General features: G+C 40.1%; 1 protein-coding gene and 1 pseudogene across 1 annotated transcript; both read left to right on the top strand.

Annotated features, from left to right (window-relative positions):
* The first annotated feature begins 6,018 nt into the window (after positions 1 to 6,018).
* LOC147899626 (uncharacterized) lies at positions 6,019 to 33,316 on the top strand (annotated as a pseudogene).
* A 5,700-nt stretch (positions 33,317 to 39,016) lies between these two features.
* LOC147899625 (chaperone protein dnaJ C76, chloroplastic-like) lies at positions 39,017 to 62,237 on the top strand. Its single transcript, XM_087377643.1, has 7 exons — positions 39,017 to 39,201; positions 39,812 to 39,977; positions 40,064 to 40,265; positions 40,360 to 40,466; positions 40,690 to 40,891; positions 61,215 to 61,447; positions 61,739 to 62,237. Exons 1-7 carry the CDS (start codon positions 39,110 to 39,112, stop codon positions 62,057 to 62,059), a joined length of 1,323 nt encoding a protein of 440 aa, XP_087233769.1. The 5' UTR covers positions 39,017 to 39,109; the 3' UTR covers positions 62,060 to 62,237.
* The last annotated feature ends 9,852 nt before the right edge of the window (positions 62,238 to 72,089 follow it).

Genomic DNA, 72,089 nt, shown 5'->3' with positions numbered 1-72,089 from the left:
TTATGCTATGATATATCTGCATTCAACCTTGTGTGTTCAAGGTTGTAAGCTCTGTTGGAGTAGCATGGAGACAAGATGGAGATACCAAGATGATGAAAAGAGGGAGTTTATTCATGAGAGATATGCCCAATATATAGGCACAAGTTACATCCAAGAGTGACATCATATGTGAGCTCAGTAGAGCATCTAGATCCCCAAATTTCTCCTAGTATCTCTCAATCAAGTCCATGATTCTCTCAATCACACCTACTAGAACCTTCTTCCACCTAACTTGGTCACACTGACCACCATGTGGTGACACGCAAACTCACACATACCTTGTACCTCTTGGTACACCCCATTACATCAATTTGACCTTCAGCCTCTATCTGAAATTCAATTCTTTTTTTTTTTCCTATCCCACCATGCAACAAACAAGGCATTAGTACACATTTCTTCATCATTGAATTTCTAGAATCCAGATAAACCATAACGCATATGCCCTTATGTGGAACCAAATCTCATGCCTGGTTTTGCATGCATCCCCTAGAAGTATATCTTTCCAGTTAACTGGCTCTCCACACTCCATCTGGATGAACTTCCATACTCTTCTAGTATGAGGACAAGCAACAAACATATGAAAAATATCCTCAAAAGCACTAAGGCATCTTTTACATTTCCCATCTCCCTTTCCTATTCTGAGCCCTCTAACATTAGTCCACATTAGTCCACACTACTTTATGAAGAATGAGCTAGGAAAGGCAGGACGTCTTCTTAGGGACCTGCTTAACCCATAGTTTGCCAAACCTTTCATACCATTTATCCCTATTGTCCTGTAAACTCCATCTAGAATTAAGAGTTCTAAAGAGATCATCCATACTAGTAGTATGGTATGACCATCTTACCTTAGATATCTTGGCTCTATCTCCCCACAAAAAAGATCTGCAAATTCTTATAAACCTATCTAGCCCAGCTTTTGAAGGGGCCGAACAAGAGGTAGAAAATAGAGATGGGATAAATGCAATGGTTAAGAACTAATCTCCTCCTTGCCAAATTGGCCTAATATCTCCTCCACTTGTCAATCCTTTTTTGAAATCTGTCCATAAACCACTCCCACCTTTGCTTCATGGGGTTATTTCAAAGCCCATTGGAATCCCCAAAATTCTGAACACTGTGCCCTTTTTAATTCTGAGACATCCCAGATTTTGCATAACCAGTTGCTCCTTGCCACTTAGAGTATCATAGCCTGTTTTGGAGTGGTTAATTCTGGAGCTTGATGCTTTACATAAGATGTCAAGAAGTCCATAACACATCTAACATCTTGATCATTATTCAGGGGGTAAGGGTTGTGTCATCAGCAAATTTCCTGCACACTGAATGCTTGCCAGACATGAGTTCAATCCCCTTAAGATTACCTTCTTGAATTTGACTTCTGAGAAGCCACCCAAGAGCATCAGCTACTATAGCAAAGAGAAGAGGAGCTAAAGGGCAGCCTTGTCTGATTGATCTTTTCAAGAGAAAATGGGCACTCATAACTCCATTGACACTTACCTTGGTTGAAGCATTAGTGAGTAGGAGTTTAACATGAGATACAAAAGAAAGGTCAAGGCCCATGTCCTGCAAAGATTGTAGTAGGAAATCCCATTCCACATATATCTTGTGTAGTCTCCTTGGGATATTCATATCCTTCCCAAATATTTAAAATGGCCTAAAGAAGGTGACGACCCTTTATAAAACCCTTATGTTCAAGAAGTATCCAGTCTTTCATCTTACTTTGGATTATGAGTGCTAAAGCCTTTGCAAAAATCTTGTAGTTGTAGTTGAGCATTGTTGGAGGCCTCCAGTTCCAAAGCTCATCTTTGGGGCCTTCCTTGGGGATGAGTTTAATTATTCCACCATTGACATGAGGGGGAAGAGCACCCTTCACAGTACTTTCTTGCCAAAGCAATAGCAAGCAAGGTCCTACTAGGTCCCGAAAAACCTTATAGAATTCAATGGGAAGACCATCCTCTCCTGGTGTTTTGCCATCTGCCATCAATGTGACTACCTTTTCAGCTCTTCAATGGAAAAGGGCCTCTCTAAATAAGCCAGATCATATTTTTCTATAGCTTTATCTCTTACAATTTGACATAACTATCTGGCTCTTTGAGTCTCTTCATCTAGAGGATAAGAGTGTCTGGAAGTGCTTTTGTATCAGCTGGATGTTCCTTTGTGGTTCAAACACAAGTGCCATCAGCCTTTTTTAAAAGGGGGATATACTCATTGACTCATTGACTCTTTTGATTAGTTTAAATGTCTCTTTGGTACGTCTATCTATTTTGCTTGCCCACCAATCTGTGAGGTAAATCTTAGAGTCATTCAACCTGATCTGTTCTTATTTTTTGAGCTCTTTTTTTGCAACAATAAGTAGCTCGCCTTGTGCAGCTGTATCTCTTGCTCTGGCCTACTGCTGCAAGCTCTTAATTTTGCTCTGAACCAGATCCATTTTCTGAGCCCTTACCTTGGCTCTATTTTTTCTAACTGTCTTAAGAATTTTTTGGGTATCCTCAACAACTAAAGCCCAAGCATCTACAAACAGAAATGCCTTATTGCTTTGACAGGGTTTTGCAGATAGATCTTAATGCCGTCATATGGTTTGCTATAGATTTTTATGCCTCCTTTCTCTAGCAATTCCTAATTCACCCATTAGAGGTGGTGCCAGACATATGGTTTGGCATAGTATTCCAATATTGTTGGAACACATATGATAGATTTACTTGATACCCCTTTCACCAATATGAAATTCAGGACTACACTTCTTGCCCTTCACAAGGGTAGATGCCCGAGCTCAAATGAACTGACACATTCCTTTTTTATTACTTTCTGGGATTTGATTGGAAACCAGGTTACTCAGCCCTACAAAATGTTTGGGACTCTGGAACGATGCTCGATTCACTTACTAAGAGTGTGGTAGACTTCCTTTTTGATGTAGCTTGCACAAGCTTTTTCAACTAGCAAATCCAAAGAGGTCCAAATTGTAGTATTTGAGAATTTTTGGGGGAGTTGGTGATTCTCTTCAAGTGGTGGGATTGGTTCATGGGTGGCTCTTCGTGTATGCACACACAAACATAAGATGTCCTCTCATGAAGTCTTCATACTAAAAAATGCACACCCACGTGCCCACGTAATCAACACCTTGTGAACGCAAGCCCCATACCCAATTCCCCCTTGAAATAGAAACACAAAAACAAACATAAACATAAACACACAAACGCATTTTTTGGGTGAAATTACACACACACACACATACACACGTGCATGCACGCTCTTTTTTATGTGAAATCACACACATGCATGCACACACACATCCCTTTTAGTGAACATAGACACTTTTCTTTTCGATAAACACTCACATGTGCATTCATAGAATTTTATATGTTCTGTGAACACAAACACTTTTCTTTTTAGTTAAATTTGTTATGGGGGAAAGGTGAATGATAATAAATCATTCATAAGGCCTGCTGCCCGAGATCCAAATAGCGAAAGAGGGCGGAGATGATGAATTGAAAGCGCAGAGAGAGAGAGAGAGAGAGAGAGAGAGAGAGAGAGGCTAAAAATGTTGGGGGCATGCAAATGAATTAACTAGATCCGAGCAGGTAGCTGTATTGATAGAGAATATGTTTTATTTGAGTTTTGTAATTTTAGCATATAACCACATGTATTGTTTTTAGAAAATTGAATCAGCACATAGCAATTTGAATTTGGCACATAGCACTTTGTATTCAAAACATAGCACTTTACGCTCTGCACATAATACTTTGCATTTAGCACATGACCACACATTCATGTGGGGGGAGAGTTACCACACTGCCTAACCAAAGTTATAAAACCAAGGAATGTGCCCTTCTTTGGGTTCATTTCAATTTACATTTGGCACAAAGCACTTTTAATTTTGCACATAGCATTTTGAATCTAGCATATAGCACTTTGCATTTGGCTTATAGTACTTTACATTTAGCACATGACCACATATGTGTGTGAGGGACAGTTGGCACACTTCCTCTCTAAAAATTATAAGACCAAGGAACGTGCCCTTCCTTGGATTGATATCAGTTTGTATCTAGCACATAACAATTTGCATATAGCACATAGCAATTTTAGTGTAGCACATAGCACTTTGCACTTGTCGGATACTTCTGCAGAATTTGTCTTCTTATTTATTTCAATTTCGATATGCTACAAAGCACTTTTTATTTTGCACATAGCATTTTGAATCTGGTATATGGCACTTTGCATTTGGCTTATAGTACTTTGCATTTAGCACATAACCACGCATTTGTGTAGGGGGAGAGTTGGCACACTGTCTCTGCAAAAATTATAAGACCAAGAAACGTATCTTTCCTTGGGTTGATATCGATTTGTATCTAGCACATAGCAATTTGAGTTTAGCACATAGCACTTTGCATCTGGTACATAGCACTTTATACTTGTCGGATACTTCTGCAGAATTTGTCTTCTTATTTATCTCAAGTTGCATTTGCCATAAAGCACTTTTAATTTTGCACATAGCATTTTAAATTTGACATATAGCACTTTGCATTTGACTTATAGAACTTTGCATTTAGCACATAACCACACATTTTTGTAGGGGACACACTTCCTCTCCAAAAATTATAAGACCAAGAAACATGCCCTTCCTTGGGTTCATATCTATTTTTATCTAGCACATAGCAATTTGTATATAGCACATAGCAATTTAAGTTTGGCACATACCACTTTGCATTTGCCATACAGTACTTTGAAGTTAGCACATAACCACACATTTGTGTGGGAGGAGAGATGACACACTTTCCTCCAAAAATTATAAGACCAAGGAACGTGCCCTTCCTTGGGTTCATATCGATTTGCATTTAGCTGATGGTAATTTAAGTTTGGTAAATAGCACTTTGCATTTGGCACATAGCACTTTGAATTTGGCAAATAGCACTTTGCTGAGAGGAGGAAAAAAACAATCTAGAAGAATTCTGTCCAATTTAAAATCCAACAAAGTGGGGTGCTTCAAATATCATGACTAAGCATGATCTGAATCATTGAAATATACAAATGGGCCTAAAAATAGTAAAACTAAAAACCTTCCCAGAATTACAATTTACATAGCCATCGAATCATGTATAGATGTATGTTCCATCATGACACAATAGACTGTAATAGTTTCCCAAATCTCGAATCATTTGTAGATGCATGTTCCATCATGCCACAATTAAGTTTCCTAGATCTCTTGAAGGAACTTTTAGTCTCTAGCAAGCAATGGTTCTTTTCCTCTCGTGTCCACCCTGAAAGTACAATATAGACACACTACAGTTAGTTGGCAAATTTAGTGTCTACACCACAACATCACGTCTCCCTTCAAGTCGCCAGCATACCTTCAAAGATTGGATTCTAGTGGACCACTGACTTACTTCAGCTACTTTGTTCAAATTTTCCTTCACACCTCCCAACAAGACTTTGAGGTCACCATCCCACTTGTAAACTCGAACTCCCTTCCACTTAAGATCTTTTGAGCACCTGGCCAAAGTGCGATAAGTGCAAAAAAAAAGGTTTAACACGAATGGCATTGAGATGGTATTCACCCCCTATGAATACACATTGTAAAAGTGATAAATGAAGGCAAGAGGATCCTCCTCAGCGAGTTCATTCAGGTAACTTGCATATGATAGACCAGGTTCACCAGGTTCTGGAATTTCATGTCCTTGACTTTTGAACCACTCTAGATCTTTTGCTAGAGCACCAGCTCACTTCATCCATGTATTTTTTAATTCTGTGTCTGCAACAAGAGCAACAACTCATAAAACGATTCCAATCATGGAGAAATGAGTGACAAGCAAAGCCTACATGTTGGCCCCTTACACACACACACACAGAGGAAGATGATGGCAAAACAAGGTCGTAGATTTTTTGGGGCAAGGCGTAACAGGCCCAGGATGAAGCACTGCTTGATTTTGAATCATTGAATACTGCACACCATGAGAATCCTGGCACAGCAAGGGATGAGAGCTCTCCATGGCTTGGAGGAGCTCTTCCAGGATGATGGTGTTACGATGCCTGGCAACAAGATGGGAAACAGTCTGTCTAGTTGCATCTTGGGTCTCTAGCAGTGCGGGTGACCTGTATGTGAGTAGGAGATGAACGGCTTGGACGTTGTCCATTCTACAAGCAAGGTGGAGGGCGGTCTCGCCTTCAGTATTCTGGGACAGCAAGAGTGAGGGGGTGGAACTTTTTGTATGGTCAAGCAGCATTTGTAGGATACGGCTGTTGAAACAATCAGGTCTGTGGCTAGCATGATGGAAAACAGTCCACCCAGCTGCATCTCGATGATGAAGAGCATCAACGTGGATGGCCTGCAGCAGAGTGCGGGTGACCCTTCCTTCTCCTTGGATCACGACTGAAAACAAGGGCGTGCGCCCATTGACATCCTCCTTATCAAGCAGCGTTTCCCCAAACTCTTGAACTAGGCATTTGCAAGCATTGACATTTCCATTTTGGGCTGTGCTATGCAGGAGCATATGATGGTCAGCTCGTTAACGAGGTAGCAGCCACGGCCGATCGGAGTTGCTGGGGTGAGTCAAAATGGCTCAGCACAGCTTCAAAAAAGCCGTTGTCTTTAGTGAAGGGTCGTGTAGCGGCCTCTGAAGGGAAGTTTGTGTGTTGCCACATTCAAGCTAGAGCTTACCTTCTCTTGAGACAACAACAATCCACAGGCACCTAAGTTGCCTTTCCATGCTGCAGCCATGAGAGGAGTTGTGTCCCATCTGTTGGGTCGTGCACACCATTGCTGAGCTGCTAGTCCTTCTTTCTCCCAAGCTCTTGATCGCAACAATGCATCCAGCACATGCACTACATTCTGAAATGATGCCAACCCTCTCACCGCATGCGTGAAGATGTTGCTTTCCTCAAAGTGCACAAGATGTAGCTTCACAAGATGATCTCATCATCTGCCATGACTGTCCTCAACAGGAGTTAAATGTAATAGCTCTGAGAAAATCAATAAGAGTGACAACAGATAGTCATGCTTATTGCTCATCAACAGCATCGGAGCTTGCAGAGCTGCGGAGTCAAAGGCATGCATAAGAATATGTAAGCACATACTTTGAATAGGTCAATACTGCAAATAAGCAGTGAGCCTAGCGTGTCGACACGATGGATCGGAAATGGCTAAAGAGAGGCAAAGAAATTGCGCGGTTTGCTTCACGAACTATACTTGAAGGTAAACTTGTAGAGTTGCGTTGAAATTGACGCATGGAATTTGGAAGCTGGGAACTCCAAGGTATGGGGGAGAGAATGGGCGGCAGACAAAAGGGGACAATGGAGACTGGAGCATTGAATGAAGCGAGAGCACACGGGACTGTTGTAGGAAGATGATCTTACTGGCAGCCTGTCGAAGAGTGCACATGTCGAGGATCCATTGTCTTGGAAAAGGTAAAACGGTTGACTGTCTTGAGCAGATGCTAAAAGAAAAGAGGAAATGGAATCCCTCGAGCTTTTCGGTTCTCTGGCCGTCAGCTATAGTGAAATGGTGCGAGATCTTGTGCAAGTACGCTAGCTTATTACTTGATCCTAGAGGTGTAGTATGCATGGAGCTAAAAAAAGAGCTAATCTTGGACGAGAACACACCAAGACAAAACGCCCATCTTGGAGAAGATGACAAGCACAGTTTTCACAGTGTTCACACGCACGTTTTTGGCATGAATTGGTTCTTGGGGTGTATTTTTTACGTTAAGTAGAATATAACATTATGCTTTTGTGTCTTAAGTTTGCATTCAAAAGAGAATTTTTTTCTTTTATTGTTGGGCATAACATGGAAAGATAGACAGGAGCCTTTTTCTGGGAAACAAGCATCATTTTTTGTTTTTGGGAAGTATCATTAGTACTCTTTAAGTAGTAAACTTTAATTTGTCTCTTTACTTTGAGTAGTTTTGCGTTAGCCTTCATTTGTTGAGCATGAAATTAGTAGATATGAAGGAAGCTATTTAACAAGTGGTGGGTTCAGTGATGGATTCTAAAGAGAGTTCGAAAAATAAATGAAGACAAGAAAAAGAGCTCACAGTTGGAATCCTTAGCTAGGTGACAATTGAAGTAGAGTCTTGTATAGTGAGTTTTAATATTGTAAGCTTGATACAGAATCTTTAAGGAAGGAGAGAGAGAGAGAGAGAGAAAGAGATAGAGAGCTGTAGCTTCTTCAGTAAGTTACTTCATGTTCATTCCTTTGAAGAAGGCTTGTGTTAACTACATATATAATGTATGCGTGCACGTGCGTGTGCATGTGTATATGTATACGCATGTGTTTTTTTTAAGTCTATTACGTTCATAACATATTCCTTGCTAGTAACTACTTATAATTGAATAATAATGTTTGTTAGCGATAAATAATTAGTAGAAATTTGATAGTAGCATTTACTAACAACAAAAGAACATAGTATAATTATGTTTTTTTAAAGTGTATTATGTTGATAACATATTCCTTGCTAGTAACTACTTATAATTGAATAATAATGTTTGCTAGTGACAAATAATTAGTAGAAATTTGATAGTAGCATTTACTAACAACAAAAGAACATAGTACAATTATATATCTATCAATCAAAACTAATTGATTGCTTACATTAACAAAATGAATTTATCTTGTTTTGTTTTGATTGATGTAAGAAAGCTAGGGGGGGGAAAAAAAGGGTGAGAGAGAGAGAGAGAAAGAGAAATCTATCTTTATATTTACCATTTAAAGCTGGATGATGGCTTGCTTGTGCTGGTTGGAATCAATACGCTTTGAATTACGTACATATTTAAATAGTATACAATCACAATCGGGTGATAACTCGCATTTGCTGGTTTGAATCGCCTCGTTATGATTTAGTACGCACAACAACACGAAGCAACTATAGACGCGCTTGGTAGACGCGCAAAATAGCGGGCGCGTCTATAGGCGTTGCTTTAGTAGAGGAATTATGAGCGCATCTAAATGCGCGTCTAAAAGCTCATCTATTTGCACGTAAATTACCGCGTCTACGTGCGCGTCTAACCTGAGAAAATATGGGCCTGTCTAACATCCCGTTTATTAGCGCGTCTATTTGCGCGTGTATTAGCGCATTTATTTGCGTGTTTACACTGAGAATCAGACGCGCATTTAGACGCGTAAATAGACGCAAACCAGAGAATATAGAAAGTGAGATTTTGGTATACATCATCGCTTTCCAAACATTGCCCATGATTACCAAAGCACATAATTTTTTGCAAGCCCACATATACAAGAATTAAGTGAGATGAGGAGAATGAGACAATATGTAAAATAGTTTTGCCAATATCAATTATGGGGCTACGGTTCAATCTCATCCTCAATGAGATCAACCCTTGCCAAACTATCTACTTCAAAATCCAAACAAGTGTTTAGATCTACAAATACATTCAACCCACTACTACTTGTGCCACTCATGTGCTCATCGAAATCAGCATCTCGAATGGTAGGCTCGTCCTCATGGGTAATGGCCTCAATATCTGTATCTCCTATCTCATGATCATCCTTCTCTCTTGTATCATGATCATCATCATGTCCATGGCCATGATCATCCTCCATACGCTCCATATTAGTAAATGTACTATACATCACTTTGGAACGTGGCATAATAGGTATGACATGCCACCATCTATCATTATCCACCATTGGTTGATAGACAACCTAATTCAAACACAAATACAATCATGTTACTTTTCTTGCATCAAATATTTAAAAGCGAGTATTTTTATATGTGTGCACAGTACCTGTTCACATTGTTGCGGTAGTACTAGTGTGTCCTTCCTACTTTGCCAAAACTTTGTGGAGTCAATAGTTACAAAGCCACTTGCATGGCATTTGATTGTTGCATTAGGGCCTCTTTTCACCACGTCCTTAAACCACTTTACATCCAAAACATACACAAAGAAGCGTCGAAAGTCAAGCATAATAATATCTTGGATTATGCCACAATAATCATCCATGGCTCCATTGGCTCCCTCAAAGCTAGCAATGACGCCGCAATCTTGTGTGTTTCTCTTATCATCAATCCGTTGTGTTCGAAAATGCTTGCCCTCACACCATATAGCATTGAACATAGTACACTACACCAAGAAAAAATCAATTAAATAAGCAATCTAAATTATTGAAAGCTCCTAACTTATGCATAACATTCTATATACCGACCTTGCTCATGCATCCCCTAGCATACTCCCATTCTTCCATTGTGATATGCATCCCCTCGTCTTTCTCTGCTTTCTCCATTTCATCAAGTAGCCAATCCACATGAATATCCTTTGGAAGTGCTCTTAGATGCTGAGGATATGGCACACGAGATCCGTGGTGTGTACGAAAGAGGGCCCTTTCTTCTTGTCTTCTTGCCTTGGCATCCTCGTATCTTGTCACCCATCTTTTCATCACATCACTATTAAGCACGCAAAAGAGGTTGATACTATTATGCAACTCCGTGTCTATTACTTTGTTATGTCCTTTCCCTTGAGGCACAATAGAGGTCATCCTTAGGTCTTCATCATCTCTCCATAGTTGTGGGAGAGAGCTATCCACATCAACAAGAAACTCAAAAATATATACAAGTGACTCTTGTACCAACCAACCCTCGGCCATGCTACCTTCGGGTCTTGCATTTTGTCTCACGAAGCCCTTCAAAAGCGGTTGATACTATTATGCAACCCCGTGTCTATTACTTTGTTACGTCCTTTCCCTTGAGGCACAATAGAGGTCATCCTTAGGTCTTCATCATCTCTCCATAGTCGTGGGAGAGAGCTATCCACATCAACAAGAAACTCAAAAATATATACAAGTGACTCTTGTACCAACCAACCCTCGGCCATGCTAACTTCGGGTCTTGCATTTTGTCTCACGAAGCCCTTCAAGGTCTTCACGAAGTGCTCGAGGAAGAACAACCATCGTGCATGTATAGTACCGTCGAGGTTGGTAGTTTATTCTCCCTTGGAAGCATTTTACACAATAGCCTGCACGTGGAGACCATAAATAAGGAAAAGCATTCGAGTAATTGACCCACTAGCATAATTCACCATGTTTGCAAAATCGACTTTAAAGCTTACTTGAGTAATGCATTCAAACTTGCATTGCTCCATCCATAGATGGTTTGCAAGTTTAGTAACTCAAGGGAGGCACGTAGAACAAAGAATGTGCACCCCTCAAATAGTGGAGTCGATGCTGCAGTAAAAAGATCATCCTGCTCCATGCTATTATCCCTCCCTTGATGGACATATAAATCCCGCACCATATCATCAAACACTTCCTCCTCCACGGCTTCATGAGGTAATGGCGGAGGGCTACTATCACCATCACTCCATGCATCCGTAACGGTCCCTCCTGAAGATCCCACCTCATATCGCCGATGCTTCGCCTCCTCACGACGGGCATAGGGTAACATATGCGGGTGTGGCACTGCATCCTGTATCAAATTAAAACGGGATCATAACTCAAACATATAAACACCCATAGGTATCTCAATCAACCTTAACTTACAAACCCTTACCCTGTTTACGGTCACATCCCATTCTCCATACTTTGAGATATGATTGAGTGTAATCCTGCGTGCACGATACATGTTTCCTCGACATCGATCACACAGACATTTGATTTTTTGCTCCAACCACATTTCGCGATGGTGGATACGGAGGGATTCATCCTCACTGGAGCTACTTGTTGAAGATGAAGACATCCTACAAACAAACAACCCACCAAATTTGCTCTTCTTCAAATGTTTAATTTAAACTCTGTGGCGCGTCTATAGTCGCGTCTAAAAGTGTGTCTCAAATCGCGTCTAATGGCACGTCTAAACACGCGTCTACTCTGTGTATTTAGATGCGCCTATAGACACGCTATTAGACGTGACTATAGATGCGGCTTTTAAACCTGCTTTTCGACGCGCCGCTCGCTTTGCTTTTCTTCACATTACTTATACTTCGCACGGCTTGCTTCCTTCTTTATTAGCAGATCCATAGTTTCGATGCTTAAGAGGGAGGCTCCCATACTTGCTTCCAAGCTTACACTCAAGAGAAAGGCACCCACACTTACTTATAAGCTTAAAGGAGAGGAGGACGAACAAGGAGGAGAAGCAACTTTGAAAAAGAAAGAAGAACCTTCCATACCTCTATCCAAGTAAGTCTTTTTGCAGTTGATCTTGTTTGGAAGTTTGCTCTCTCCAGATTTGTACTTTCTCGTATCCAAGAAGCACATGATCTGGGTATCAATGTCACGTTTTTGTGTTGGGCGCAATGTCATTTTCTACTTTTTAGAAATCCTGTCTATCGGAGCACGTCTATAGGTGCGTCTAAAAGCGCGTCTACAGGCGCATCTAAACGTGCGTCTGGCTTATTGCAGACACAGACAGACGTGTCTATACACACTCTGTTAGATGCTCTATTAGACGCTCTGTTAAACGCGTTGTTAGACGCTCTGTTAGACGAGTTGTTAGACGCTCTGTTAGACGCGTCTATAGACGCGCAGATCAGACGCGTCTATAGACGCGCTCTGGTAGTAAGCCTCTCTTCCCTTCCCCTTTCTTCTCAGCTCATCAGTAATAGATTTTTTTCCTTTTTTCCAGTTCAACATGTGGCCAAGAAGCGCTTCCAGCTCACCTGATCCCTGGGAATCTATTTGGAAGGACTCATATAACCTTTTAGGGCACCCTCCTAGTCCTGCGGAGTTATACGGGTATATGACGGGTACTCTAAACACTCCCCAGGAGTCGACACTACAGACTCCAAGCCACCCCACACTGCCTGAGATCACCCCAGCAGAGTCAGCACAGCCGTCTTATGCCCCTTCCCCCGTACCGTCTTATGTCCCTTCCCCCATGCCGTCTTATGTCCCTTCTGCCATCCCGTCTTATGCCCCTTCCCCCATGCCGTCAGGAGGTCCTTCTGTCTCGGCGAGCCGTCGACGTACTCCTATGCCGTCGAGACTCGGTTCTCCAGCTACGAGTGGTCAGCATAGTCCCGTGCAGTCCCCAGCTACGAGTGGCTAGCGTACGAGCTCGACACGACAGGGTAGCAGGCATAGTAGTAGGGAGAGCGGTGGGGGATGCATGGCACAGTGCTTTGGGCCATGTGGGGGTGGGGAGGATGATGATTCAGATGATTTAGACGTGCCTCTGGGTGATGGTACGATTTATTATGACATCACTTAGACAGGAGGCATCTTGATGGATGCGCAGGGGAAGGACATCATGGCCTTCATGCGCCCTGTAATTGCTAACAATTACAGAGATTGCTTTATCCACTACAAAGACCACCCAAAGAGGTTGGCTGATGAGACCCTCGCTACTGTTCGCTCTAGCTATCCTAACCCCCCCAATCGCCAGTTCACAGATAAATGGGGGAAGTCAAAGATTGTTACGATACTTAGCAATAAAAGATCTTCGCTTTTAAGAGGCAGGCACTAGCGGAGCTTGCCAGGCTTGAGGCAAGTCAACCACCAAGGGGCCCGCCCCACACCACTCACAAGCGTGAGTGGAAGAAGGCAATGAAGTCAGCGAGAGAGGACCCCAGTCTGCAGCACATGGAGGCACGGAGGATCCAGATGGAGGAATATGGAAGCGCGCATTTTGGAGCAGGGGGTGTTGAATCATGGGAGGCCCAATTTGTAAGTATCGATCTCAAATTATATTGCTTATGTAGTTTATTAGGAGGTTGTTTCTTTGTACTAATCCCTCCGCAAAGTGTGCCGCAGTCATGCAGCTTGAGATCGTGGGCAGATACCCTACTCCAGTGGAGACAGCCTACCACTGCCACCATCACAGAGGAGATACATGGAGGCACTTCTATAATGATGGGTTGATTACTTGGGAGCAGTATACCTGAGCTACTGGAGCGGCCCCCTAGGTATTTGAAAGTAATTAAATAATGCCAAAATTATAAGTAAAGATTTGATTTTTCATACATTGATATATGCTGTCCCTTGTTTACAAGCCCTGCACAAGACGATGAGGAAGAGGAGGAAGGAGGCGCAGAAGGGAGCGCAGAAGGGAGCGTGGAAGGGAGCGAGGACCTGGAGAACATAGATTAGTCGTATAAGTAGTGCTAGCTACTCTTTTTTGTACTTAAAGCCACTGGCTTGGCTTTGTGCCTCTTGTATATACACTCCTCTTATTTTTTGTACTTGAAGCCACATGACATGGCTTGGCTTCGTGCTAAATGTATATACAAGCACTTTTTGAGCTTTCAATTTTATTGCGTTTTGGAGTTGTAATGTTTTATTTGGAATTGTAATTAAAATGCGGTTGGCTGTAAGAATTGAATTACACAATGTGGATATGGGATTCTTGTAACTATATAGCATACACAACATACACAGTATTCTGTAAAATTTATAAAAAAAATAATAAAGCGCGTCTATCAGTGCGTTTAAAAATGCGTTTATATACGCGTCTGTCTGTTTGACTTGTGTCTATATGTGTGTCTATAAACACATTTATAAGCGCGTCTATTTATGCGTCTGATTGCGCGTCTATACGCGCATGTGTCTGATATATAGACGCGCAATTAGTCGCGGGTCTCTAGATGCGAAAATAGACGTGCAAATAGATGCGCCTGTAAGTTTTTTATTTAGTTCATGAAACGCATCTGTGCGCGCGTCTATGGGTGCTTTGTCTTGTTGTGACAGACGTATATATATACATGTACATAGGTGCAAATAGAGCTGATTGTTATGTGGATGATGGCTCGTTCCTACTGGTCGGCTCATCTCGATAATGATCTTCCCAACCGGATGTGTGATCATAAACGATGATCTAGATCATCTTCGTTATGTGATGCTGTTGCATGTTTTATGTTCTAAGCTATACTAGCTTGATGATATCTCCTTAACTAGTAATTAGTAATTGGTGTGAGTTTCACAGTTTCAAAGATACATAACTATTACATAGTATACATGCAATTTATACTATTATTAAATATCTAGTACTATTTGCTATAATTTTTTACATCTAATTGTATGTGCATTTTATCGATTTTCTACTTAGTTACGTAAACACACCATTTATGTATATGATATTATTATATTGTAAGCTTTCACTTGTTTGATGTTTAATGATATGCATGTTTATAGTATTAATGTTAAACTCATACATCGTTTTTTATTAATGGTGAATTCATAAATTATCTAGTTTAGATATAAATGGTTAGCCTACATATGGTATTACAAGATTATAAACTTCTGTTCATTTATTATTTAATGATGTCGATGTTAACAAAGTTAATGCTAAACTTACATATTGCTTAATGAAAGAACGAACAAACAGAAATGGAAAGCCACGATAGCAACGATATTCCTTCAACTTAATATCTTGTAGAAGATGAAGTCATTTCGCAATGGGTTGCTCAGCAATCTAAGATCATTGTACATGAAATTGATCAATTGAAGAAAGAGCTTAGTGTTCCACAACATCGACCTGAGATTATTACTCGAAAGAAGAATCAATTGCAGGATGAATTATGGGAAGGCCTTCAATATTACAAGGACCCACAGTTTGCAAAGTACGTTGCTGAAGGATCCCACTGCTCTCTGTGTCGTGCCACCGTCTTGAAAGCCTTGATTGAATATAAAGTTATCCAAAAATGGCACACTTGATCTCCCGAAACTTCAGTTGTATTATGTTTTTGTTTTCACCTTCTTTTCCTTCTAGCTTTAATCTTAAACTGGTCAAAAATGTATAAAAATAAATCTTGAATATATAAAACTTGGGTCTTTTGTAAAAGTTGAGTGCTCTTTTGTTTGTTTACATGATGGTTTTTTTCTATTATTATGATATGAATACTATATAATTGGTTTATTTAAGATTTGAAATTCACTTGCAATTTATTCATTTACGAGTTTACATAAATTCTTGTAACATTATTTTATAACTGAGAGTCCATTTTAAATTGTAGTGCTAGGATTTTCTAGAGTTATACAACTACTATAAATCTATAGCATATCTAAAAAACTTTAAAATGCTTATTTTCTGCTTAATAGATAATTTTTTTGCAAAATTGAACTTGAAGAAGATCTTGCACTTGATCTTTTAGAACTTTAGTTGCTTTATTTTTTTACATAATGTAACCTTTTATATTACATTGCAAGATTATATATGATATTATGATATTATAAGTCCCTAGTCGTTCACTATTTATGATATTATTATTAATAGTATTGATATTAAATTAACATGTTACCATGCACTCTAACGATTGCATTATACTTTAGCTAGAGTTACTACAATATGAGCAATCAGATGTGTAATCATAAACGATAATCCAGATCATCTTGATTATGTAATGTTGTTGCATGTTTTATGTTCTAGATTACACTAGCTTGATAATATCTCTTTAACTAGTAATTAGTAAATGGTGTGAGTTTTGATAGATAACTATTATATAGTATACATCTAATTTAGACTAGTATTAAATATGCAGTACTATTTACTGTAGTTTTTTACTTTTAAATGTATGTGTATTTTATCGATATCCTATTTACTTATATAAATACTCCATTTATATATGATATTATCAGATTGTAAGCTTTCAGTTGTTTGATGCTTAATGACGTAAATGTTAACAGCATTAATGGTAAACTCATGTTTTTTTTTGCTAAAGGCGAGCTTATATATTATCCAGTTTAAAGATAAATTGTTAAGCTACATATTATATTACAAGATAATAAGCTTCTCATTTGTTGTTTAATGATATCGATGTTAACAAAGAATAAAAGTCATGAACACTACGCAATTCATTTAAGATTTAAAATTTATTTACGATCTATTCATTTGGAACTTTACATAGATTCTTGTAGCATTATTTAATAACTAAAAGTCCATTCTAAATTCTAGTCGCATAATTTTATAGAGTTATATAGCTACTACAAATCTATAGCATATCTGAAAACCTTCAAAATGTTCATGTTCTACCTACTAGATAAAATTTGTGCAAAACTAGACTTGAAGAATATCTTGAACCTAATCTTCCAAAAGTTCAACTGCTCTATTTATTCATATAAACTGATCTTCAATATTATATTGCGTGAATTTTTACCTTGCTATGATATTATAAGTTTTTACTTGCTTGCTATTTAATGATATCGATGTTGCCGATATTAAATTAATATGTTACTTTGTATTCTAACAGTTGTATTAAATATACTTCATTTAAAATTACAATGGTATGAGTAGCTTTTATGATTTATTATTGATGCTACATGGTAGAATACTTATGTAATGATTGTTGATTGGTCTAGATCATCACGCAACAATGGAGCACAAAAACTCAACAAAGGGAGAGAGTGCAAAGCTGAAGTTTGAGATTCAAATGCTTATTCGTGAGTTTTCAATCAGGCATGTCATGGCGTTGACCAATGAGGAAATTAGATCTACTATAGCTAGTAAACATTTGCTAGATGGAATGCAAAAGCAAATATTTGAAAGGTTTTACATTGCTTGGCAAAAGCATGGATAGAAAATAGGACCTGAGATCCATGACACAGTAAATGAATTCTTTCCTAGAATACTTGGGGATATCACAACACAATTACAAATACTGCTTAAGGCAAAATGCTTTATCTTGCCTATTGATGGACATGATAAGTTAAACCTGTGGACAATTCTTTGGAAAGAATCACATGCTGCTATTCACAGGAAAAATATCAGAGAGAGAGGATCAAGAGGGAAAGCAACTACTAGTGCTCTTGTTCATTATACTAAGATGGCTAGTGGATATGAGGAAAACACTAATGCTGCAGACATACAAGCTCATACAAGGAAGGGCACAAATTGAACTATGTACTCAATTTGTTGAGTTGTGTTCTTCTACTATGCATTTTCCACTAGCAGCATTAACAGTTCATGAATATTTAGGTGGTGGAATAGATGGAAGGGTATACCGAGTGCAAGTTCAAGGTGTTCCAACTTTTAGACCAACGTTATCTTATGCTGGTAAAAGACTTCTAAAGGATAATGCAAGAGCACATTCATCACTAAAGACAAAGTTAGTAATGAGTGTGACACATAGAGTTGTGTGTCAAGCAATAGACTATGTGCATGACAGGGAGCTTTGGCTAAGTAGTCAATTTTTCAATGGTGGCACTATCCATGACATGCTCATGTCTCTTCCTCTATCTTCGGGATCATACATCAATTGGATAAAGAAGCAAAACCCTTTAGAACAACCATGTTTCTCATGGCATTCTACAATCACCAAGATACGAGTAAGATCGTTTTGCTAGAATGCTTTACAAATTGTAGGCACGATCACAAGTGCAATGGGTTCAGTGCACGAGCAAAATTTCACACATACTGACCGGAATCCTTGCAACTATGTTTTAGATTTTACTAGTGATGATAAATCAATAAGAGTAGGAGTCATTGATTGGGGAAAGAGTTTGCACTGGACTGAGAGTAGACCTGAACTAGATCTAATATTTGTTTCCTCAAATAGGTACCCTTGGCTCGCACCAGAATTATATGCAAGTGTTAAAGCAGGGCCAAAATATAAGGGTGACTAGTCACAGAAGTCAGATTCCTTTGTCCACAAAAGGTTCTATTTTTCAATACAAAAGGAGACGAGATGGATATGAGCATATGCGCTCTCCCATCGATTGGCTGTTTGAACAAATAGCTACGTTTATCATAGATTCTGCAAATGCATTACATGGTAACTTATATACGAGAGTTATCAAGCTCCTCATGGATTGTCACAATAGTCTATGTAATAAAGATCATGAGAAAAGAGCTACAATGAAAGAGATTCTGACAAAACTACATATGCATCATGTTGATGAGAACATTGTAATGCGACCTATAGAAGAGATGAAATCATGTTTGTAAAAGTTTTTATTTTAGCATCATGTATATATACAGTTTCAACTACTTTTATAAAATGTTTTGAAAGTAGACATTTCAAACTCTCTAAACTGTAGACTTATATTCACATTTAAGCATTCTATGTATAGAGTTTCAACTACTTTTACAGTATGTTTCATAGGTAGCCGATTCAAATTCTCTAAGTTACATACACGTGTTCCAATCTTTTATAACATGTTTCACAAAATTTTCTAAACATACTTGTATTCATTTAACCAATGCATGTACAGTTTTAACTACTTTTACGATATGTTTCATGGGTGAATAATTTAAATTCTTTAAATCATTTACATGTATTTTAATTTCAGTATTCCTATATTATATTCTTGTATTTCTATTCATATTATACATTGTGGCTTTTTACAAGTTACTTTTTTTTTAATAATGTTTTTGCAAAGTAATTGGACATTTACATAATAAGATATACATACAAAAATAACACGATGATTCATCTTTAAATTCTTATCTTGTATGTTTCATAGGTAGGTAATTCAATCTCTTTAAGCTACATGCATGTGTTTCAATCTTTTATGACATGTTTCACAAAATTCTTTGAACATATTTGCACTCACTTGAGCATTATGTGTACAGCTTCAACTGTTTTTATCATATGTTTCATGGATAAACGATTTAAATTCTCTAAGTCACGTGTACTTTACTTTTAGTATTCTTATATTATATACTTGTATGCCTATTTATATCATACATTGTGACTTCTTACAAGTTACTCTTGCTTCAGTAATTTATTTTTTGAAGTAACCGAATATTTATATAGTAAGATATACATTTTTAACAAAATTAATATATATATATATATATATATATATATATATATATATAAAAACATTCTTCCATTGTAAAATGACAGTTAAATATCATTATTTTTTAAACTTTTACTTTGTTAGACTACAACCAAGTACTAATTTTTAATTGTTGATTTCAACCTTCTTTCATTTAACTTTATACAATTATATAATTGTGTAGGATAGCAGCTATGCAGCTACACAACAACTAGTTGAAAGTTGTCAAGGTTACAGACCTCATCGAATGGATGCAAGGAGTTGCATTTGAGGGATTAATCCTTACTTGTTACCAAACATTCGACTTCAACAAAGAAAGTTCATATTTAAATGTCCGTGCTAACTTAATAGATGATGAAGGACTTGTAACAGTTACATTACAACTTGACAAGGAACTAATAGAAAAGTATGAGCAATATATACAAAAGAAATATCATATAAGAATCAAAAATTTCATTGTTTCGGGAAAAAAGACATCATATGATAAAGGAGACGCTAATATAACAATAAGAATTACATACTATACAAATATATTCAGGCTACATCCAAAGGTAATTGAGGTTAAATTCTACCCTAATACAAGTATCAAATCATTAACGGGTACATTTAGTAAGGAAACAGAGGGCACTCTCGCCATTGCTATCTTGGAAGATAGCCAAAAAAGAGACACTGACAAGACTACGATGTTCTACATCCAAGTTGCTGATGGCATGAATGAAACAGACAATGAACTGGTAACTAGCTACACTTTTGTTAAAATATTTGGTTTAATCTAGTACCAAAACTATACTAAAACTATGATGTTTTTTTCACTTTTTTAAAATTCTAGATTACCTTTTTCCACGAAACAGAAAGTGAAAGAAATTGGATGGTCAATGAGCTATGCTCAAAGTATTTTCCTATGTGCATTCTAAAAAATGTACATGTAAGTACATACAATAACAAAAGAAACATTCAATTCGGAACATCCAGTATTGTTGCTCCAATAAATGATGCTGCAATACAAGAAGAGTTGATCCAGGTAGCAAGACACTGGAAAAAGCAAAACTCTTACAGAGAAGTATGTTTTTTTTTTGTGCCTAGATACATTTACAATCAAACATTAAAACACCTTTTAATGTCCTTAAGTTTTATTAATGATGTTATTGCACTTATGTAGGTTGAAGGTGAATTCAGATTTACTCCTACAAGTAAACCTTTTTACCATATTTGTTCAAAGTGCAGTTCAAAAGTACAAATCAACAAAAACTTGAACAACGATGCTTTCTACTGCTTGAGACAAAAATAATATCACTAATGGCAAGCACCATTAGTACAATCTCAAGCAAGATCAATGTTCTCGTCGGAGACCAATGGCTTCTATCATTTCTAGGAATAGATAAACCAATCGAAACCTACTATAATGAGAACCGAGCAAGGTTTCACAAAGAAACTAATGCAAAAAGGATACATGGATGGTTCATGCTAACTAGGGCAAACACGATTATCGGATACAATAACATTGAAAGAAAGAAACAAAAAACTAAAAGTGACAACAATACAGAGAGTAACAAGGGAAAAACGAAGATTGACTAATCACAGGCTAGTCTTGAGCAACAGGATTTGTTGTCACCAAGTACCATGATTGGTGATTACTACTTGTACATGAACAGGAATATAGTCAACATGTTATTTGAAGGATAACAAAAGATAGAGTAGACCTTCATCTTTGTTTTCACCTTAAGAGTGTTTCATATCTACTTCAACATCAGAACTCTTTTCCTAGCCACATGTTCCTAGCAAAATGGTTATTGGTTTTCATTGACTCTTTATCATTGTACCTTGGTCCATCAACACAACTTGTTGAGTTGTAAGAAGTGCATTTACCATGTTTCCCAGCTACATGTTCCTAGTAAAATGGTGTTTTGTTTTCATTGACTCTTTACCATTGTACCTTCATCCATCAATATTGTTTATTGAGTTGTGAGAAGTAAATTTACCATGTACATACACATTTTCTTTTAACTTAATGCCATTCAAATTTATACGTTGTGCTATTTTCTTTTATTTTTTTACTAACTTGTCATTATTCTAGCATTCGATTCTAATTTAAACAACCTGTTATACAGTAAAATTTTAACCGCATTACATCTTGTTCTTTTTTGTTGCCTTCAGGTTCCAAATAAAACTATACATACAAGCCATGGATAGAATAGACAGAGCTCTAAGCCTACATGGCTTACATTACCCCTCAAATTACAAGTACGTACCTGGTAATTGTTTATTTGACAAATATACTTTAAGCTTTCTAATGGATTTTAAGCAATCTGGTCCAAACATAAGTAAAATCATAATCGATAGTTTCCTAGTAGCTCTTAAAAACTAAAAGCACGATGCAATCACATGCATGCGTACTTTCTTGACACTTGATGTACTTTCAAGTTTACATGGAGTATATACAAGAGAAGAATACTTTCACCGTATGCGATTACCAGCTTCAGCCAATGGATTACGGGGTGATCATTTCTGCATTTACTAGTCAGCAACATGTTTTTCTTGTTCAATCACGGTGTGGTCTTCAACTCACAGAAAACCATATATTACATATACTGACAAATGCCATGTTCCTTCCTTCAACATTTTATACAATGACCAAACTGGACATACAGGACACTTCGAGCCGTTAATACATCCGGAACACTCTGTACAAACAACGTGCGAAGATCAAAGCACAACACAACTGGACATGCAATTAGCAAAACACAATCTATAACGAATCCAAGAATATGATTATATAGATGGAGATTCGCTTTTTGATAGTATTTCTTACTTGCTTGAAAAACGTTTTACCTCTCATCAGGTATGCTTTGAGGCTATTAAACAGTTACAACAACTAATACTATACAGTATTCCTTTGACCAAGAACTTTTCAAGTTGCATGAAATTAGCACCATGAACGAATACTACATCAACATGTCTAAAAGTGTTATTGATGGTGGTTTAAAAGGTGACTTCTTCATGCTACATTGGATAGTAGAGTGGATACAAAAAAACATAATACTCTGGTCACATGCAACAAGTCAGCCATTTCATAAACCCTAATCTAGAGAAAATGCATTTAGTATACTACAATACACAGAAAATTAACGGTCACTATGAACTAGTAATTATTAAAAATAAAGTGAAAAGAAAATTTAAAATTTTCAAAAAAGATAAAAAAATACAAATTTGTAAAGTTCGACAAAATAAAAAAGTAGAACATGAGAACAAAGATCCTAACAACTATAACAATGTAACACCATGCTAGAATACAAATACAAGTGTACCATAGTAGACAAAATATTACATGAAAGACGATTAGTAAGAGTACCAAACTTTAGCTACAATGTAGGAGATTGTCTTTTTGATAGTATCTCTTATATGTTAAAATTTTTTTACACAAGCCAAGAAATACGAAACAAATCTGCTTCAAAATTTAAAGAAGAACTTATCCAACAAACTGAACATGCACTACAAATTGTGCAAGTACACTTGACATATGATTACTTGAACACTGTACACAATATTAATACTATTGACCAATATTTAACATGTATGGCTACAAATGGCACTAATGGTGGGTTATGGGGTGACTCATTAATATTGTATTGGATCGCAAAAGTGCTTAATATAAACATTACTCTTTGGTCTAGCTCAATAGCCCACCCAAATTTTTATACATGCAATCTTGTATACTATGATACATTTCAGAATAATGGTCACTATGAACCTACTGTGGACATAGATGCTATACAAGAATACAATCATCTCGAAAGTATCCATAAAAATTCTAAGCCACCAAGTATTTATGACAATGGGATAAATCAAGCACAAGATAAAAGAATCCGTACATCATGGAACAATGATGTGAATAATGATTTATTCTCTTTATTTCGACAAAACCAACAATTGTCCAAGTTACAAGTATGCTCAATGTTTTTAAAAGAACACCCACAATTAAGCACAACACCCTACTTCGCTGTTAAACACTTACAATTATATGTACTTCGAAAAGAGAAAAAACTTGCAAACACAAAATCTTTAAAGCAAAAAAATATCCAAGAAACATGCATTGAAAAACTTGAACCGAGCTTGAACCTTGGCTTGATATCATTCATGACTGTGACCAACATGCTGTTATGAATTACTTGAAGAAGATTTTAGACTGTCCTATACATGCTTGCTTTTGCTGCAAACGGTTGTCATTTTCTTTTCAATTAAAAGAGAATTCCTCAAAAGGAATAGATATCCTTGAACGTGAATTGCAAATGCAACTGACATGCAACGAAAAAGAAGATGCAAAAATTTGCATTGAATGCTACAAGAAAACCCAAAAAGAAAAAATACCAAAATACGCATCACCATACTGTATCCAGATGCAACAAGAGTTGCTAGAAATCTCAAAGTTGAGCGAACTAGAAGAAAGACTAGTTGCTCCTCGAAACACATTTGGCCAAATACACCAATTTTTGAACTATGGGCAATACTTATTAAAAGCTAGTATTATTAATCTGCCTGCAAATACCAATATTATACAAATTGTACTTCCACAACCAATAGAACATGCAATGACAATAGGTGTGGCAATAAAGCGTAAACTTGAATACAAATCAATTTATACAAGTGAGTACATTCAACCATATAATGTCATGAAAGCTTTACACATTCTTACACAAACACCACTTTATAGAAAGTACAAAGCTAAGATCTCAAATTTATGGATATCACAATTTCATCTAAGTTATGAAATGAACAACCCAAATCAAACACACGACAACCACTAAGATAGCGATGATAATATTGAAATCTCTAACGAAGAGGCCGTTGATGCTTGCACAGATACACTTGTACATGGTTTCATGGACTCAGGTGAATTTTTTGACACCACATCTAATATCATAACAATAGCACCTTCACAAGAATACCATCCACTTGGATTTTTCAACCCTGTCTGACATTGTTGCATTTTATAATTACAATGAGAGCTTCAAAAAGCTAAAAAAAGAAAGAATCATAAGATCAATAAAATACAATAGAAACCGTGACCCCGAAAACCACTACAGAGAGATGGTCTTACTACATTTACCTTTTCGAGGAAACGAAGAAAATTTAAAAGGTTCACATATAACGTGGAAAGACCTCTACAATCTCCACATTGACAGTATAACAAATAATGTAAAGAAATACACACTTGTTTACTGTAACAAAGAAGACTCTAGCTGGAATAACTTTGAAGAAAATGCCCATCAATTGTCAAAAGACAATGATGCTTCATAAACTCAACACCAACCGACTTTCATGAGAACTATATCAAGTTAACTAATACTGCAAATGTTGAGTTATATAACTTAACCTACAAAGAAGATAGCAAAAAGGCTAAACAAAACATGCCACTGTACCAGTTACTAACACCAAAAGGAGTTGCTCTATCGTCAGATGAGTACTACAAACAAATAAGACAATTAAATCTACAACAGTGGCAAATTCTCGATGACATCATGTTTAACTTACCAGGAGGAAGAGCAAATACATGCATTCATCACAGGAGGAGCCGATACCGAGAAAACAACTCTATTAAAGGTACTCGTTGAATTCCTAACAAGAAAATTCAATTCACATAAATACGCTGATCCATTGAAACTGAAAGTCCTGAAACTAGCATACAGTTGTAAAGCTGCATACAATATAGATGGCATGACACTACACTCAACTTAACATATTCCTATCGACCAAAGAGAAAAGTCACAAATACCGGATGAACGATTAGATGCACTCACAAAAGCATACTTTGAACTACAAGCAATAGTCATAGATGAAATATCCCTAATAGGAGCACGGATGCTTCCAGCACTAGATAAGCGTTTACGCACAATGAGCGCACAATTAAACACACTCGACATCTACCATTTGGTGGAGTACGTGTTTTCTTTTTCGGTGACTTATATCAAATCCCGCCATGTGATGGGTGGATATTCACACGAGAAGGTATACTACCTACAAACAACTGGATAAAGAATTTCAAGTACTATGAACTCTCACAAGTTATGCGGCAAACTGACACCGAGTTTGTGAATATCCTAAACAAATTTCGGGAAAAAAACAAACACAAGAAGAAATCAATACAATAAACAAAACATGTTTCCATCAACCTCTAGATGACTTGACAGTACCACACTTATTCTACACTCAAAAGGCTACAAACCAACACAATAACATCATTTTCCAAAAAACCCAAGGTTAAATTCACATCTTCGAAGCAAAAAACTTTTACAGTGAACATTTTAAAACAAGGATAACGTTAGTAAATAATCCAAGCAAAACAGCTGGTTTACATAAAACGCTAGAGTTAAAGCCATTAATGTTAGTAGAACTGTGTGCAGGAAATTACGACACAACAGACGGACTGGTTAACGAAGCAGATGGCTACTTTCACGCATCAACAAAAACAGATACAAACAATCCAATTATTTGGATACAGTTCCTTCAACCACATGTAGGTGCACAAACATGAGCCCGATATACAGACTTATATACAGATTGCATACAACACAATTGGACATGCATCTTTCTTGTCTCAAAAGAGATACAAATAGGACACCACATGCAAATACAGTAATCAGGAAACTGTTTCCAATGCAAAGAGCTACAGCTCGTACGATACATCGCTCACAAGGTTTAACTCTAGAACAAGTAGCTTTCTGCCCAACAAAAGTTACTAGGCATGGGCTAACATACACTGCACTATCACGTATAAGATCAAAGGAACATTTATACCTACTATCACCACTTACGGATTCGAACTTCCATGTGGACAACGCCATCGAAGAAGAAACTAAACGACTATTGACAGAATCCTCATGGCAATTTTCAATGTTACAAATACAAGACTTCACTGCAAGTCACCACAATATATTGACATTAAACACTCACTCTTTATCGTCACACACAAACGATCTAAAAGCACATTACTTCATGGAATACAGTCACATCATTTGTTTAACAGAAGTCAACACACATCAGTTAACAACATGCTTCACTAGCAACAACAAATACAAATCTATCATAGCTCCTAGTAAACATGCAACAACACTTCTCTACAACAATGAATATACTTTAAAAGAAGCACTCATAGAAACAACAACTGACTATGACATAACCGAAACAACATTATAGGCTACCAGACACATGTTGCTCCATATCATAGCAATATATCGTTCACCTTCCAGTAACCAATCAGCTTTCCTAACAGTACTAAGCAACAAGATAAAGACAATATCAACTAATTCTGTAACCTTCATCCTTGGAGACTTTAACATTGATATGCTCACAAATAGCAAAGAACAAAGAACGCTGCAATCATTAATGTCTGCTAATCATCTAGTACTAGCAAACAGCTTACCAACAACCAATTATAAATCACTCCTAGATCATATATGGACAAATGCACCAATATCAGAATCAGTTACCAATAACATACTGATCTACTAGTCAGATCATGGCGCAATTATACTATCATACAAAACACCATCGTATATGTCTTCATTCAAAATGACACAAGAAACTTGACAATAGAAATATTTATACTTGGAAACTTGGAACTTGAATCTGAGATAGCAAGAAAAATGGACTTTCAGATTCCCATTCCTCGGTTAAGATAATCGATAAATTGCTCGATTTCTATTAATACTAAGTACATCAACAATCAATCCCTTCAAGCATGCTCGTAAATAATTCGATCGACAACCGATCCTTTCAGGTTAGTTTATAACTAACTCGGATCAATGCTTGCTTACATTATTTCCCTCTCTTTCACATCTTAACTTTTATTGAACTATAGCTACTTTTACTAAACAAGCAATTCTCTTCACTAGCAAAGTTTCGATGACACTAACCAAATCTTACTGTACTTTCCAAGAAAAAAGTCAACATCCTCCTTTTAAAAAAATAAAATCCAAACGATAAAGTCACTAATTAAAATACAGGTAAATTGCCTATGAAATCATGTATGCATTCTCTCTCTTTGAAAGTGTTAAACATTGAATCATGGCTACAGTCTAACCTACTTTCTTTTAACTTGTTCACAGGTCATAACAACGACGAGATCAACAATACTAGTATACCAGCAAAACTGCAAGTCCAAATATCGAACCCATTCAAAAACCCTATAAACAAAGCATGATCAACTTCTTCGACAACATCAAAGTTCTTACTACTTAGTCACATTATATGATTACATAATGTAATCTACAAGATTCGTCTCACTACACTAGCACAATCAAACATTTCAATATCAGGTTTTTAACGCTCCACATAGCTTATACCTTTCTTTGAGCTCCTCTTAGAAAGTTATAAATTTCCCTTTTTCATTTAATTAATTTAAATTTCCAACTCGAAAATATTCTGACCACAAAATGAGTCACTCTTCAAAATTCTTTTTATAGGACCTCCTACAACAAAAAAGGCCACAAACCCAAGCAGTAAAGTCACTACTCAAAAGACAAGTAAATTGCATAACAAGTTATGCATGGGTTCTCTCTCTGTGAAAGTGTAAAGACTTCAACCACAGCTACAATCTAACCTACTCTCTTTTAACTCATTCGTTGGTCATATCAACATCGAGATCAACGATAATAGCGCACCGACAAAACCACAGGTCCAATGAACAAAGCATGATCATTTCCTTCGGGAACATTAAAGTTCTTAGCCACATTAAATGATTGCATGATGTAATCTACAAGACCGCCGTCTCATTATACTACCACAATCATACACTTCCATATCATGTTTCTAAAGCTTCAGGTAACCTATACCTTTTTTCGTGCTCCTCTCAAAAAGTTACAAATTTCCTCTTTTTCCTTTAATTAATTATATTTTCCAACTTGACAAGGATCTACTAGAAAAGTATGAGCAATATATACAAAAGAAACATCATATAAGAATTGAAAATTTCATTGTTTTAGGAAAAAAGACATCATATGATAAAGGAGATGCTAATATAACAATAAGAAGTGCATACTACACAAAGATATTCAAGCTACATCCAAAGGTAATTGAGGTTATATTCTACCCTAATTCAAGTATCAAATCATTAACGGGTACATTCAGTAAGGAAACAGAGGGCACTCTTGCCGTTGCTATCTTGGAAGATAGCGAAAAAAGAGACACTGACAAGACTATGATGTTCTACATCCAAGTTGCTGATGGCATGAATGAAACAGACAATGAACTGGTAACTAGCTACACTTTTGTTAAAATATTTGGTTAAATCTAGTACCAAAGCTATACTAAAACTATGATGTTTTTTTCATTTTTTGGAATTCTAGATTACCTTTTTCCACGAAACAGAACGTGAAAGAAATTGGATAGTAGATGAGATATGCTCAAAGGATTTTCCTATGTGCATTCTAAAAAATGTACATGTAAGTACATACAATAACAAAAAGAAATATTCAATTCCAAACATCCAGTATTGTTGCTCCAATAAATGATGCTACAGTACAAGAAGAGTTGATCCAGGTAGCAAGACACTGGAAAAAGCAAAATTCTTACAGAGAAGTATGTTTTTTTTTTGTGCCTATACGTATATTTACAATCAAACATTAAAACACCTTTTAATGTCCTCAAGTTTTATTAATGATGTTATTGCACTTGTGTAGGTTGAAGTTGAATTCAGATTTACTCCTACAAGCAAACCTTTTTACCATATTTATTCAAAGTGCAGTTCAAAAGTACAAATCAACAAAAACTTAAACAACGATGCTTTCTACTGCTTGAAGTGTCAAAGTGATGTTAAGACGAAAATAATATCACTAATGGCAGGCACCATTAGTACAATCTCAAGCAAGATCAATGTTTTCGTTGGAGACCAATGGCTTCTGTCATTTCTAGGAACAGATAAACCAATCAAAACCTACTATAATCAGAACCGAGCAAGGTTTCACAAAGAAACTAATGCAAAAAGGATACATGGACGCTTTATGCTAACTAGGGCAAACACGATTATCGAATATGATAACGTTGAAAGAAAGAAACAAAAAACGAAAAGTGACAGCAATACAGAAAGTAACAAGGGAAAAACAAAGATTGACTAATCACAGGCTAGCCCTAAGGCCAAGTACCATGATTGGTGATTACTACTTGTACGTGAACAGGAATACAGTCAACATGTTATCTGAAGGATAAAAAAAGATAGAGTAGACCTTCATCTTTGTTTCCACCTTAAGAGTGTTTCATATCTACTTCAACATCAAAACTCTTTTCCTAGCCACACGTTCCTAGCAAAATGGTTTTGGGTTTTCATTGACTCTTTATCGTTGTACCTTGGTCCATCAACACAACTTGTTGAGTTGTAAGAAGTACATTTACCATGTTTCCCAGCTACATGTTCCTAGTAAAATGGTGTTTTGTTTTCATTGACTCTACCATTGTACCTTCATCCATCAATATTGTTTATTGAGTTGTGAGAAGTAAATTTACCATGTACATACACATTTTCTTTTAACTTAATGCCATTCAAATTTATACGTTGTGCTATTTTCTTTTATTTTTTTACTAACTTGTCACTATTCTAGTATCCGATTCTAATTTAAACAACCTGTTATACAGTAAAATTTTAACTGCATTACATCTTGTTCTTTTTTGTTGCCTACAGGTTCCAAATGAAAGTATACATACAAGCCATGGATAGAATAGACAGAGCCCTAAGCCTATATGGCTTACATCGCCCCTTAAATTACAAATACGTACTTGGTGATTGTTTATTTGATACTTTAAGCTTTCTAATGGATCTTAAGCAATCTGGCCTAAACATACGTAAAATCATAATCGATAGTTTCCTAGTAGCTCTTAAAAACAAAAAACATGATGCAACCACATGCATGCGTACTTTCTTGACACTTGATGTACTTTCAACTTTACATGGAGTATATACAAGAGAAGAATACTTTCACCGTATGCTATTACCAGCTTTAGCCAACGGATTATGGGGTGACCATTTCATTTACTGGTCAACAAGATGTTTTGCTTGTTCAATCATGGTGTGGTCTTCAACTCACATTAAACCATACATTACATATACCGACAAATGCCACGTGCCTTCCTTTAACATTTTATACGATGACCAAACTGGACATATAGAACACTTCGAGCCGTTAATACATCTTGAACACTCTGTATAAACAACATGCGAAGATCAAAGCACAACACAACTGGACATGCAATTAGCAAAAGACAATCTACAACGAATCCAAGAATATGATTATATAGATGGAGATTCGCTTTTTGATAGTATTTCTTACTTCCTTGAAAAACGTTTTACCTCTCAACAGGTACGCTTTGAGGCTATTAAACAGTTACAACTCGCATTTCAATACTTAGATATTACAACAGTTAATACTATACAGTATTCCTTTGAGCAAGAACTTTTCAAGTTGCATGAAATTAGTACCATGGACGAATACTACATCAACATGTCTAAAAGCGTTATTGACGACGGTTTAAAAGGTGACTTCTTCATGCTACATTGGATAGCAGAGGATACAAAAAAACATAATACTCTGGTCACACACAACAAGTCAATCATTTCTTCAAATAAATATCAACCCTAACCTAGAGAAAATGCATTTAGTATACTACGATACACAGTAAAATAACGGCCACTATGAACCAGTAATTATTAAAAATAAAGTGAAAAGAAAATTTAAAATTTTCAAAAAAGATGAAAAAATACAAATTTGTAAAGTCCGAATAAATAAAAAAGTAGGACATGAGAACAAAGATCCTAACAACTATAACAATGTAACACCATGCTAGAATACAAATACAAGTATATTCATACTAGACAAAATATTACGTGAAAGACAATTAGTAAGAGTACCAAACTATAGCTACAATATAGGAGATTGTCTTTTTGATAGTATCTCTTATATGTTAAAATTTTTTTACACAAGCCAAGAAATACGAAACAAAGCTGCTTCAAATGTTAAAGAAGAACTTATCCAACAAACTGAACATGCACTACAAATTGTGCAAGTACACTTGACACGATTACTCGAATACCGTACACAATATTGATACTATTGACCAATATTTAACAGGTATGGCTACAAACAGCACTAATGGTGGGTTGTGGGGTGACTCAGTAATATTGTATTGGATCACAAAAGCGCTTAATATAAAATTACTATTTGGTCTAGCTCAACAGCCTGCCCATTTTTGAAGTACACATTCGAAAATTCTTATACATGTAATCTTGTATACTATGATACGTTTCAGAATAATGGTCACTATGAACCTATTGTGGACATAGATGCTATACAAGAATACAATCATCTCAAAAGTATCCATAAAAATTCCAAGCCACGAAGTATTTATGACAATGGGATAAAACAAGATAAAAGAATCTGTACATCATGGAAAAATGATGTGAATAATGATTTAATCTCTTTATTTCGACAAAGCCAACAATTGTCCAAGTTACAAGTGTGCTCAATGTTTTTAAAAGAACACCCACAATTAAGCATAATACCCTACTCTGCAGTTAAACACTTACAATATATACTTCAAAAAGAGAAAAAACTTGCAAACACAAAATCTTTAAAGCAAAAAAATATCCAAGAAACATGTATTGAAAAACTTAAACCTTGGCTTGATATCATTCATGACTGTGACCAACACGTTGTTATGAATTACCTGAAGAAGATTTTAGACTCTCCTATACATCCTTGCTTTTGCTGCAAATGGTTGTCGTTTGCTTTTCAATTAAAAGAGCGTTCCTCAAAAGGAATAGATTTCCTTGAACGTGAATTACAAATGCAACTGACATGCAGTGAAAAAGAAGACGCAAAAATTTGCACTGAATGCTACAAGAAACCCAAAAAGATAAAATACCAAAATATGCATCACCATACTGTATGTAGATGCAAAAAGAGTTGCCAGAAATCTCAAAGTTGAGCGAACTAGAAGAAAGACTAGTCGCTCCTCGAAACATATTTCACCAAATACACCAATTTTTGAACTACAGGCAATACTTACTAAAAGGTAGTATTATTAATGTGCCTTCAAATACCAATATCATACAAGCTGTACTTCCACAACCAATAGAACATACAACGACAATAGGTGTGGCAATAAAGCGTAAACTTGAATACAAATCAATTTATACAAGTGAGTACATTCAACCATATAATGTCATGAAAGCTTTACACATTCTTACACAAACACCACTTTATAGAAAGTACAAAGCTAAGATCTCAAATTTATGGATATCACAATTTCATCTAAGTTATGAAATGAACAAAACCAAATCAAACACATGACAACCACCAAGATAGTGATGATAATATTGAAATCTCTTACAAAGAGGCCGTCGATGCTTGCACAGATACACTTCTACGTGGTTTCATGGACTCAGGTGAATTTTTTGACACCACATCTAATATTATAACAATAGCACCTTCACAAGAATACCATCCACTTGGATTTTTCAAAGATGAGGATTGCGAAGAACTAAATTTTCCAAAATTATTCTATGGCAACGAGAGAAACAAAACAATAAAAGCAAGACTCGGCTACCAAAAAAAAGCACAATGGGAATTAACAAACCAAGACCGATGATTCGCTATGCATATTACTAATATATTTTTCAAGGTGATCAAAGTTATGATCCAACAAATCACATCATCATCATGGATCTGGCTTCGAAAAGGAAAAGTCAAAAATAGAATCATTCATGCAAAAGAGGTTAAAACAAAAGCAAACCTCGATCAAATATTACCTTCAGACATAGGCTACCGTGACTTGCAACGATTGCGTACATCACCAAACTACCTTGAACAATTCTAAAAGAACCTATTTGCTATGATACGTCATTTTGGTCCACCTACATTTTTTGTGACGTTTACTAGCGGAGAACACCTTTGGGAACCTCTTCAACAAGCTTTGCAAATACTAGCAAAAGACAATGATAACCAAGATACTAGTAAAGATAACATACATAAACTAATTAGACAAGATCCCATTACATGTGCACGTTACTACTCACACAGAACTTCTTCACTTAGAGAACTTCTAAAACATACAAAACATATATACGGTGAGGTTGAAGATTTTTTCTTAATGACTGAATTTCAATCACGTGGAAAGTGAACACGAACATGGCTTACTATGGGTAAAAAATGCACCTACATACAACCAATCAAACAATGATGAAATCATAAAGTTCGTAGACAAGTATATCTCATGCGATAGAGAACTTATCGATGAAGAAATACGAAATATACAAACACACTATCACACGCACACATATCGAAAAAAACATAAAACAAAATGTAGATTCAAATTTCCTCAACCACCAATGAATGAAACTACGATTCTAGTACCTGACAAAGATATAAAGAAAGAAGACCTTGAAAAAGCGAAAGAAATACTCCAATTTCTAAAGACACACATTGAAGACAGTAAAATTAAAACATTCGAAGAATTTTTATCCGCCTTACACTTAGATGAACAAGCATACAAATAGTCAATTTCTGTAACATTAAAACATCCCACAGTCTTTTTAAAACATAACCTAACAAATATACGCACCAATCCGTTTTCACCACAACTTATAAACCTCTGGAAATCTAATATGGACACCCAATATATCTTGGAACCATATGCAGCAGCATCATACTGTACATCGTACCTCATAAAATGTGACAACACAATGAAAAAAACTTTTAACGCAATTATAGAGAAATGCAAGCACGAGCACAGTGATGTTGCTACGCGTATCAAGCAACTTGGATCAACATTCTTAAACACGCAACAAATTTCTGCTCAACAAGCAGTGTTTATAATACTCTCACTACCCCTATACCATGCCTCCAGATCATTCCAATTCATCAACACGGCACCTGTAGAAGACCAATCTTTCGTGCTGAAACCTAATTACGAGCTTCAAGCCTTACCTGACAATTCGACGGACATAATGTGTACATCCGTTACAGAAAAATACAAGGCACGTCCCTCTTGCCTTGGCAACTGTACCCTATCTGACATTGTTGTGTTTTATAATTACAATGAGAGCTTTAGAAAGCTAAAAAAAGAAAGAATCACAAGATCAATAAAATACAATAGAAACCGTGACCTTGAAAACCACTACAGAGAGATGGTCTTACTACATTTACCTTTTCGAGGAAACGAAGAAAATTTGAAAGGTTCACATACAACGCGGAAAGACCTCTACAATCTCCACATTGACAGTATAACAAATAACGTAAAGAAATACACACATGTTTACTGTAACAAAGAAGATTCTAACTAGAATAACTTTGAAGAAAATGCCCATCAATTGTCAAAAGACAAGGACTTCTTCATAAACTCAACACCAACCGACTTTCACGAGAACTATATCAAGTTAACTAATGCTGCAAATGTTGAGTTATATAACTTAACCTATGAAGAAGATAGCAAAAAGGCTAAACAAAACATGCCACCGTACCAGGTACTAACACCAAAAGGAGTTGCTCTATTGTCAGATGAGTACTACAAACAAATAAGACAATTAAATCTACAACGGCAAATTTTTTATGACATCGTGTTCAAGTTAACTTACCAAGAGGAAGAACAAATACACGCGCATTCATCACAGGAGGAGCCGGTACCGGGAAAACAACTCTGTTAAAGGTACTCGTTGAATTCCTAACAAGAAAATTCAATTCACATAAATACGCTGATCCATTGAAACTGAAAGTTCTGAAACTAACATACACTGGTAAAGCTGCATACAATATAGATGGCATGACATTACACTCAGCTTTGCATATTCCTATCAACCAAAGAGAAAAGTCACAAATACCAGATGAACGATTAGATGCACTCACAAAAGCATACTTTGAACTGCAAGCAATAGTTGTAGACGAAATATCCCTAATAGGAGCACGAATGCTTACAACACTAGACAAGCGTTTACGTGCAATTAAACATGCTCGACATCTACTATTTGGTGGAGTGCACGTTTTCTTTTTTGGTGACTTATATCAAATCCCGCTTGTACATGATAGGTGGATATTCACACGAGAAGGTATACTGCCTACAAACATCTGGACAAAGAATTTCAAGTACTATGAACTCTCACAAGTTATGCAGCAAATTGACACTGAGTTTGTGAATATCCAAAACAAATTTTGGAAAAACAAGGAAGAAATCAATACAATAAACGAAACGTGTTTCCGCGAACCTCCAGATGACTTGACAATACCACACTTATTCTACACTCAAAAGGCTACAAACCAACACAATAACATCGTTTTCCAAAAAACCCAAGGTGAAATTCACGTTTTCGAAGCAAAAGACTTTTACAGCGAACATTTTAAAACAAGCATAACGTTACCAAATAATCCAAACAAAACAGCTGGTTTACATAAAACGCTAGAGTTAAAGCCATCAATGTCAGTAGAACTGTGTGCAGGAAATTACGACATAATAGACGGACTAGTTAACAGAGTAGATGGCTACTTTTGCGCATCAACAAAAATAGATACAAATGATTCAGTTATTTGGATACAATTCCTTCAACCACGTGTAGGTGCACAAACACAAGCCTGATATACAAACTTATATACAGATTGCATATAACACAGTTGGACATGCATCTTTCCTGTCTCGAAAGAGATACAAATAGGACACCACAGTGCAAATACAATAATCAGAAAACAGTTTCCAATATAGAGAGCTGCAGCTTGTATGATACATCGCTCACAAGGTTTAACTCTAGAACAAGTAGCTTTCTACCCAGCAAACGTTACTAGGCATGGGCTAACATACACTACACTATCACGTATAAGATCAAAGGAACACTTATACCTACTATCACCAGTTACAAATTCGAACTTTCATGTGGACAATGCTGTCGAAACGACTATTGACAGAATCCTCGTGGCAATTTTCAATATTACAAATACAAGACTTCACCGCAGGTCACCACAATATATTGACATTAAACACTCGCTCTTTATTGGCACACGCAAATGATCTAAAAGCACATTATTTTATGGAATACAGTCACATCATTTGTTTAACAGAAGTCAACACACCTCAGTTAACAACATGCTTCACTAGCAATAACAAATACAAATCTATCATAGCTCCTAGTAAACACGCAACAACACTTCTCTACGACAGTGAATATACTTTAAAAGAAGCACTCGTGGAAAGAACAACTGACTATGACATAATCAAAACAACATTACAGGCTATCAGACACATGTCACTCCATATCATAGCAATATATCACCTTCCAGTAACCAATCAGCTTTCCTAACAGTACTGAGCAACAAGATAGACAATATCAACTAATTTTGTAACCTTCATCCTTGGAGACTTTAACATTGATATGCTCACAAATAGTAAAGAACAGAGAACACTGCAATCATTAATGTCTGCTAATCATCTAGTACTAGCAAACAACTTACCAACAACCAATTATAAATCACTCCTAGATCATATATGGATAGTTATACTATCATACAAAACACCATCGTATATGCCTTCATTCAAAATGACACAAGAAACTTGACAATAGAAAACTTCATACTTGGAAACTTGGAACTTGAATTTGAGATAGCTAGAAAAATGGACTTTCAGATTCCTATTCCTCGGTTAAAATAATCAATAAATTGCTCGATTTCTATTAATACTAAGCACATCAACAATCGATCCGTTCAAGCGTGCTCATAAATAATTCGATCGACAACCGATGCTTTCAGGTTAGTTTATAACTAACTCGCATCAATGCTTGCTTACATTATTTTCCTCTCTTTCACATCTTAACTTTTATTAAACTATAGCTACTTTTACTAAACAAGCAATTCTCTTCACTAGCAAAGTTTCGATGACACTAACCAAATCTTGCTGTATTTTACAGGAAATAAGTCAACATCCTGCAACAAAATAAACAAAGACCTGAACGATAAGGTCACTAATTGAAATACAAGTAAATTGCATATGAAGTCATGTATGCGTTCTCTCTCTTTGAAAGTGTTAAACATTGAATCATGGCTACAATTTAACCTACTTTCTTTTAACGTTCACATGTCATAGCAACGACGAGATCAACAATAGTAGTGTACCAACAAAACCGCAAGTCCAAATATCGAACCCATTCAAAAACCCTATAAACAAAGCATGATCAACTTCTTCGACAACATCAAAGTTCTTACTAAGTCACATTATATGATTACATGATGTAATCTACAAGATTCGTCTCACTATACTAGCAGAATCAAACATTTCAATATCAGGTTTTTAAGGCTCCACATAGTTTATACCTTTCTTTGAGCTCCTCTTAAAAAGTTATAAATTTCCCTTTTTCCTTTAATTAATTTAAATTTCCAACTCAAAAATATTCTGGCCACAAAATGAGTCGCTCTTCAAAATTCTTTTTACAGGACCTCCTACAACAAAAAAGGCCACAAACCCAAGCAGTAAAGTCACTATTCAAAAGACAAGTAAATTGCATAACAAGTTATGCATGCGTTCTCTCTCTGTGAAAGTGTAAAGACTTCAATCACAGCTACAATCTAACCTGCTCTCTTTTAACTCGTTTGCAGGTCATATCAACATCAAGATCAACGATAATAGCGCACCGACAAAACCACAGGTCCAATAAACAAAGCATGATCATTTCCTTCGGGAACATTGAAGTTCTTAGCCACATTAAATGATTGCATGATGTAATCTACAAGACCGTGTCATTATACTACCACAATCATAAACTTCCGTATCATGTTTCCGAAGCTTCATGTAACCTATACCTTTCTTCGTGCTCCTCTAAAAAAGTTACGAATTTCCTCTTTTTCTTTTAATTAATTTAATTTTCCAACTTAAAAAGATTATTGGAAAAAAAAGAAAATAGTCTTTCAAATTTCATAAAATCCTCAATTCTATTCTTTCCTCTAGGGGCAATGCTCTCGGCACCCCGTGCCCCTTGCTAAGTCTCTAATAACAAGGGGCACACACGTGCCTAGTGCACGGTTCCCAAAGTGCGGGAGTATAACTCGAGTTGATCCGCTTTCAAAGGGTCTCTAAATTAGAAACTTTGTAGTAGCTAGGGCCGTGCCGCTAACGCTAAAGGGGAAGTGCTAATTAAACATGTATTTTCGCGTCTATGTAGTGAGAGTTGCCTTCAGGTAGGCCTCTCCCAAAAGGAGAGAGAGAGAGAGAGAGATTCTACACACACACACACGAGGTGAACACGTGCATGCACGTGTGGTGTGTGAGGCAGAGCATATAAATATAAGTGGCGAGGAAGAAAAGCAAAAAGGGTGGTGCCAATTGTGAGCATTGAATCTTTTTTGTGTCGTTCCAATTTTATCTGTTGAGAAGAGGAGGAGCAGGAGGAGGAGGAGGAGGAGGGGGCAGAGCATGGCGTGTCTGAGTTGTTCGCCCTTCGCAGTTCGCCTCAGCTTTCATCATTCTCCCCCTCCATCCAACCGAAAATCGGCCCTGCTCTCCAGGTTTGCCATCCATCACCTTCATCTTCTTCCCCTTGCAACACTTTTGCTCATTCAATGTTGTTGCTTCACACATCTTCATTCCCTGCACGCCTAATCCAAGTTCCAAACCTTAGAATTGCACCTCATCGCACCGATGCGCATGCTTTGGTTTGCTCCTATCGTTGGCAGTAAGCCGAAGACGCTCTTCTCAGATCTAATCCCAGGAATGCGACATTCGTGGCTTGAGAATGCTTGCATAAACACCAGACGGAGGTGAAATCGATCGGCTCACGGCAAATCTCAAGCATGCAATTGTTCTCTTGTTCTGACGGATCATTTCAAATGTTGATACTCGAAAAAGAAAGTAGGCAATTGCGAGTGGATATGAGTAGCAAACCACACTTCAGTCCGCAATAGGCACAAATTGTGTGTTGCATCGAGGTGCTTCATTTCGTCAAGCATTTCGTATGTTTGAATTGATTGTATCCAATGTGCGTATCCGGAATTGCTCTGCTCAGATTGGTTTGTAAGATTATAGGTCCTCGTAAGCTCTTTAGGGTTTTGCATGATCAAGGTTCGGTGCATTCCAATCCTTCGAAGCCTCCACAGTAGTGTATTTTTGCATGATTAGCGCGCGGAGTGCAACTAATAAGGCTCAGGAGGGAAGACATACCGCAGATTCCACAAAGGATTACTACGAGGTCCTTGGTGTTTCTGTGGACGCATCCTATGAAGACATCCGTAAGGCCTACAGGCAGCTGCAAAAGAAACATCACCCCGACGTTGCTGGTCCAGAGGTTTGTGATCTTCTCTTTGGCCCTCGTTCTTCTCTGTGGAGCGACTCCTAAAGACCTTCCCTGATTCTCATGCTTGCTCCCATCAGGGTCATGCCATTACGCTCTTGCTCAACGAAGCGTATCAAACTCTGATGAGCGACAACTTGCGCCATGCTTACACGTTTTCGCGCTCTAAAGCAGCTGCTCACGATAGCCCTATCCAGGCTTCTTTCACCGGTGCCGCCTACAGCTCTTGGAATGGGCCGGATCGGCCTCAAGGCATCTTTGTCGACGAAAATTCCTGCATAGGTGAATGTCGCCGTTTCTTCTGGTTTTTTCCTCCTAAAGAACCACGAAACCTTTTGATTTTCATGGTGAAATACAAATTTTCTATACACAACAGGCTGTAGGGAATGTGTCTTCCGTGCGAACAAAACGTTCTCGATGGATGAATCGTGCGGTCGTGCCCGCGTAACAACACAATGGGGCGACTCTGATGCTCACATCAAGGTATGCTTCTTTTCTTACCGTTTCTGACTTGCCATTAACAAGTGGAAGCGTTTTTGGTTAAAGCCCCTTGACGTACTAGGGCGTCCTCAAGCTACGCTGTATTAATCAACAGATTCTTATTGAAAAGAACTTCTGATATTACGGTTGAAGAGCAAGTGGCAGTTCGGCATGCCCTCCAGTCTTGCGTAACTTCTTTTCCTCTTTTGGATCGCCATCCCTGCAGATTGCTTTGGAGGCATGTCCGGTGAATTGTATCCATTACGTAGAAAGGGAGGATCTGCCGATTCTGGAGCACCTCATGCGTCCACAACGAAAGGCTAGCAATGGTGTATACGGTGGAGGTTGGGAACGCCCAACTAATATCTTTATGGCAGCACGAACTTTCAAGCGCAAAATTGAGTCTGACTTGAAGCCAGGCAGCACAGGTAGCACATGGCCACTTGTGTGTTGTTCTAGTCCTTTGAGACGTATAGAATGGTTCATCCTTTTGGGATATAAGAATATTTTGTATTTGGAATGCTTGATGAGCGGTATTTGGACTTTCAATGTAACAAAGGCCAAGTTTCGGTCTTACGTTACCCTCTCTCAGAAATGGCAGAAGCATTTCTGCCGTTTTCCCCTATGAACGTGTAAACTAATAACATAAAATACCAGAGGGAAACGAGTCAGTGGGAAGGTATAGACCAGAGGAGAAGAGCACCTCGGTGTAAACCTGACGGAGGAAAAGAGAATCAGACCGGTTTCTAACGTTACCCTCTCTCAGAAATGGCAGAAGCATTTCTGCCGTTTTCCCCTATGAACGTGTAAACAATAACATAATATACCAGGGAAAACAGAGGGCATGGGAAGGTATAGATCGGAGAAGAGCACCTCAAGGTTGGAAGGTTCTGGTGTATACCTGACGGAGGAAAGGAGAATCAGACCAGTTTCTAACGCTCCATACCTCCAGGTGGTCTCCCTCCCTCTTTCTCTCTTTCCCACTCTCCCCCTCCTAGCTATCTTTTCTGCCATTCATCCCTCGCTCTGCTTTTTGACCGTCCTTCGCTAAACTGCCTCCAGTCCCTCCTCCTTACATAGGTATTAGAGGGAGCTTTCATCTCCAATGCATTCCCATATGTGTCACATTCTCACACACGCTGCTCCTAGTGTCGCCAATGCATTCCCAGATGGTTTGTTATCACGAAGAGGAGATGGCTGATCATCCGGGTTTGCTTGTATTCGCTTGCAAGCTTTGCATATTGATGAATTGTTTGAGGTTAGTAGGTTCTCACATCAGATGCCAAGTTAGAACTTAGGATGCAATCTCTCAATAAAACACATCAAATTTCCCCTCTCAAATACAACTTGCAGAAAGAGTGAAAGTCTCAATACAACTTGCAGAAAGAGCGAAAGTCTCAGAAGTTGCTGTATTTGCTCTTGGACCATGCCAGGGCCCCCGCCCCTGCCCGTGCCCCCCTCCCCCAAGACTAAAGTCCGAGGTATTGCAACTCTCCGTAGCGACCCATTTCACGTAGCTTTGTGCCCCAACTCAAATTTGCTTCACTGCAGCCGGTTGCAGGTTTAGAAGCTAATCTATGTAAGCAGCCACTAGTAGTTGTTTGGTTAAAACCTTTTCGATACTTCTAGAGGGATCACATGTTGGAGAACTCACTGGTTAGGAAAGAACGAAATTGAGCAAATACATGGCAAGGATTTGGAGGCAAAGCTTTACTTGCAGAGGCAATTCTGGAGATAAGAGACCAACTGCAAGGTTCACTCCCCTCTTGCAAGAGTTTGTGTGTTTGTTGTGAAGTGTCAAGGAGAGTGCTGCATGTGTCCATATCTCTTGTGTGTGGAGAAGCGGGACGAGCTGCAGTGGCTCATGGTGAAGACATAACCGGGAGACTTGGAGTGACAGCTCGTAAGTGTTGCACTCTAGTCTATACCATCTTTTGCTTGCAAAGTCTAGGATGTTCCTTAACGTACTCGTTCTGGACAGGATCGAACCAACTGAAAAGTTGTGAAGTGCTGAGGTATCTGGTCCATCATATGCTGGAATATATAGGCAGATCACATGCGCAGGTGAGGGAGTCCAACGAATTAGAGAGTAGTGGTTTTGGCAAGTAGAAATCGTGGGCTGTATGGCCGATTGATGAGGCTGTACAGTGGGCAGAGACTTCAATTACAAGAGATTATGACTTAGTCCCTATTGGGTCAAGTTCAGCAAATCCAAACATCCAGAGGAAGTTCATTATATGAAGATGATACAGGTTCTTCGGATATTTGTGTATTTTATTGCCTCCTTCAAGCTTAAACAAAAAGGAATTGAAATCAGTAGAGAATTCAACGTGTTCTCTAACCAACATAGGCTTTCACAAGCTTAGTAGCTCGCATAGATGCGTTTATACTTCAACATAGTTGAGCTTCCCGACAACAACAAGATAGCACTTGCAGCCTCCCTATAGAAAGACAGTGCCTCTTTGCAGTAAAAGAGAGGCTTCAAAGATCTCAAAGGTGTAACCACATGGAACCGTTGCGAGCATGTGCTCCATAAGCAGTTTTGTGCTTGCTAATGCGGACGTCCAAGCATGATCGCAACTTTGATAGTTGGAGCAGACTGGCTCTTTGTTTGCCTATTCTCTAGTTCACCGTAGTGGTACTGGAGATCGATGGCTTAACTGAGGATGATAAGCTGCATGCCTTCATTCGTCACGTTATTAAGGTGGTTACGTCTTGTTTGTTTTGCCAACAAATGAAAGCAAGTAGGAGACTTCCAGTAGGAATCCTTTAGCTGCTTCTTATTCAACTGAAAGATGGGAAAACATCTCTATGGATTGCATTACTACCTTGCCTTGTTTCTCCAAAGTATCATTGATCAGTTGACAATTTGGCACATTTTATCCCTCATAAGAAGAGTGGTCAAGCTCTTGACATCATACGGTTATCGGATTAGAGTTGCTAGATTATGGTAATTGTTGATCAATTGTCCAAATTTGGCACATCTCATCCCTTGTATCAAGCTTCTTCAGACATCCCTGAGCTATTCATAGAACACATTTGCTGACTTCATGGTTTTGCCAAAGCACATCATATTAGCTCACTAGTCACTTTGGATTTCTCTCCGAGTCTTTGGATACATCATTACTTTTCAATTCAGCATATACTTCAGGATCCGATGGTCAAACTGAGAGATTCAATCAAGTCTTGGAAATTTTTTTACCTCACTACATTCTTTCAAGAACCATTGGAAGAGTCAACCAAGACTTGGAAAGAATTTTACCTCAGTACATTTTTTCAAGGTATGTTCTTGGGAAGAGTATTTACCTCTCTTAGAATTCACATACAACAACTCTTTCTGCTGTGCTAGCAGCATGACTCCTTTTTAAACAGCCTACAAATCACTGTGTTCTCGTTCTTGAGCATGTTTTGGACCATTGATAGTGAGAAACATGGCATCGACTTATCATTGAGTTCCTCATTCAATGGCATGATCTTGACGAGATTCTAACACCACTTGGCAAACAGATGAGGATATACAACTGGACCTTGACTTCTTACAATAGTATTTTCAGCATCGGATATGATTTAAGACTAAGGTTGGTGAAGCACCCCATCACCAGTAGGGTTGTGTGGAAGCAAGGGAGCAGAAATGTGAGATAAGGGACCAAGAGCTGAAGCCGAGCTGAAGTCTATTGTAGCAAAATGTTAACTGAAGTGAAAGTAGAAGCCTTAATAAGGCGAGCCCTAAACCCTAGACTGGTCAAGGCATGTTACAACTTATTTTAAAAGAGTTGACATGTTAAAGTGAACTAATAGGACCAGAACTAACCAATACTAGCCGACAAGGCCATACAAGGGACTAAACCTAATAAACTATGGATGAAGGACTCTATCTTAGAGATACTTGGACCTAATGCGATGGTTGCACATGCTCATCCAAAAGGATATAGCAACCTATGAAAGTACAGGGATGGCAGAATCACGTAACAAAGTCAAATTGTCTTGTGTTCGAACATAAGTCAAGTGAAAGTACAAGCCTTAATAAGGCTAGCCCTAAACCCTAGACTGGTCAAGTCATGTTACAACTTATTTTAAAAGAGTTGACTTTGTTAAAATGAACTAATAGGACTAGAACTAACTAATTCAAGCCTACAAGGCCACACAAGGGACTAAACCTGATAAACCCTCTCCATGGTAGGGGTGAAGTAATTTGGAAACATCTCAGAGATACGGGCCTAATGCGATGGTTTCTTCATCCAAAAAAGGATATAGCAACCTATGGAAGTCCAACATCCGCAAGTACGCATATATACAATGCTTGAATATTGTTGATTTTTTTCGTAATTTTTACATGCTTGTACCTTGCAAATAGATAGACATTGTAGAAGACATCACACACCTGCTCATTTGATATCGGTACCCCATTGGTGATTTACCTCGGACCATTACATAGACAAGGACACCGAGTTTGCTTTTCATTTTTGGTGAGCCTTGTTTGATAAGTTCGGCACCAACAGTGCATCTCTCTCTCTCTCTCTCTCTCTCTCTCTCTCTCTCTCTCTCAAGCAATCTTTATATGATAGTTATGCTGTGAGGGATTTGGATGCTACTAGCCTTGAAGTGTTTTCTCACTGTTTTTGAGTGCTTCCCTTAGGCTCTCTTTTGGAGTCTAATGTCATGTACATTGATTTTATGTTAATTTTATAGTCACTGGTTTCACTCACACACACACACACACACACATTTTTTGGTAAAATCCAGTGTATCTATATTCTCATAAATTTACAAGATGGGAAGTCTCCCACACACTGACATTAGACTCCAAACTAGAGCCCAATGTAAAAAACTCAAAAACAGATAGAGAACACTTCAAGGCTAGTAGCATCCAAGTCCCTTGTAGCAAAACTGTCATATAAGGATTGCTTGAGGGACATTCTGAAGAAAATATATGCTTGAGGAAACTGTTGACCCATCCTGGAATGCAGTCTCTGAGTCCAAATGGTCCATAGTACCCAAAAGCGAGTCCAGTGAAAGAAGAGGAGGAATGGAGACATCTGAGATGAGAGGCATCCAAACATCCAGAAAAGTTTCCCAAATCTGATGGAGGGAAACCGAAGCCGTAGCAAATAAGAAATACGAGTGATCAATATGCGAAAGTGTGGGCAAGACCATAATAGATGAGGAACTGTTTCACAGTGATGAGAGCAACGGGGACAGGAGGGGGAAGCAATGCGGCGTGCTGCCAATTTTGCCCCAATGGAGAAAGCTCCCACTATACATCTCCAAAAGAAAAACCTCTGTTTCAATGGCAATTTGGCTTTCCAGATTTTCATGAGTCATGATTGCCACCAAGATAGAGGCCTATCCAAATTCCAAAGAGTGTTGGCATGCTTATCAATCCATGGCGGTGGAAGAAGAAATCTGTAGACCTTCGAGGAGGTCAAATTATGCATTGAGAGCGTATGAGTAGCAGGAGGTAAGGAAGTCAATTTCTAGTCCAGTAATCTATCCTGTACAAACAGTGGAGGGACCGGAACAACTGGCTGCGACATAGTTGAAAGAGTTCTCCAAATGGGCCTATGATGTAGACCCAAGGAGAATGTCCTGCAAGCTTGTGGAAATGAAAGCATACAACCTTGTTGATCCACAACATCAGCAACAAATCCGATGCCCAATTTCATGAGATTGTATGCTTTAATAGGTGCCTGTAAAGCAAGAGGCGATTCAAACACCTTGCTCCAATGGATGCTGTCACGGGGGCGTGAAATTCTAGGTACTTTAATGTACTACAAGACCGTGACAACTTTGGTTTTAAAAGTCCAAGCGTGGGCTTAATAATGTGTAATTAAACGCGGCATGGTGCCTAGCACATAAGCGTAATTAATCCCTAGGCCCAAAGGCATTCCAAGGAATTAAAAGAGTGGTTGTTGGGAAATGATGACGTGGCATTTTTAATGGGCCCCCTAGAGGGCCATGTACCTTCAGTGGCCCCCCTAGAGTTCCAGGTGGCTCTAGTGCCTTCTACATGCTCCTTTGCCATTCGTGGACCTTCCTGGGCCTTCTAAACTTCACATGTGTGGTTTTCTCTCTCATCTTCTCCCTTTGTTGAGATTTTGGACTGGTTTTTCAGCCTCCTCCAGCTGAATTCCGTTTTTCTTCATAACTCCTCACCCGTTTGGATTCCTCGACTTCCGTTTGGCCCGATGGCTTCCCCTCTGCCTCCCCTTCGTAGTGATATGCTTTTCCTTCCGTGCGTTTGGTAGAACGGGCAGAGCTGAGCACTTCTTTTGCTGGTCGAATTTGCAAAAGTGGCTTTTTGTGGACCTTTTTTCTTCTACCGCCTCCTGGGCCTCTCCTCTTGCAAAGCTACAGCTTTCTGTTGAATTTCGAGTGGTCCGACGCGCTGGTTGACTGGTTTTTCTCAGTTTTGGAGGACTTTCCGGCGATGAAACTTCTCCAAAACCTTCTCAATGCATTCCTCTCTGAAGCACGCTTCTTTTGAGCCCAAGAACTCCCACTTCTTCGCGACAGACGTGCTTCTTTTCGCATTTTTCAGTGGAATTCTTGCTGGTCGGCTCTTGTAAATGCTCTTTCTTCATGCCTTTGCACTCCTCTTTGGCTGAGAATGCAATTGGGCATTGGCTACTATGTCCTCTTGGCGATTGAGGACTTGGTTCGAGTCTTCAGGGCTTGGTGAGTTGTGATTTTGCTACTGCAATTTCTTTTTGCCATAAGCTATTGGTTGGCCTCGTGTGCCGCCTCTTTCTTGGCTCACAGGTGCCCAGGCAGTGCTATATGAGTCATTCTTTGGTTGGGTACTTTGCTGATTTTATTTTGGAGCTTTGAAAAGCTTTGTGAATGCCATCTGGAAACCACTCAAAGAGAGTGCAGCTGGGGTGCAGTGTCATTGCCTCTGGACAGCCAATGGAATTGCACTCGGAGAAGAGAATGCCTTTGGGTTGAGCCTACGGGTTAAGTGCACTTATGTGATGGTGTTATATGCTTGAAAGCCTTGCGAAGGCTTAGTGAATTGGGGCTGCTTTCTCGATTGCAGGGAAGGTCTCCCAGATGCAACTTGTAATCATTTCACTGTGAAATATAAAGAAATACCGAAAGGGGTGCCACGGTGTTTGGGGCCAATCGGGTGCACTTGTCTATGTCTGTTGAGCAGGGGCATTCTAGCCTCCATCCCTTTTCCAGTGGTTTTGTTTGTGAACAAATGGGTAAATGCCAAATGGTGATCATGCAATGGTTAATGGTTGTGATATATGCTTTGTGAGCTGTAAATAAGTGCTGAAGTGATTAAAGGTTTAGTTCCACTGCCCTCTGAGTGATTAGAGGCCGGTTTCATTGGTTCCATTGCCGGGATACCACACATTCTTTCTCAAGAGGTGGGCCTCGGTAGTTTGGTGGAAGGATATCTTTGCTGCACTTTTTGACAGCTGAATATTACAACCATAAATATGGTGAGTACCCATGAGCAAGAGAGCTCCACAACTCCTCAAAGGAGAAGGCAGGAAAGCCTTAATGATCCAGCTAGTGTACAGCTGCAGGAAGCACAACAAATGCCTTTTGAGCAGGCGATGCAGGAGAAGAATTTGGGCTTTATGGACAGCAAGAAAGAAGACAACAAACGGGCTGCCAAACACCAGGATAAGGACATCAAATCTGAAAATAAAAATTATGGCAAACGACCGTTTCAAAAGGGAGGAAAAGCCCAATTCAAAGCTGGTCAAAGGCGTGGACAGCCTAATAAACAGCCCCGTACCAAGTTATCTGATGAAGAGAAAAAGTCACTCATGGAGCAAAACAAATGTTTTATATGCAAAGGAGAGGGACACCGCTCTTATGATTGCCCATTCAAGAAAAGAGACAGGTCAGATGATGATAAGAATGGTGATAAACAGGCTGATCGGAAGGGCAAAAAGCCTAAACCTTCTGCAGGACTTCTTCCAGATGTGATTGGGAGTTTGCCACATGCACACGATGAAGAGGAAATGAAAAAGACTGAGATGTGCAGAGCATGGGGAAAAATCAGAAATCAGAATTGTTTGTTTTTCTTTGATTCTGGGGCAAAGGCAAATTTCATAACTCCTGATATGGCAGGAAGGCTTGGCATTGAGCCTGAGGAAATGGGGCCATCCGGCATGTGTGATATGGCCAACCCTGAACTCAATACACCTGTCACTCCTATCATTGGCAGGGATATCAGGATGCAGAGGACTTCTACATTATGCCTTTGCCAGAGTGTGATGCTTTGCTTGGGATGCCTTGGATGTACAGGGTGGGGGCTGATGTGCAGATGAGAAACAAGAAGATTTCTTTAACTCATAGAGGCAAAAATCATGTACTTGATGTAAAGTTGAAAGGGGAGTCCATCCCTATAGTTTCAGCTTCTTGTATTTCCAATGTAATAAAGCGTCATATTTCAGCGTACTTGATTTTTGTCAAAGAGGACAGCCAACCAGTTCAAGAAGGCTCTACTCTTTCTGCTTTAGATAGAGAAAGGGCTGCTTTTATTTCAGATTTTCAAGATTGTTTCTCAGATGCACTTCCTCAAGAATTACCTCCCAAGAGGCCCGAGGATCATCAAATTGATATAATTCCAGGAAGCTCACCGCCTAATATACCTCCCTATTGTGTCAGTAAGGCACAACAGGAAGAGATAATGTCACAAGTGAAGGAACTCTTGGAAAAGGAATTAATACAGCCAAGTAATTCTCCTTACTGTTCCCCTGTGTTGCTTGTGCAAAAGAAGGATGGCAGTTGGAGAATGTGTATTGATTATAGGGCTTTGAATAAAGTCACAATTAAGAACCGTTTTCCAATTCCACGCATTGATGATATATTGGATCGGTTGGAAGGTTCCTCAATGTTCAGTCGTATTGACCTTAAAAGTGGATATCATCAGATAAGGATACGGCCTGAAGATGTCTACAAGACTGCCTTCCGCACTTCATTTGGCTTATATGAGTTCCTTGTGATGCCTTTTGGTTTGACTAATGCACCTGCCACTTTCAATAGAATGATGGACAGAATTTTTAGAGCACACAGAAAGTTTGTGGGCACTTTCTTCGATGACATCATTGTGTTCTCTAAAAATGAGCAGGAGCACAGGAAACACCTCACTATTGTGTTTCAAGAGTTGAAAAGACACAAGCTATTAATAAACACCAAGAAAAGTGAGTTCTTTATGCATGAGATTCATTTTCTCGGTCATATAGTGTCAAAGGATGGAGTCAAGATGGATCCTGCAAAAGTTGAGGCCATAAGGAGTTGGCCAATTTTGAAAAATCTGCATGAAGTCAGAAGCTTTCTTGGGTTGTGTTCATACTATCGGAGGTTTATAAAGTACTTTGCAGAAATTGCTTCTCCCTTGCATGCTTTACAAAAGAAAGCTGTACCGTTTCGGTGGGGACCAAAGGAAAATGCAGCTTTTGAAGAGCTGAAGCAAAAATTGTGTTCTGAACCCGTTATTATCTTGCCAGATCTTGCAAAACCCTTCGTTGTAACTTGTGATGCATGTGGGAACAGCATAGGAGGCACTTTGATGCAGGATGGCAGAGTGGTTGCATATGAGAGTAGAGTTCTCAAAGATGCTGAATTGTACTTGCAGATATATGAGAAGGAAATGTTAGCAGTGATACATGCTTTGACCACATGGAAACATTACCTTCTTGGAGCTGATTTTTATGTGCAGACAGATCATCAGTCACTTAAATATTTTCTCACGCAGAGAAAATTATCTGAAAAGCACATGAGATGGGCTAACTTCCTCTCAATGTTTCATTTTCAAATTGTACATGTGCCGGGTAACAAAAATGTCGTGGCTGATGCACTTTCCAGGAAACCACAGCCTGAAGCAGTCTCCAAGAAACCCAGTGTTTCAGCAGTGAGCATTGCTTACAACAATGTGTTAGATGTGATGAAAGATCAGTATGTTAATGATGCTGATTTTTCAACTATTTATGAACAGCTTTCTGATGGTCAAAGGCATGATCACTATATGTTGAAAGAGGGTTTCATTTTGATGCATGGACGACTCTGTGTCACTGATCAGATGCGACAGAAAGTCATAATGGAAAGTCATGCTCCTCCATATGCAGGACATAGGGGAATTACAGCAACAATTACAGCAGTGGAGCAATACTTTTATTGGCCATCTTTGAGGAAAGATGTGGAAGAATATGTGAGAACATGCATGGTTTGTCAGAAAGTAAAGTTTGACAGGCAGAAGGCACCTGGGTTGTTACACCCTTTGCCAATTCCGGATAGACCATGGCAAAGCATAGCTATGGATTTTGTGTTTGATCTTCCACGTACTCCTACTGGACATGATGGATTGTGGACAATAATTTGCAGGTTTAGCAAACAAGCCCACTTTGTGCCAGTAAGAAAGAAAATTACAGCAGATCAAATGGCCAAATTGTTTTTGCAGCATGTCTTCAAGTATCATGGGATGCCTGAATCCATAATCAGTGATAGAGATCCGAGGATGACCAGCCTCTTTTGGAGAGGACTGTTTGAAAATATGGGCACTACGCTGAATTTTTCGTCATCTTTTCATCCTCAGTCTGATGGACAATCGGAGCAGGAAAACTCTACCATCTTGGATATGTTTAAATGCTATGTCTCAGACCACAAAAGCGAATGGGAGCATTATTTGCCTTTGCTGGAATATGCTTACAATAATACGGTGCACACATCCACAGGTAAAGCACCTTTTGAAATAGTGGAAGGTGCCAGGAAGATACCTCCCATTTTGCATACAAAAGAGAAAATCTTCGAAGCTGATCGTTTTGTGGAAAGCCTTGAAGAGGCTTACAAGAAGATCAAATATGCCTTGCAAAGAAGTCAAGACAAGTAGAAAAGAGCAGCAGATAAGCACCGCAGGGAATTGGTATTCACAGAAGGTGATTGGGTTTTGCTGCGTTTTCAGAAGGCAAGGCTGAAAAATAAGAAAGGCAAGGAAAGGTTGTACACAAAGCTGAACATGCGTTACTATGGTCCTTTCCAGGTTTCTGGAAAGATAAACGAGGTAGCTTACAGGCTGAAGTTGCCTCCGCATTGGAAGATACATAATGCCTTTCATGTGAGTTTATTGAAGCAATATCATGGAGATATTCCCGAGGATGTACCTGATGAGGTGCAGCCTGAAGTGGAAGAACAGGATTAACTTCTGGTCCCAGAGCAGATTCTGGCACACAGAGATAGAAAGCTCAAGGGTAAAGTTATCCGTCGCTACTTGGTAAAATTTCAAAATTACCCATCACTTGATGCGAAATGGATGGAGGAAGGTGAACTGGCAGATTCACCAGGGATATTGCAGCTTTACCTTGATGCTTTCCAATTAGAGCCGACTGCGGTCCAGGCTCCTACAGGTAGTTCAGCAGAGCGAGCGTCTGGAGCATTACCTGATGTTCGAGAGGGGGGTAGCACCTCCACTCCCTCAGTACAGACGGGCTCACTGTGATTTCATGAGGTCGCTTGATGACACTGTATGTTTCATCCGAGATACTGAGCTGACAGTATTTCTGCTGTGAGACTTCATGATATTGATGCATCTTGACTATTGATCGCCGAGGATCACATAGATTTTGAGCAGTATATATGGATGGATGCATGCCTCTCCTAGCCATATTTTCACTGTCTCTGTATACTATAGCTGCGGCTTTCTTGTATACTCTTTTATGCTATATTTCATGCTCGCTCCTGTGTTTTGGGGCAGCAAACTGTGGTTTGCTGTTTCAAGAGAGGGGTATGTCACGGGGGCGTGAAATTCTAGGTACTTTAATGTACTACAAGACCGTGACAACTTTGGTTTTAAAAGTCCAAGCGTGGGCTTAATAATGTGTAATTAAACGCGGCATGGTGCCTAGCACATAAGCGTAATTAATCCCTAGGCCCAAAGGCATTTCAAGGAATTAAAAGAGTGGTTGTTGGGAAATGATGACGTGGCATTTTTAATGGGCCCCCTAGAGGGCCATGTACCTTCAGTGGCCCCCCTAGAGTTCCAGGTGGCTCTAGTGCCTTCTACATGCTCCTTTGCCATTCCTGGATCTTCCTGGGCCTTCTAAACTTCACATGTGTGGTTTTCTCTCTCATCTTCTCCCTTTGTTGAGATTTTGGACTGGTTTTTCAGCCTCCTCCAGCTGAATTCCGTTTTTCTTCATAACTCCTCACCCGTTTGGATTCCTCGACTTCCGTTTGGCCCGATGGCTTCCCCTCTGCCTCCCCTTCGTAGTGATATGCTTTTCCTTCCGTGCGTTTGGTAGAACGGGCAGAGCTGAGCACTTCTTTTGCTGGTCGAATTTGCAAAAGTGGCTTTTTGTGGACCTTTTTTCTTCTACCGCCTCCTGGGCCTCTCCTCTTGCAAAGCTACAGCTTTCTGTTGAATTTCGAGTGGTCCGACGCGCTGGTTGACTGGTTTTTCTCAGTTTTGGAGGACTTTCCGGCGATGAAACTTCTCCAAAACCTTCTCAATGCATTCCTCTCTGAAGCACGCTTCTTTTGAGCCCAAGAACTCCCACTTCTTCGCGACAGACGTGCTTCTTTTCGCATTTTTCAGTGGAATTCTTGCTGGTCGGCTCTTGTAAATGCTCTTTCTTCATGCCTTTGCACTCCTCTTTGGCTGAGAATGCAATTGGGCATTGGCTACTATGTCCTCTTGGCGATTGAGGACTTGGTTCGAGTCTTCAGGGCTTGGTGAGTTGTGATTTTGCTACTGCAATTTCTTTTTGCCATAAGCTATTGGTTGGCCTCGTGTGCCGTCTCTTTCTTGGCTTACAGGTGCCCAGGCAGTGCTATATGAGTCATTCTTTGGTTGGGTACTTTGCTGATTTTATTTTGGAGCTTTGAAAAGCTTTATGAATGCCATTTGGAAACCACTCAAAGAGAGTGCAGCTGGGGTGCAGTGTGATTGCATCTGGACAGCCAATGGAATTGCACTCGGAAAAGAGAATGCCTTTGGGTTGAGCCTACGGGTTAAGTGCACTTATGTGATGGTGTTATATGCTTGAAAGCCTTGCGAAGGCTTAGTGAATTGGGGCTGCGTGCTCGATTGCAGGGAAGGTCTCCCAGATGCAACTTGTAATCATTTCACTGTGGAATATAAGGAAATACCGAAAGGGGCGCCACGGTGTTTGGGGCCAATCGGGTGCACTTGTCTATGTCTGTTGAGCAGGGGCATTCTAGCCTCCATCCCTTTTTCAGTGGTTTTGTTTGTGAACAAATGGGTAAATGCCAAATGGTGATCATGCAATGGTTAATGGTTGTGATATATGCTTTGTGAGCTGTAAATAAGTGCTGAAGTGATTAAAGGTTTAGTTCCACTGCCCTCTGAGTGATTAGAGGCCGGTTTCAGATGCTTTCCAAACGAAGAGAATTACCATGATGAGAAGAAGCACCTGTCCATTTTGCATATGAGAGAATTCTCTTCCAAATCATGAATAAAAGCATTAGAAATAGGGCAACCAGGAATTTTCCCTTGAAATGTGGTCATGACTGCTTCCCAGTGATCTGTAATCCAATGCCCATATGCATGAGATGCCATGTTTCCACACATTGCTGCTAACATAATAGCCCATGGCTGTTTTTGCTGAAAAAAATCAGCAATCATAGTGCTCTTTCTTGCCAACATATGAACTTGGAGATTGAGAATATTCAGCCCCCCATGAGTCTTAGGTGAACAAATAGACTGCATAGGTAGTAATCGCAAAGCCTTTTTATGAGATTTGCTTTTCCAAAATATCTCCATAGCCTGAGACATATAGGAAGCCAAATGCTTGAAAGACCAAGGAAGAAGAGGCAAATAAAATTGCACATATGCCATAATAATGGACTGTACTATCCGAAGTCGAACATGTAAAGGCCAAGTGGACAAATGCCAGTATTCCAGCTTCTTGTTGATCTTTTGAAGCACCCATTTGAGCTGTTGTTGCGGAGTAATATTCCAGCCAATGGGGTAGCCTAAGTGCCTCACGATAGTGTAGGAAGAGATAATATGACCTGGCCAGAGAAGTGCATGCCAATCAGCTTCTTTCAAAGCTAGAAGTTTCGATTTCTGAAAATTGATTTGCAGTCCAGCAGCTATGCCAAAGTCATTCAGTGTATGCATCGAGTGAGAAAGGTCACTTTGAGAATTCCTGGGATAAAAACCCCTGGAAGCAAAATATACTCCTTCAACAAAGCAGCCTCCCAACAGTGCCTGAACCCACTGGGCCACATCATTGGATGAAGGTAACTTTTCTGGAAAAAAAATGATAACTGCTTGCTGAGAGAACTTTCGAAGAGGAGCAACCAATGAAGGCAGCTTCAACTTAAACTTGATGGCCGGGGGAGGTTTGGCCCACTCCTTCCGGCTGTGATGAAATTCGTCTTTGAGCATGTCAAACACATAGTGAGCGTCTACAGAATCTGTAGAAGAGAAATCAACTTGCTGTCTTTTGGAGTCCCGGGAAGACTCCTTGCGAGAATAGCTTTTGAATTGATCTTCCATGAAGGAAAACAGGGTGGGATTGATGAAGAGGCGAAAGCAGAGCAAAACTGTACGGACAGTGAACGAGCTGGAGATGCAAGCTGTACGGTCTGTATGGAAGGTACAGATTGTACGGAAGTACGGAAGGACTATGAAGGTTGGATCGTACGAAAGGCGTGAGTACACAGAAGCTGTACGGAAAATAGAACGGGAAGGGGCTGCTGACGCAGAACAGGAGGGCAGATTGTACGGAGCAGGACGAAAGGCAAAGTAAAGGTCAATGTAAGCTGTACGGGAAAAGCGGGAAAAGATGAGCAGATATGGCAAGGCTTCACCGGGAAGAAGAACGATGTCTGTACGGCGTCCGTACAGACGTACGGCGTCCGTACAGCTGTACGGACAAGGAGCGGAATCCTGACACGGACCTGTACAGGAACTCAAAAAGGCTGCGTAGCAGCCTTCACGACCTCACCACCGATCTCCTCTCGTCCATCCACACACACAGACAGAGTAACTTGCATGATTGTGGACAGCACCAGCGTCATTCTTAGCCCGTCAGAGTGGTCTACATTGATAGTGTAGACAGCATTGAGATTTGGGTCATTCGTTGGTGTTGCTTCTCAAGTTCTTGGGTCTTGTTTCATGTTCCATAGTCTCTCTTCAGAGTTGCATTGCTTTGCTTTGTAGAAGAGTGCCCACAGTTGCCTTAGTTCTTCAAGATTAAAAGCAAATTCTCCTACATATTACAAGAGGGAGCCCTTAGTGGGTACAAGGACCCAATTGGTTGTCGACTCACGTATCTCTTTACCTTTATCAGATCCTCTGTCTGTGGTGCATATTGAAGATGACTCGCTAAAGGTTTGAAGGTCTTACGATTCACACATCATTAACGGCTGCATGTTACATATACACATCCTGAAAGATCCATCTTTCTTAAGGACTAGCAAGACAAGAGAGTGAAAGGGGGAACTACTAGGTCAGACCAAGCCTTTCTACATCATGATACCCTTGGATGTGAACCTTGAGTTTGCCGATGAGATGATACCTTTTCTTTATGACACTTGAAAGCACTAAGGGCCTCTTGTGCTTCACCTCTTGTCGATGAGAGGATACACCTTTTCTTCATGACCCTTGAAAGCACCAAGTGCCTCTTGTGCTTCACCTTTGTCTTCAGTAGCTATGCTTAAACTTTGGGCTAATCATGCAATATAAAATTATGTGTTGCACCATCATCAAGCAAGAAAAGGGCTGAATGATCTTTTACCTGACCCTAAGGTTGGAGCCAACTATGGGTTGACAGAGCCTCATCTCTTTGTGGCAGAGTCTTGTTGTTGCAAGCTGTCGGTGTCTTCTTGAAAGCCTTCATGTTGCTGTTTGCTTTGGCATCCTGCTTGTGAGGACATTTGAAGCATCGTCCTTCGAAGTAGTACCTTTTCTTTTGTTAATGATAGGGTATTTGAGGATTTCTCTTTATGGACATGCTTTCGAGGTGAAGCGGTGGATGCTCCTTGATTCTTCTTGAACTCTTTTCGGAAGCCCCTCTTTTTTGGGTCGCGCTTGCCGGAGAAGAGTAGCTTCTTGAATCTTTAGTGCCACATTAATAATGTCCTCCAAAGTCACTGGGCTGACGCTATTGACTTCATTTTGAATAGTGTACCTCAAACCCGCATAGAATTTCCAATTGTTGCTCCCTTAAAATATTTTTAGTGAAAGCTTGAACTTTGAGTAAAGTACCCCAAAAAATGAGTAACGTACTCACATGCTTTTTTCATCTTGTTGTTGTCGAAGGATATCTTATTGCACCATCATGTCTCTTTTGGACTCGCTTGGCTTGCAATTGCTTCTTGAACTTTCTTCAAGTGTGGGCTTGCTATCCAGTACTGGCCATAGCAGCCCACCATAGAGAAGCATGGTTTTGTTGATGTAAGGCTGCTAATCGGATCTTGGTTTTTTCTTAATATTTATCTCCATCAAAGTTGTCAAAATCTCATATCCATGTCAGCATAATTTTGGGCTGATCTTTGCCTTTGTATTTGTTGAACTTGAACAAATTGTCTCCAAGCTTGATCTTTGGTGAAAACAAATCCAAGAACCCCAAGAAGTCTCCTTGCCAAGAGGGCTCCTGGACAAGTGGTAGTAGGGCTTCTGCCTTCTAGAACAAATCGCAGCGGATCTTGGGCACTCTGAAGGGTTGGAATTCCATTTCGCAGCAGGCTCTTGCCCGTCTAGATCAATTCACAGCTGTTTTGGACCACTTGGGAAGCCTGGGAATCCAAATTACAAGAGGTGGCCTCCTGGTGGCTGGAAATCAAATCACAGCAAACTCTCTATGTGTGTGTGTGTGCACGTGTGTCTACACTCACACGTGCGAAGGGACAAGGATTTGAATGCTGGAATAAATTGCAATTCAGCCTGGGAGATGTGGGGAAGCAGTGGGAAGAATTCGCAGCAAAAGAAGAGGACTTGGAGGAGAGAAAGATAAGACACCAAACTACGGTCTAGAGATAAGGGCTGCCCCCCCTGAAGGTCTTTATTGCAATAGAAAGTAACTTTGCGAAATTGGCTCTGAGAAGAGCATGAAGATGAGTACAATTCTTGAATGATTCTGGGAGCGCTGAGGCCCTTATTTTATAGACTTGGCCTATCAAAAAGCCAGATCTGATCTCTAAGGCTACTTTTTTACAAAATCTAGGCTTTCTTGCTTTTAGCCCACTTTGGGGTAGCTTTTATGTTCTTTTTAGAACCCCGTGGGACCCTCCTTAATGGCGCCATCTTTTTTTGGCCTTGTGGGACCTTTTTGGCACTTGCTCCATCATTTGTGAGCCTTTTTGCACTCTTCCAAGACGTACACAAACACGAACATTTTAATTCATTAAAGGTTAGCGAAATCCATGCATTTTTTTATCTTGGACTAATCCTAGTCCCTTGTGGACATCCCCATCGTTCTCTTTTACCAATGCAAAGCAAAAGTAAGAACAATAAATCTTATTTTAGTTAACCAAAGTCAACACTCTTTGATCAAAGTCAATTCTAATAACAATTATTCTTTATACCTTGGAAGAAGCACCAAATGCTGACATTCCCTCGGCTTCTAATGAGTTGCCCTCAATTGAAAAGCTTCTTTATACAACTACAAAACTTGAGGGTATTCTGAAAAGAATTCCTCATCTACCCACTTAGCATCGAGTGCTGAATAGATCTTAAAATTGACAAGGTATCTGCGGATGGCCTTGCCTCTGGGTCTTTTCTTTTCAGTGTGATATACAATCTCTTTTGGTTGGAGGATCTCCTCCATCTATATATATATCGGTCAGAAGGTTAGTCAACTTATTGAGATTGGGAGTCAGATGGGACCATGACTAGCCATGATGGCTGGTTGACTCAATGAGAAGAAGAGGAGGGCTTATCTCAATGAGGGAGCATAGGGATTTGGGAATCACTCTCCTAAGCTCTAATACTGATGAAACCTCTTAGTGCTCTCTTAAAGTGGAAGGGGAAAGATTGCTTTGCACAAGATTGTGGAATATCATTTTACCTCATAGATTTGCAAGACAAAAAGTGAAATGTACAATGTGGCTTGAGAAAAGATGAACACATGATTAAGGGGCCAAGACGGGCTCCCCCCTTATCCATGCTCTTTACACTGAGATTCAAGGCCAAGGTGTTGAAGTTAATCTTATCAACATCTTCCAAACTTGAGACCAAACTGAAAGGACTTTGACTATAGCCAAAGCTATGTACAAGACATAAAAAATGAAGCTCAAGGCTAAGCAATAACCGGTCAAAAAAGCCAATGCGTTGACTTTGGACCAAAAAATGACCGTTTTTTGACCTGCTATGACGTGGCGTTGACTGTCTGTTGACTGTGTGCTGATTGCTGATTGTGCAGGGCTGCCTGAATGGCTATACGAATGCCTACATGGCCGTTGACCTGGCTACCTGCGTTGGCACTAGCTAGCATGGCCACGGGAGTGTGGATGCTCGTGACAGTGGGAGCAGAAATGTGTGTGCAAGGGAGCAAGAGCTGAAGCTGAACTGATTATTTTTGCAGAAAAATGCTAACTGAAGTGAGAGTAAAAGCCGTTGTATGGCTAGCCATAAACCTTGACTAGTCAACTCATATTACAACTTATTTTGAAAGAGTTGACTTTGTTAAAATGAACTAATAGGACTAGCTAGCCTACAAGGAGATACTAGGGGACTAAACCTAACACCACGTCCATGGTTACAAACCCCACGTTTCATACCATGGGAGTCCACCAGTCTAGGTGTTAGGCTAGACTTGGCATAGACCTACTCTAGGTCCTAGTTTTAAAGTACTAGCTTGGACCTAGCCCCATCCTATTTGCTAGCTTATGCTATGACCCTAAGGTCATAACATTCATATGTGTGTGTGTGTGTGTATGTGTGAGAGAGAGAGAGAGGGAGAGAGAGGTACACACAATCAGTTCTCACCCATACAATGGTATTTATAATCAATAATATTTTATCTACAAAGATAGCTGAAATAGGAGTAATGGCCAAGGTTCGCCAAGCTGCAAAAATGAAATCCCACGAGGGTCATGGCAGATCAGGAAAGGGGCCATGCATTTGCACTAAAATGGAGGGTTGGGAAAGCTGTGTAGATGGCAAAAAATCGGGTGGGCAGCCACGAAGGGCTGTGGACTGTAGGCAGTCTGCTGGTCAGACCTTCCTCTCCCGCGAGGGTAGGGGACAGAATGGGCGAATTGCTGAAAAGGTGGGGGGGCGAGGGGCTGATTTGGGAGCCGTTGTAGTTTTAGGGCCTTGCTTGTGCAAGGTGCTCAACAAATTGAAAGGGATGCCTTTGACACCATTTGGGTTACAAAAGGGTGTGACAATTATGCCAGCCATGATGATGAGGATACCATACTCAAAGATGTAACTGAAGAACAACTCGTTAAAGATGCCTTAGGGCGATCATAATCAAAGCTTACCAGAGGGGTGTGTAAAATATGAGACCATAACGACAACCTAGTCCAATGTGATTGTGGAGACATCTAATGAGCATTGCCAAGATGGATCAAAACTTACATGACCCATGAGTCTCCAAAGGATCCGAAGAAACAAATTATAAGGACAGCCAAGTACAAGTTGATTGTGGAGCCATCTGATGGTGAGTCTACCAAGGTAGGTCAACACTTCATGACCATGGAGGCGCTACAAGATCTAGAGAAATGAATTGTATGTAGACTTGACATGCATGATGGAGCCCCTTTTATTGTAGGGAGCCTAGTGTCCAACCATGCCTGTAATTTTAAGGTCAAAATTATTTTGGCTGGGGATGGTTGTGATGGATCCAAGTTAGCAAGGTTGCTAGGGTTGTTTAGGCCTTGAAAAGGGGGGAAAATGGGAGATGTGATAGGGAATATTCAAGTCAACCTTCCACACATTGTATGACACTTTTCATGGGCCTGCCATGGAATCCAGCCCTAGATAGCAGGAGAGCACAGACAGCTTCATATGACTTTCAGACGTGCCATGTCAGCAGGAGACTCTACGCAAGCCATGCAAGCACAGGCCCCATTCAGGGTACTATCATTGTAACATCTCAACGGGAAGCAGCCTTATGCTGCTCATGATTACACCCTACTCATGACACGATTGACACATGATACATGACACACGGCATGGCATGACAGGAACTACTCGCAACAAGTAGTTTCTTGGGGGAGTGATAAACACCTCTAGTTCCCCCCATGGGGATGTAGTTTCATGTTGATTTCAGTTTCTTGGTCTTATAGGCTTTTTGGCCTTCCGCAGAAGTTAATAAAAATTTCTTATTTTCTCTACTTGCACTTCCATCCCTCTCTCTTACCCATTTTCTTTATAGCTTCCTCTTCTCCCTTCCATACCCTTCTCCTGTTGTTCTATCCCCCTTCCTAACACCAAACTTCCTCAATCATGTTTTCCTTTGGGGTGGAGTACTGTTATGAAGGTGATTATCTTCCTAAACATTAAACAAGTTGCTCAATATTAAAATTTTCTTCTTTGGAACGGTGCCTAAAATCTGTTACTGAGCATTAAGTTTGGGAGCAGCGCCAGAGTCACAACCTTATGATGTGCCCAACTAAGATGGTGATGCCTGAGTTCTTGGTTTAATGTTGTATGCTTTGTTGAACTCCTGATAGAAATCAGCAGGCATATATCAGCAGTACAATATCTCATCAAATTCCTGATTGTTTGAATTTGAGTCTCTGTTGTGGTTGCATTTCTGTTCTGCTTTAGATTTTGTGTTATGGCTAACTTGGAATTATGTACATCGTTGGCTTAAGGAAAGCAGCAGGAGGAAACATCTGCCCAACGGAAAGCACGGATGGATGCTGAATTTAAGATGCGAGCTGGTGCCTTTTGGTGGCTATGGGCATGGGGTGCCCAGTACTCAGGACGTATACCCAATAAGAAACGGAGTAATGAGACAGGGAATTGGCCATGGAAGGGTTTATTTGGGCGCTCAAGTACATCTGAGCTTCTGATTCTACCTGTTGATTCTACAGAACTTTCCAAGGTTTTTCCTACATCCCTTCTCCAGTATGTACCCAGTGTGCATGAAAGCCAGGGGGAGAGCAGGGGCAGGGAGTATTACAAGCAGAGCTCTCACAATGCTTGAGTCCCAGAAACTTTGCTATATCTATGACTTTTTTGTGTAGTACTTTCTATCATGCCTTAGGACACCCTGCAAGGTTAAAAAATCTGTCTTATGTATTCAGCTCTCATCCACTTTCAAATTCAAAGGAGAATAAACTTACTACAGGATGTGGATATGTGTGCCTTGCTTATTCATAGTTTGTTTTTGCAGGTTGTGGAGGTTGTACAAGAGTGGGCAGTGACCTTTGCCTCCTCTAGTGAGTTGCCACTTCCCCTTCCTTTCCGATCAGATGCCCTACCAAATGGCGTCGAACTGACATTGATTACAACTAGTAATGGTGTTTTGGAGCCAATGGGTTCCTTGCTTGTCACAGTAGTAGAAGAGGATGGGGGATGGTTCCTTACCGTGAAGCGACAGGGTGTGACTGGGACAGGTGCTTTGCCAGGGGAGCGCACCATTCTGTGGCACCTCAAAGATGCTGTACAGGGGCGGAATAGTTCTTACAGCATGTATCATTTACCTCGAAGATAAGGGCCTAGAGAGATTTTCTGGACAATGGTATCCTAACACATAACTTGCATTGTATAGTTTCTGTATAAAATGTAAAATAGTTTAACAGGGTACATTAATTCTATGGCACAGGCAGTGTAAATTGGATAATGATGAATGCAAGTGTTCTTGCTTTCTGTCCTATGAATCATTTATCAGATTTGCCGAAGCCTTCATTCTTTCCATGACGTGTCTCTAAGTTTGCACCTCCTCTAGGGTACGAGTAGATTGGCGTTTGGAGTTTGTGAACATGTAAGAGTGATTGAAGATTGTTCTTGACAATGGATGGTCATGATTTGAGATTGTACGAGTAATGAGTGCATCGGGTAATTTGTCCCATCCAGTTTCCCAGACTCTCTAAAGTTAGCGATGGTGAAAGAAAGAAATCTGGGGGAGGAAGGGAGAGAAGGGAGGCTTCTGAGATCGACGTCTCTGTTGCTAAACCACACAGCAAAGTCGAACAATCTCAACCTTCCGTAGACCAAAACTCCTTACGCACCTGACTGAACCTGAGTTACCCTCCTTCTCGCAAGGGCACTGTTCTCCAGTCGTGAAAGTCGATTCCCAAGAGCTTCTGAATCAGGGTCGTCCTTCAGCAAGGTTCCTTTGCCTTCAGGCTCCCACACATGTGACCCTCCTACTTGGGTTCTGATACCATGTTAGAAATCAACCAACAGAGGGTACGCATAACAGAAGATTAATAGAATAGCCCAGGAGCTCACACAATGTGTATGGGGTGTGGAGTCTTACTTCTTTACTTCATGTGCATCACATAGATGTGCAAATCAGGAAATAGACAGTAGACATAGCCAGATATATAATCCACCAAAACATTATATTTTCGTCCAAAACTATGGACACAACAAAAGAGAGATTCAGAGTCCCACCCAATGATGTGGTCCTCTAATCTTACCAAATGTCCTCTATTTGCTAGTCTCTTTTAGAACCCTGAGTCTGCGTGCTCCACCTCGAGTGTAGTAGACACTCTGCCCAGAATATTCTTCTCCACCTTGCTGCCCTGTGTGTCAGCCTAGGTAGGCAGCCCTCTGTGGGCTAAGTCTACAGCTCCTTAGCCCATTTCACCTCCTGGTCATAGGCCCAACTAGTGCTGCTCTTCTGCTCCTTCCTGCTCCCTGAATCGCTGCTCCAAAAGATGATATATGAGGGCCTAGAGGCCCTTCTTTAATAGGCCCCCTTAAGGGCTGTCAAAAAACCGACCAGCCAGCCTCATCCTGTCCGACCAGACTGGCCGACCAGTCTGCTTGCTGGCTGACTTGGTTGGCTGGTCCAACCAGCCCTATATATGGGCCTTTGCCAGGCCCTTTTGGGCTGCTGCCTTTGTTCCTGTCTGCGCCTATTGCAGGCCCATGTGCTGCTACTCCAGGTCTCCCATGCAGGTGCCTATTTGCCCTGCTCATGCTACTCCAGGTCTCCCATGCAGGCGCCTATCTGCCCTGCTCATGCTGCCACCTGTGCACCGCTACCAATCCCTTGTGCTGCCTTGTGCAGGCACCTTTTGCTGCGCCACGTGCGGCCTCTGTTCCGCCTCCTGTGCGCCTCTTTTAGGGGCCTTGCCCAGCCTGTACACACACGCCTTGCTGTGCCTTTGCCAGGCTGCTGTGCTCCCCACATGGCAGCCCATGTGATGCCCATGTGGCAGCCCCTTTAGCCCTTTCCCTGTGAGGTGCTGGCCATGTGGCAGCCCCCTCTCCACTATGGGTCTCTTGCCTACATTACAGCCAAGATGTTGTCCATGTGGCAGGCCATTCCACCTATGGTCCACCCCCCAATGCACTCATTTTGGGGCTCACTGATGGGGAGGTGACCATTCCAACAATGGATACATGTGCATACCATACTGCGTCAGCCCCACTCTTTGCTAACTGTATGGATGACTCTAGTGCTAGTCTCGGTAATCTCCAATGAGGTAAGTCCCACATTTTGTGGAGGAAAGTCACTGTCTGGATAAGGGCATCAACTAGAAGAGGCGTCGTGGCAAACTCTGCCTGGGGACTGAGGGCTTACTCCGAATCATCCTAGAGCCCATAATCACTTGTAGCCGCACAGATCTCCTCCACTTTGCTGTTGAGAGGTCGCTCCCCCAGAAAGGTGCTTGCCTACATGGGAATCGGTCTCACTAGTGTGTAAAAAAGACAACCCTTCATTGGCGGGTCTTGAAAATGTGCCTGAAAGCACTGCCTCTCAAGTCGAGCTAGAGCTCTCTGTCCACTTGTGAGCCGTGTCTTGGTTGCACGAATCATCCTGAATATTGGCCTTGAGAAAACAACCCCCAAATATGTATAGGAGTGCACAATCTCCATCAGCTCACCTCAATAAGTGGAGCTGTGTTGATGTAGCACAGTGCGTGAGATGTTGAAGATCATGACCTTGGTCTTCCCAAGGTTGACTGTAAAGTCTCTCTCTGTGCAAAACACGCCTCCATATGCCTTTGCTAAGGATGATATAAGAACTATGTCATCCGTGGAAATTTTGTATCATCAAATCAACTAGTAGTGATCCCTCACCTCCCATACGATCAATAAAAGATGTGATCTCATCAATGAAGAGCCCGAAGAGAGTCAGTGATAGAGGACATCCCAACTTTACACCAATGGTGCTCTCAATCCAATCTGAGACCACTGGGGGCACGAACTCTCCCTCCGACAAGCTCATAGAAGCTCATCACCCCCTACATCAAGACCTCTAGGATCTGCATCTCTTGAAGCCTCTAGTGTGGGGCATTGCAAAGGTCTTTCGAAAGTCTACAAAGCAAGCGTAGACATTTTAGTGCCTTGATCTTGCCGCCTCAATGATGGCTCTTAGAGTGAAAATATGATGAAGGGTGGAGTGTTGTCAGTGGAAGCTTGCCTGTCCTAGAGCCCGTTGCCCATGTGCCTCCATGTGACTGCTAATCTCCCTCTCTAGTACCAACCCATAGATCTTGGCCAGAGTGTGGCCAATCATGAAAGTACGGTAGTTTCCAATGTCTTATGGGGTCCCCTGCTTTGTGTATGGGCACAACGGTGGCAAAGCTCCAAGAGGATGGAAAGTCATGACATACCGCGTGATTGTGACATCTGTGCTAAGATCGGAGCTAGGACCTCTTGCCCATGTGCTAAGATCCGAGCTAGGACCTCCTGCCCATGTGCAAAATGCTTTGTCTGTAGTCTGTGGGTCTCTAGTTATTGAGCCGTCAGAGTGCACCCTGTACATTCTGTGCAGTGTACAAATAGCACATGCGGTGGGCCTGGGCATAGAGGGATGTCACGTGGTGTATGCATCGGGAAGTCATAGAGTGAGCTCGCATAAAAGTGCCAAAACCCCCTCAGAGAAAAGGCGGCTTTCCCTCAAAGAGAAACCCCTCTCCAATGGTTGGGTCCCCCCTTCAAAAAGAACGGATCACCTCCTCCATCTTGTGTGAGAGGAAATCCCGCTTCTTATGGCACGTCAATCGTCATGAAATCCATTGTGCCTCATGTGTCGCCAAATGGCCCAAAGCTCGCTCACGTGTGAGGTGCGATCTCATCTCCCTCCACTTATCGTCGTACCAAGGATTCTGAGGCATCGTCCCAATTGTGGCATGTGCTGCAGATCTGGTTGTGGGGAAGGATCTAGTGGATGCATCATGTATCATTGAGACTGCGGTGTCCGAGCCACATCATCTCTAAGTAGATCTGAGAGCACACGGCTCACGTAGACTAGGTTGAGAGCATGATCAAAGTGGACTTGGACACAAGTGGGTATGGGGGTGGTTGTCCCTATGGGTGGCATAGTAGCCAAGATGCTGAAGCTAGGTATGATTGGCTAGCGCTGAGTGGAGGGGGAGGCACAATGAAGTCTTGTATCTACGGTGCAAAGGCCAGGGGACCCATCAAATAATCTAATGTACTAGTCCTTCCACCATGTGGGAAACAAGTAAGGCCACTAGATGACGGCCATCTCTAAAGGTTGTTATATATAATCAGGACATGTATTGCTCCTAGCTCAAGTAGTTGTGGCCTGTATCTTGTCACGTTTGGTGCATCTGCTGAATGTCTCACAATCCCGAGCTCTATTACATCTAGCTTCGGAACTGGTGTCAGAGTCGAAGTCTAGCAAACGCACTCGCCTCTCTCCTATGCATGCATTGAAGTCACCGAGAAGGAGGATATCTCCCTACCTAGACAACTAAGATATCATATATCATCTCATATGGACACTCTTGAGATACATTCTCATATGAACAATGTATCATCATTCAAGATACATCCCCGTTGTAGTGACCTCATTTGCATAGGATGGTGTATCTGGGGGGAAGTAGCACATCGCTATCAAGATCAGTCGTGCCTCCAATAACTCCATGTGTCGTGCATGCTCCTCTCTCCGTACCACAGATATTAAAGGCCTTAGGTGTGACTTGAATAGGCCAGCTACACCATTAGAACCCCACACCCCATTGTCTCTAATCTCCTTCCTATAGGTGCTTACAGAGATGGCAGAGTGATTATCCAAAAAAGAGCAGATAGAGGGGAGAAGGGATAAGGGAAGAAGGGGAATTATGATGGTGTCGGGCCCATGGTATGAGCACAAAGAAAGTTGAAAATAGATGTGTGGAATTGCAATGGTACCTTTGGTTTGATTTGGGGGGGGTCTTGGAGACATACATAGATAGAGGCATTATCCTCTACATCGAGACACATGAGAGCCCCGAGAGAGGGCTACCCACAAAGATGGGATATACATGGGAGTCTAGCCCATTTGCCTGCTTCTCTTGCTGTCCTCCAAGCTGCCTCACACGTAAGGTCGACACCCATCTTGGTGAACAAAGCTTGAGCATATGCCATTGGGGTATCTCCTATTGTTAAGCCTCTTACCAGGACATTCAGTGCCTTGCTAGCCCTCCTTTTCTCTTCCTCTAGTGCCTCAGAGATAAACTCCTGAGGGGATGTTCATCCCTTTTTTACCACTGCTATCCACTTGAGCATCTCTTCTTTTCCTTAGTGAGATGTGCAAACGCAGCATGTTTACCATTCATGGTGGCTTATGTTATTCGTCTCTTTCTTAAGAGCTGCATTTTTTTCTTTAAGTTCTTCCATGGTTTTGTTGCCCCCATCTGCTGTTATTTACATGCCTTTCATCTGTTGTAACTCAACCCCCAATGTGTATAATTTGTCTTGGAGCTTGCTCTTCTCACTTTCCCATCATACTCTTTCCTTCTCCCACTCTTCTTTCTTGGCCTTTTTCCTCCATTCTTCTTGTACTTTCCCTTCTTGCTTTCTAATCTTAGCTAATGTGTTGTCCCTGTGCACTTTCTCAGCCAATAAAGCTATGTTTGTGGCCTCCAAGCTATCAATCTTTTCTATCAGCACAAGGCATATCTTATTAAGGCATGAGAGTACATGTGCAAAACCTTTTGAGCTATCCTTGCTTTTTCCAAATCTTGTTTCCCCCATGTATCTTCTTGTAGGCATTGTGCAAAGTAGTTGAGAATCTCTGCTAATTGTAGGAGAATGCAATAATCTCTTGACTTACATTGATCTTGATGTTCTTGGGCTATATCTTGAATTTATCGATAGATATTTGATATTTTTTTGATACTTATAGGTCCACGGGCTCAGGCAAGTGCTAAGGGGGGTTCAACAGCAGAGAGAGTGTACACGGGGGCTAAACATGGCCCTGGCACTTTCATATGGGGCCCAAGGCAAGGCCTCACTAGGAGCAGCCACGCTTCGCAAGAGAGAGAGAGAGAGAGAGAGAGAGAGAGAGAGAGGATTCAAGTCTTTAAAAGACCGAAGGGTCTATGGGGCCCAAGGCAAGGCCTCACCAACAGCCAAGCTTCGCACGAGAGAGAGAGAGAGAGAGAGAGAGGATTCAAGTCTTTAAAAGACCGAAGGGTCTATGAGTTTTAAAAACCAAATACAACGAGAAAACCATGAATGGGTGGGGTCACTAAGGGGGCATCCACAACCAAGATTAACAGTAATAAAGCCATTAAATACTAGATATACCACGTGATATCATTGTGACACCTCATCCTCAACTCCCGTTGGAGGTTCTCCATTGGGAATCCGTGAGAGGTGGTCGTCTAGGACGTGGGTCTTTCCCTTACGTATCGCAACTGTGAATTCGAACTCAAGGAGGACTAACATCCACCTCGTTATGCATCCCATCATGCAGGGATTCTTGACCAGGTATAGTACTGCCTGATGATCAACAAAAAGACAAACTTGTTGGCAAACAAGTAATTCCTAAACTTTTAACTACATAAGCCATAGCTAGTCCTTCCCTCTGTTGTGGTGTAATTAACCACGGTGTCGTTTAATTGCCGGCTAGCAAAGTACATGGTTTAGTCCAAGTTGTACTCCCTTGGTTGAGCTAACATGCACCTATGGACATGGAATATTAGACCAAGTTGTACTCCCTTGATTGAGCTAACACGCACCTATGGCAAAGTTTGAGGCATCTATGTGGACGTGGAATATTAGATTTCAGTTCGGGGTCCATAATACCGATGCTATAGCCAAAGCTAGCTTGAGTGCTTCGAAGGATTTCTAACACTCGTCGGTCCACTCAAAGATTATCAGCGGCTTATACAATGGTTGGGACATGTCCGCATAGAACAAGATGAATCTTTGATAGTAACCCGTATGGCCTATAAACCATTGCACCCCTTTGGCATTTGTGGGTGGGGGTAGCTCTAGAATGATCTTGATCTTGTTGTAAACCGTGGAGATTCCGCTCTTGCAAGAATCATTGCGTGTTTGACCCAAATTTGACACTTGAGGGGACTTAGGGATATCCTATACAATCTACACCTCTCAAAGACTAACTTCCGGTATTTCAGATGATCATCCCATTTGGAATTTATGCACAAGTCGTCTAAGAAGACTTCCACGAATTCTCTCATGTATTCCTTGAAAGCGGTGATCATCAGTCCCACTGAAATGTGGCAGGCGCGTTGATGAGTCCAAACAGCATTACGTTGAATGCAACCACACCCCATTCGGTTCAAAAAGTGGTTTTGTGCTAATCTTTTGGGGCGATGGATACCTATTTGTACCCTGAGAAACTATCTAAGAAGTTATAAGATTCCTTCCTGGCCACCCTTTCTAGAACAGGTTTTGTGAATGGCAGTGGGTAGTGGTCACGCCTTGTGGTGGCATTCATCTATTTCAGGTCTCTCGTCCATCTATTCTCATGGATAACTTTCTTTTGTATGTAAGTTTACCGCTTTTTCTCCTTTTGAATGTTACAGTTATAGCTGTTTTAAATCATTATTGTTCTTGATATTCATCTACTATTATATTATATTCCACGTAATATTTAAATCAAATTTCATCCAATTAATTATTTTTAAACTGCATCTACTATTTAAAGCATTATGATGTAAATTCTAAGTCAATAAAATGCTCTCAACCAGTTTTGGACGCTTTAATGATCATTTTTTACAAATCCACCAGGACTTTAACCCTACCACAAAGACGGAAAAGTTGTTTGGAATAGCATTGTATACCAAAAAAAACATAAACCTATCATGCATTAATTTGGGCATTTGGAGGATTTCCAAATGCCTAAGTTTGTGACGTGGTAAGTTTAGGTGTTTTTTAGCAGCCTTTGCCTTTCGTGGCACAGTTGAATTCCTTGTGGATTTGCTAAAAATTACACCACCTTGGTTAAATCGCTTCAAATAACCCTTTAAAATCCATTTTTTAAATAGAATAGTATGAAACACATCATATTTCAACATACTCCAAGTCAAGAAAATGCTGTTGGCTAATTTTAAACACTCTAATGATCATTTCTAACAAATCCACAAGAGATTTGAATGTGTCGTAGAAGGCAAACATGTTCGAGATGGCGTGGTCTACCCAAAAACAGCTAAACCCACCACATCATAAATTTGTGCATTTGAATTGGTATCAGAGCCCAGGTGATCTAGCTAAGCGTGCGTGAATGCTTGAAGCTCAGTAGCTCTGTGGGAGGAAGGAGAAGCTTTGTGGGTGACTTTACTTGCATCCGAGTGTGCAGAGACCTTGGAGGAACCTTTGGAATCCCTTCCCTTCTTTTGCTTCCTATCTCCCCCCTCTTTCATTCTCCCACAACGCTTTTTGGAACGGACAGAGCCTCAAAAGTGTTCGAATCGGCCTCCTCACCTCGATTGGCGATGGATATTCTGTCAACCAATCCTATCCCACCTCCACCGGAGTAAGTCTTCCAGAGAGACCAAGGAATTCAAAGAGGGAGTTCCAATACAAAAATTTTGATTTTTTTGAACATCATATTTTTAAATATTTCTTTTTCTATTTTTTCTATGTTGAAATATGAGCACTTCATGCTTTTCCATTAAAAAATTAGGTTTTGAAGGGGTATCACCACTATGGTGACAAAACCACAAGGAAGTTTACGGTGCTATAGAAGGCAAAGTTGTTTGGTATGGCGTGGTCTGCCCAAAAACACCTAAACTTGCCACTTAAGGGAAACATATACAAAAATGTGCCTCCAAAGGGAAAGAGCAAGATCTCAAAGATTCTATGGCCTAAGCTTGGGTCAAAGAGGAGCCACTTTGAAAGAGCCAAGTCCTTGTCCATAATTATGGCCTGCTTTGTGGGGATGGCACACGAGTTTATCTTCAAAAAGTCCAATTATTGTAACTTGCTCCAATGCATCTTGGAGTGCCCCCATAGCACCGGTACTAATCACGCAACATACTTGTAATTTTGTTCAATCTCATGTACAATGCTTTAATATTATCCATATGATGAGGCTTTCTTGGTGTACTCTTCACTCTCACCTTCTTTGGACCTTTAGCTACTGGATGTGGTAGAGGTACCATATCCAAATCATCGCTTTCTGTCCCTGTATCATAGGAAGATTCGAAAGCAATGTGGACTTCCTTATTGTATGCTCTAATTTAGGTCCTCTAGTAAGGTTCTCAATATCTTGGGTATTTCCAAAAATTGCCTACACTTCAGTAGCATGACTTGCTGGGGTAGAGGGTTGTCGGTGAGGGGAAGGCTAAGTGGATTTCTCATGGGGAAGGGAAGGCTAAGTGGATTTTTCATGGGGAGGGGAGGGATCATGGTAGGGATTAGTGTTAGGGAAGGGCTCATGGGAGGGTTTGGTGTCAAGGGAAGGCTCATAGAAGCTAGCAGAGGGATCACGAGAGGAATTGCCATGAGGAAGGATCCAATAAGGGTTTGGGATAAAGGGAGGGCTGATGGGAGGGATAGGTATCAAGAGAGGGCTCCTAGGAGGGACTAGTAGCACTCACAATGCATTTAGAGGAGGCCATGGAGTTGGAGGAGGCCATGCCAGATAGACGAAGAAGTTGGGCCAAAGTCCTAATGTGGTGTCCAATGGGTCTGGCAGTGTTCTTAACCCTTCCTGTAAAAATCTGTGAGCTAGGGCTTGAAAACCATTTTATTTAGAATTTCTAAAACTCCTTTTAGACCATCAACCCTTTTTATGCCTCTTCTAATTAGGGTTTATCAAGTGCACTCCCCTCCCCCTTCACTTGTTGCTGTTGCCACTAAGCCCCAATCCTCTCCTCTCCACCCCTCCCTCAAGAGAGGACAGTGAAAATATGTAAGCATAGCGCGTGAGTTCAATGAAAGGGACTTAAAAGTCCTTTTCCAAACATTTTTTTAAACATATAGAAGGGTATCATTTAGAGGGGGTATTCACAAATTGAATAGAAAATGTGCTCATGCATAAGCATGAGCATATGTCTCTTTTTCCCTCTTTCCTTTCTCTCTTCTTCTCTCTTTCTTTCCCTCTTTCCCCTTTTCCAATCTCTCTTTCCTTTTCCCCTTCTCTTATGCTCATGCATAAGCATAAGCATGAGCATATGTCTCCGTCTCTTATGCTTATGCTTATCATGCATATGTCTGCTCTTTTCCTTTCCCTCTTCTTCCTCTTTTCCTTTGCCTATGCCTATGCCTATGCCTATGGTTATGTTTGTTTTTTGTTTTTTGTTTTTGTGTTTGTGTCTATGTTAGACATGGAATCACGTCGCACATCTGATAATGTATTG

The sequence above is a fragment of the Dipteris shenzhenensis genome, chromosome 8, assembly GCF_047967505.1.
Source record: "Dipteris shenzhenensis isolate YYH24624 ecotype China chromosome 8, Dip_SZ_1.0, whole genome shotgun sequence".
Taxonomy (NCBI): domain Eukaryota; kingdom Viridiplantae; phylum Streptophyta; class Polypodiopsida; order Gleicheniales; family Dipteridaceae; genus Dipteris; species Dipteris shenzhenensis.
Note: the sequence above shows the minus strand (reverse complement) of the source record. Positions and strands in the feature narration are given on the sequence as shown.

What these genes read in the sequence shown, in the direction of transcription:
- LOC147899625 (XM_087377643.1), top strand. Translation starts at nt 39,110, where the DNA reads ATGGCGTGTCTGAGTTGTTCGCCCTTCGCAGTTCGCCTCAGCTTTCAT. An exon ending in AAATCGGCCCTGCTCTCCAG is followed by an intron (nt 39,202 to 39,811) that starts GTTTGCCATCCA and finishes TTGCATGATTAG; the next exon opens with CGCGCGGAGTGCAACTAATA. An exon ending in CGACGAAAATTCCTGCATAG is followed by an intron (nt 40,266 to 40,359) that starts GTGAATGTCGCC and finishes TATACACAACAG; the next exon opens with GCTGTAGGGAATGTGTCTTC.